The 72,089-nt window shown below is 40.4% G+C and overlaps 2 protein-coding genes across 2 annotated transcripts; both read left to right on the top strand.

The window, feature by feature from the left end:
* Positions 1 to 29,125: 29,125 nt before the first annotated feature.
* On the top strand, positions 29,126 to 41,004 carry LOC309389365 (acetylserotonin O-methyltransferase-like; the record flags this gene model as incomplete). The annotated part of the gene is made up of 9 exons (XM_081947636.1): positions 29,126 to 29,233; positions 31,232 to 31,406; positions 31,790 to 31,919; positions 34,239 to 34,307; positions 35,008 to 35,130; positions 37,816 to 37,952; positions 38,118 to 38,240; positions 40,133 to 40,363; positions 40,597 to 41,004. 8 exons carry the CDS (start codon positions 29,126 to 29,128, stop codon positions 40,339 to 40,341), a joined length of 1,074 nt encoding a protein of 357 aa, XP_081803762.1. The 3' UTR covers positions 40,342 to 40,363; positions 40,597 to 41,004.
* A 22,547-nt stretch (positions 41,005 to 63,551) lies between these two features.
* On the top strand, positions 63,552 to 68,668 carry LOC309389620 (acetylserotonin O-methyltransferase-like; the record flags this gene model as incomplete). Its single annotated transcript, XM_081948172.1, has 3 exons — positions 63,552 to 63,572; positions 66,901 to 67,075; positions 68,535 to 68,668. 3 exons carry the CDS (start codon positions 63,552 to 63,554, stop codon positions 68,666 to 68,668), a joined length of 330 nt encoding a protein of 109 aa, XP_081804298.1.
* Between the last annotated feature and the right edge of the window lie 3,421 nt (positions 68,669 to 72,089).

Here is a 72,089-nt window from a genome sequence, read left to right as displayed (position 1 = left end):
CATAATCCGAGAGGGAAAATATTCCTCACGGTCAAATTGGAGGGCCACCCCTGCCAAATGGAGGTAGACATGGGATCAGCTGTCTCAATAATATCCTGGGCAACTATTAAAAGGCTGGTGCCTGCCCTGTCCCAAGCCAGACTGAAACCGTGTCTATTAAAATTGAGGGATTTCAAGGGGAATTCCATCCCTGTACTGGGAAAATATTTTTGTAGGGTGGCATTTAAGCAGTACAGCAAGAGGTTACCACTTATTGTGGTGAAAGGTCCCCGGCCAAGTCTGTTAGGTTTAGAATGGTTTGAAGCCCTGGGGCTGAGCATAATGGGAATTGATCAGATTCAGAACACTCACTATTTGGACATGCTGATTAAGGAATTCCCTGAAGTTTTCGGGGAAGGTTTGGGAAAGTACACGGGTACACCCATTTCCTTTACCCTAGACCCACAGGTTCCTCCGTGGCGGCTGAAGCCGCGCAGGGTACCGTTTGCGTTAAAAGTTGACGCAGAAATTGATAAGATGCTGGCTCAAGGAGTATTAGAGCCCATTGACCACGCCTGTTGGGAAACACCTATTGTGACCCCAATAAAGAGCGATGGGTCTGTGCGCATCTGCGCTGATTTTAAATGCACTTTGAACAGGGCTTTACAGCAGAGCGCATACCCGGTGCCCGTGGTGCAGCATTTGCTGCACCCTCTGGGCCCGGGAACCATATTTGCAAAGCTAGACCTAGCCCAGGCCTATCAGCAGTTGCCTGTGGATGAGGCAACTGCTGAAGCCCAGACTATTGTCACGCATAGAGGCACGTTCAAGTGTAACCGGCTCCAATTTGGAGTTAGTGTGGCACCTGGACTTTTCCAAAACTTAATGAAGAGGCTGCTCCAGGGTATACCGGGCGTCGTCCCTTATTTCAACGATGTCCTGGTGTCGGCACGCTCTCTGACCAATCTCCTGGCCCGCCTGCGTACCGTACTTCACCGGTTCCGAGGCGTTGGTTTAAAACTCAAAACAACCAAGTGCCAGATCGCGGTTCCCCAAGTCAAATTTTTGGGATTTGTAGTAGACAAGAGAGGAATCCTACCCATGACGCCTACCACAAAAGCCGAGCTGCAAGCTTTCCTGGGTCTGCTGAACTTTTATAACATCTTTCTACCGCACAAAGCTTCTGTGGTGGAACCCTTGCACAGATTGCTAGGCTGCTCAGCGAAGTGGGTTTGGGAGAAAAAGGAAGCCACAGCGTTTGAGACTGTTAAAAAATTCCTCACGTCCGAGAGTGTCCTACTTCAATATGACGAGTCTCTCCCTGTAGTATTGGCTTGTGATGCGTCTCCTTATGGGGTTGGTGCAGTCCTAAGTGACTGGCTGCCTTCAGGACTGGAATCCCCAATGGCATTTTTTTCTCGCACCCTGTCCTCGCCCAAGAGGGACTATAGCCAGCTAGACTGGGAAGCATTGGCTATAGTGGCCGGGGTGAAAATTTCCACTCCTATCTCTACAGCCATCACTTTCACCTAGTGACTGACCACAAACCCCCACTGGGCATCATTGCAGGGGACAGACAGACACCCCAGATTCTATCTCCCCAGTTCACGAGATGGACTGTGTTCTTGGCTGCCTATAATTATACGTTACATTACAGACCAGAGAAGCACATTTGCCACGCGGACGCATTAAGTAGATGCCCATTGCCAATTGCAGTAGAAGACCAGGCGCCAGCCTCTGTGGTGTTGCTGATCACCGATATGCAGTTACTGATAACCGCAGCTGGTGTGACTGCGCATACGAGCCGGGACAAGCTACTCACCAAGGTGCTGGGTTGGACTGAATGGGGATGGCCGTCTACACCATTGGGCACCGAATGGCAACCTTTTTCCACCAGGCAGCACAAACTCTTTTCCCAGCAGGGTTGCCTCCTGTGGGGAGGCAGAGTGGTCATCCCAGCCTCCCTGCGAGAATTGGTGCTGTCAACTCTTCACGACGGCCACCCAGGCATTGTCCGGATGAAAGCACTGGGCTGGAGCTATGCTTGGTGGCCGGGAATGGACCAGGGCATTGCTCGGTGGGTTGCTGGCTGTTCATAGTGCCAGGAATCCTGACCAGCGTGTCCCAGAGCCCCAATCCAGAATTGGGAACAGCCGAGGGCTCCGTGGTCCAGCATACATATGGACTTAGCGGGCCCAGTGAAGGGCCAAAATCTTATTGTAATTGTTGATGCTTTCTCTAAATGGGTTGAGATATCGTTATTGTCTGCAACAAGAGCCCCGGCCATAATCAAAGTGTTAAGGCGGGTATTCGCGACCCATGGGTTACCAGACTTAGTCGTCTCAGACAATGGGCCCCAGTTTACTGCAGCCATACTAGCCAATTTCTTTGCACGGTTAGGGGTCCGATACGCATTTGTAGTCCCTTTCAACCCAGCTGCCAATGGCCTGGCGGAATGCGTGGTCCGAACAGCTAAAGAAGTGTTAGCTAGGTTTGGCTCCTTCAATTGGCAGGAAGACATTGACAAGTATTTACTATGGTAGCACGCCACCCTGTGCACCATGACCAATAAAAGCCCGGTGGAGTTATTAATGGGTTGGTGCATTAGGATAACATTAGATAAATTGCACCCAGAATATGCCCCTGTAAGGCCCTTAGACTCTCACAGTCAACTAAAGGGGTTCACAATAAATGCACCGGTTTACGCAAGAAATTATTCTGGCCACCCACTATGGCTCCCTGATATAGTCAGGAAGATAACAGGTCCATGCTCGTACCTGATAGAAGTAGAGGATGGCCAGGTATGGAGGCGCCATATCAACCAGCTAAGAAATAGGCAAAGAGATTCAAACATTGCGGGGCATCAGCAAGGCCTACCCAATAGGCAAGCAGCTGAGGTTTGGGAGCATACGCCTAGGTCTCGGTCTATTTCCCGCGAATGGTCAAATAGTGATGTAAAAAATCCAACAAGAGACTTACCTGTTCTTCCCCATGAGTTTCCAGCGTCGACGGAGTCCAAGGTGGCTGGGCTGCAAGCCACAGGGAACTCAGTTCCAACTTCAATGGTGGAAGGCGCACTAAGAAGATCTGGGTGGGTTTGGCGCCGCCCGAGCTATTTAGAAGACTACACATGTGCATTCTAAGTGTGAAGGAGTGTTATGTATTGTAGTTTTCCCTCTGGTCCATTTCGCTAGGGGGCACTGTCCTCGTTTCTGATTGGTTACCTGTTTGACAGCTGGCATATGTAAAGAGCTGTCAAACAGGACTCAGCTGTTGCCAGTTAGCTGAGATGAGCGAAATGTGAACTGCCGTGTTTGGCAACCTGTTAGAATTAAACTTTTAGCTACATAAGTCCTGGCTCGCCTCCTTTTGTCTACCCGCGTTCTCCCAGCTAGAACATATGTTACTGTGTCTCTGCAGTCACTGATAAGTGTGAATGACTGCCATAATGCTGCAATATTCATAACTTTGGAACTGTTTCATAAATAGCGGGGGAGGGGGGGTAACTGTGGTAATTCAAGGATTACATGCATCCCAAATTACATAGGAAGCTGCACTTCTGTTCAAGCGAGACAGATTTCCTCTTGCAGACTTCCTAGATTAGCAAGCAGACATTAAGAAAGGACAGGACTGGAGAAGGCATGCATTCTCCATCCTGAAGAGTGCTTCTAGCTAACCACATCTAATTAAAATAGTCTCTCTTCCTTTTAAATGTTTTAGAATTATTGACTTTCACTCATCCTTGTTCATAAGCTATCCAGATATTTTACATATATTTTGGAGGAGACAAAGTTAATTACTTAAAGGAAGATCAACCTTTCCCAAACTTTCTTCTGTTGGTACATCTCTCCATTTCTTTTCAGATAATATTTACTTCCTGTGAATTTGGAATATTTGACTTGCTGAGAGAGTCAGGTGAATCTCTCTCCTCAGCAAATATTGCTGAACGTTTAAACACCAGTCTCACTGGAATGGAGAAGCTGCTGAACTGTTGCGTAACTTTAAATCTTCTGAAAAGGGAAAGGAAGGACAACAGAGGTAACTAGTTTGGAAGCAAAAGTGCCTCAAATGATTTCTAATTTCTCTGCACTTGGTGGCAGCTCCAGGGCTGGGCTGGAAGTTGAGGCTCAGGCCCAAATCTCAACCTCATCCCTTAGCCCCACCGCTGCCACTCAAAAATTCCACCTGATTCTGTTCCCAAACTCTTATCTTCAAGCTCACTTTCCAGCAATATATTTTTTTGTAAATAGTCTGCTCTAGGTAGCATGAGGCCTTCATTTGTGAAGCAGCTTTGGTCACTGGACATGCATGGTTTCTTCAACCTCCAAAGACCACAGAAAAGCACATCCTGTTCTTACTTACGTTTTGGAGGCTCTGTATGCCTTGCAAAAACATGGGTCTCCTGTGTAATTTATAGACACTGAGTAAGAGTACACCACATTTTCATGCAGATTTCATAGCCAAGGCATTACTTTTAAGAACACATGTTGTCAGGAACTAGTGAATGCTGGCGTGTCACATAAAATATTGTAGCCGGTCACTTTTACACGTGTCATTGATTTACTATAGCCAGTCTATACCATTCAATTCATACCCATACTATGCCTAACTATATTTCAAGCACTGTATTTAAGAATGACCTGGCCGTTATGATGTCCTATTGGTTGTTTTTTTAAAGTGTAGTACTTTAAGATATTTTTGAGATTTTATAATAGAAGGCATGATTGAAATCTTTTGAAACATTTTGGGTGATTGACTACATGCCATAAATCATTGAAGATCACAAGCATAGCAATGGTGGGATTCACATTTTTTACTACTGGTTATATGGGCGTGGCTTGGTGGGCATGGTTTGGTGGGGGTAGCAGGGGAAGGATACTGTAAAATCTCCATTCCTACCCCACTCCAGGGGAAAATTACTGCAAAATCTGCATTTCCTCCCGATCAGCTGGGACTCAGGAGACAGAGAATAGATGGGGGCGGGGTCCGGCAGCGGTGGTATTTACCGGTTCTCTGAACTACTCAAAATTTCCGCTACCGGTTCTCCAGAACTAGCCAGAACCTGCTGAATACCACCTCTGAAACATAGATTTTCTTCAGGTGGGAAATCTGCATGTTTTTCAATGCCCATTACCCATTGTCACTGTAACTGAGTCCATCCACCTTGTTTCTGGTCATTTTCTCTTTCCTCACACATTTCCCTGCATTAAAGCCTTCTAATAATGTGTCCAAAGTAGGGAAATTTAAGCCTGATCATTTGCTCTTTAATTGAAAACTCTGGGTTGCTTTGTTCAATGATCAATTTGTTTTGGCTGTCTATAATATTCTCAGATGTAATCACCAGCACCAACATTCAGAAGCATTACCAATCAGGTTTAATAACCCATTGGATTTGTTTTTATTCAAAATATAAGAAATAGTAGATTAAGTAATATAATTTTAAAATTTCTTTTTTGTGTTAGCAATAATCTTAATTCTCCTTTCTGTTTCCCTTCATTTTAAGATCTTTATGGAAATACAGAATTTGCTAACCTCTACCTGGCAAAATCAAGTCCAAAATCTCAATATTATAGCCTGAAGCTCTTCTCTGATATTATTTACCCAGGAATGAAATATTTGCCTGATGCAGTGAGGTAGGAATATTAATTATTTTTTAAAAAACAAATATCACACAAAAGCATGTATGGTAGAAAAAAACAATTTGCTCTTTTTCAAAATCAATTTTTTTCTCCCCATGCTGGAAGACTTAATATGTCATTGTCATATTTTATTCACTTAAGTGATACAATATGTAGAAACATCATTGTCATTCAGCATAAGTATACTATGTCTTTTCTATTGTTCTTTGCAAATTAAAGAAATCCATCTTTAGGAAATGAAACAATGAAACTCCTCTCATCATTTATCTCCACCTCAGTCTTCACATTCTTCCAGTTTTTGCATTCCTTTAAAAAGAATTGTCCAATTACTTTAATAATATTCAAACAACTACAAAATAGCAATTTTCATTATCCTGCTTTCTCAAGATGACTTTTAAAAGATTTAAGATTAATGTAACTTTTGTATTTGTTGAATTGCCCCACAGTGAGTTGTCCTGTGGCGACTTGGCCGCAGTGAGTTGGCCATGGTGAGCTGTCCCATTCTGTGGTCTGATGCAGTCTGGCTTTCTAAATTAACGTGAAAAAGCACATCTTCAAATATCTAAAAAGCTGATTAAAATTGTCTGAAATCATTTGAGTTCTTCAATTTGCTTTGATACAGAGATTCACCTAGTCTCATTCTAGTTAAACTTTGAATCAGAGCTTCTCATGTTCTAAGTAGAGTACAGAGGTGGTTGCTACTGGTTTGCACGGTTTGGGTGAACCGGTAGGGACAATTGGGACTGGATTGCTGAACCAGTAGGGATGGCAGACTGGCCACACCCTGAACCGGTTCCTCAGTCACTCATGCTGTTGCATGTTTTTTTGTCATTTCATAATGTTCTGTGTATGCGCAAAGCGCAGCAGTGCAAAGCACGCGTGAAGCAAACCGTCAGTAATGCCGGCAGCAACCCACCCCTGGTAGAGTACGTCCTTGGGAGAGGAGCCTTGTAAAGCCCTTGTGTGTCAATCTAAGCTTTTAGATCAGAGACTGGCTCTATTTTAAGACTCAGTAAAACAGTGAAAATAAGAGTACCTTTTTTCCCTTGAACAAACTTTTAAATCCATTTAGTAGAAATAATCCCTTGTAATATTTACTGAAAGATAAAACAATATGGATAAAGAATAAAAAAGAATGCTGCCTTGAATAAAATATTTTTTTCTATTTTGAATGTTATATAGGTATTGGTATTTAAAAAAAAAATGAAACTGATTTCTGATTAGATGTTTATAGGATTGTACTGCCCAACAAAGTAATTTCTATTTAGCTGTGTGTAGGATTGCATTGCAAAATATTTCAGCTTCAAGTGATCAACCATTTAGAGACTAAGCCATTTGAACTGACTTTTGAAAATAACACAGGGAAGGGACCTGCATAATATACTCAGTATTTGATGATGGGGGGAAAGAATGTGATAGTCTACTTGTGCTGCCTAACCATTTGCTTCTATAATATCTTTTCAGGGAAGGAAGGAATCAGATTTCATCAATACTTGGTTATTCCTCAAACAATTTATTTGAGGCTTTTTACCGGTAAATCTAATATTTCTCAATGTTTTACTTTCCTAACAATGGGCAACAAATACATGTGTCTATAAAATCTTCCTTGTCCAACTTTGTAAAAAATGATTAATATTTACAGTACCAATGATTTCTCTGTTTTTTCTTCTATCTTCAACCTCTTTGTGATGTCACTTGGGTACTATAACTGTCTAAGAATTCCTTTGTAATGTGGACATGTGGGAAGCTAGATCTACATATAAGGATGAAAGACTAGAAGCCCCAAGAAGCAGTCTGATTTTTCCAGTTTGGTGTCACCTCTTGCCTTAGGACAGTGGTTTCGTAGTTCTTGCTGGCACTATCTGACTTCCAAAGGGCATCTTACTGATGTTCTAATGCCTGTATGCAAGAGAGTTATGTGTGCCACATTTCATGTTTTCTCTCTGATGACTACCAAGTTAAAACATTATTTATTTATTAATTGAATATTTCCACCTATTCGCCCATGGCGACACGTATATTACATAATATAAAACCTCATTTAAAACAATAAAACTATTAAAAAATCAAATAATTTAATATAATATAATAAAATCACCCCCACCTCCCACCCCGGCGACAGCACATCACACAAGCCATTTAATGGGTTCCATCTCCCTCTGGATTCCCCTAGTCTGCTGGTAGAACCAAGTCTTCAGTGCCTTCCAGAAGAGTGTTAGAGTGGGGGCCATTCTAACCTCTGGAGGAATGATGTTTCAGAGAGGGAGCCACCATGGAGAAGGCCCTTCTTCTGGGTCCCACTATGTATTCTCCATAGGGGATGGGATGTGCAACATGCCTGTCCGCTCTGATGGGTTGGGTAGATGTGACCGGCAAGAAAGGGCCCCTCAGATAACCTGGTCAAACCATGAAGGGTTTTAAAGCTGACAACCAGCACCTTGAATTGTACCTGGAAGCAAATTGGCAGCCAATGCAGCTCCAGCAGGAGAGGAGATACATGTGCACACGAGGTCTGCACAAAACCATGTGGGCCGCTGCACTTTACATCAACTGGAGCTTCCGGATGCTCTTCAAGGGCAGCCCCGTGTAGAACGCATTGCAATAGTCAAGATGGGAAGTGACTAGGGCATAAATGACTGTTAATATATTTGTTAATATAATGTTAATGATATAGCCTTCTATTTAGAATCTAGAGATTTGGTGAACAGAAGATAAAATATATTATAATATAATAAATATATTATATTACATTATATTTATAATAATATAACATAAGATATCATAATAATCTATAGCAGTGATGGCTAACTTTTTTGTCTATAAATAAATGTTTTCTGAACCAAATGAACCCGTGTTTCACTTTACTGGATTGTTCCAGCTTCATGGAGATTTCCAGAGTTCAGAGGCTGTTGGAAATAATGGAAGCATTTCCAGCCTTTCTCTGTCCTTTTTTTTTCCTAATCCCTTTTTAATGAAAACATTTTTTTCTATATGAATTTTCTGATAGCAATTTTTTTTCTACATCAATATCAGAGTGGGCTAATCTGAACCTGTAGGTACGGGGTCCCCAACCCCTGGTCCATGGACCGACACCAGTCTGCGGCATGCCAGCAACCAAGCCGTGCAAACAAGTGAAGCCCCATCCACAGGATGCAGGCTGTATGCAAAACCATACCCCCTCCAGTCTGTGGAAGAACATTTCTCCATGGAACTGGTCCCTGGTGCCCAAAAGGCTGGAGCCCATAGCTGTAGGTGACCAACAGACACCTCTTTCTCCCAGGGATGTGGATTATAAGAAAGTCTGAAATCTGTGTGCAAGCAACATTCACAACACTGTCCAATTGGTTTTTGATCTGAACATGTGAAATCTGCAATGAAAGCTAGCACAGAGACTGTGAAATAGAATTGATTTCCCTTATCATATTTTATCAAGTTAATATCAATATTTGAAGTTGGTGTAGAACATCAAGGCTTCATAATCTTTGGATTCTTCTTGGTAAATTAGAAATTACATTGGTAGAGAGGTGCTCTTTTCTATGTAAAAAAATAAGTTTATTGTGTAAATTTCAATCTAGGTCAGAAGAAAACATCAAAGTCTTCTTCAGGTATATGAATGAGGCTTGGAGTTTGCATGGAAGAGAAGTATTGACTGCATTTGATCTTTCTGAATTTGAATTCGTTTGTGATATAGGTGGTAAGTATCACAAATTCTTAGACACTTTGCTTGATTATTAATTAGACTTTTTATCATTTGAAAAGGGGGAGGGGATTAGGTTCTATGACTTTTTAGATTATTTCACAAATACTATGTTTTCAGTATTGAAAGAGTAGAATTCTTCAGAGGTTAAAAGTCTACTTTGCCAAATCTGTTTTTAGAGCTTCTCTTAAAAAGATTTAGTAACAAGTATTGGCAAGTTTTAAAGGGCTTAACTAAGCACTATTCCTGGATGCCTCCCATCTTTTTTCCCTGATTTTTCCTCTCCTGCCTGGATTGAAATTATCAAACTTTATGAATATGGAAAAACAAAACATGCATCTGAAGTCTGGAACAAAGTTGACTAAGGACAGAAAGCGCACAGAATTGCATTTCTCCTGGTAATGCCTTGAGGATGCAGAATGCACTGTTTAAAGGCCTGATATTGGACCACTCGACTTTGGGTGCCTATTCACATATATAATGCATTTATGTGCACAATATATTAATACAACATTACTAGACACTGTCAATTGCCAGTACATTTGTTGTAAAGATCAAGTATTTCGGCTGACCCTCATCCTTGGAGACTCAAACTTGAAACACAGAATTATCATCACTATATGGGTGTTTTTGTATAGCCTTCCCATACATTGTTTATTCCCATATACTGAACAGCAATCCCTGATTTTATCACCCAAAAGTTTTTTTTTTATTGTAGGTGGGCCAATTTGCTTGGGGGACTGCTAATTTAAGAAGATAAAAGAAGAGAATTAACTAAAAGAAGACGATTAACTTTAAGAAAGCTAATCTTGTATGGGGCTGCAAGCAGTGGCAGCAGGATGGATTAATTTTAACCATGCTTAGATTTCAATGGGTCCACTGACAAATGATGGTTTAGGTCAGGAGTGTCAAACTTGATTTCATTGAGGGCCGCATCAGGGTTGTGTTTGAACTTGATGGCCTGGGGTGGGTGTGGCCAGTGTGGGTGTGGCCAGCTCGATGTCACTCATGTCAGGGGGCACCTGTGGAGGCCTAAGCACGTTGTCAGCAAAAATGAGCTCCCGAGCTCCATTTTCAGCTGCGATGGCCTCCTGCAATCCTCTGCCAGCGAAAACACAGGTTGGGAGGGAGCCTGTGGCTCTCATGAGCTTCATTTTCTCTCTACATGGGGCTTCCCTTGAAATGCACCTGGAGGCTACAGTTGGTCCAGAACGCAGCCGCGCGGGTAATTATGGGGAGTACTAGGTACTCCCATATGACACCGTTCCTGCGCGAGCTGCACTGGCTTCCTGTGGTCTATCGGGTGCGTTTCAAGGTTTTGATAATAATCTTTAAAGCGCTCCATGGCTCAGGACCTAGTTACTTGCGGGATCGTATTCTGCCCCATACATCCCTGCGACCAATCCGCTCGCACAGAGAGGGCCTCCTCCAGGTGCCGTCCACTAGACAGTGTCGGGGGGCGGCGCCTAGGAATAGAGCCTTCTCTGTGGCGGGCCCAGCCCTGTGGAATGACCTCCCTCCGGATATTAGGAATACCTCTGACCTCCGCTCCTTTCGTATTAAGCTTAAGACCCACCTATTCCAAGCAGCTGGCCTGGCTCAACTTTGATCTAACCATATCGCTCCTGACGGGTTTTTACTGGGTATTTTAATTATATTTAATTATCTAGGGGTTTTTAAATACTGTATTTTAATTGTTTTATTTATCAGCCGACCTCCTCCTTGTGTATGTCTCGGTATATGTCTCTGTTATATGTTTGTTTTGTCCACATATTTATTTCATATGTTTCATTGTACGCCGCCCCGAGTCCTTCGGGAGAGGGTGCGGCTAAGAAATAAATATTTATTATTATTATTATTATTATTTTCACTGGCAGAGGCACCATGAGCTGGTTGTTTTCTGTTTCCAGGGTGGCCTTTGGACCAGATCTAAGCACCTTGCAGGTTGGATCTGGCCCCCAGGCCTTGAGTTTGACACCTTTGGTTTAGGTATCTATGAAAAGAAGGCATGGAAAGGGAAGCCGCAGGAAAAGGAATGAGAAATAATAGCTAAAAGAATAGATTTTTGAAAAATGGAAAAGCCCATTGAAAAAGACTAAAGAAAAGCATTTTACAAAAATTAAGGAGAGGAACTATTTAGGTAATATATTTATTAGAATATATCTTCTGTTTACTGCTGTACGGAAACTAGAAAACAGACTTTGATGTTGTAAGTAAGTGAGGTAGTTGAATAATCTTAAAACAGCAAAACAGCAAAACTGAAATATATATTTTAAAATTTTATTTTATATAGTTCTTTCTTTTAATTTTGTCCTTTTTCAAGGAAGCTGTGGTGCCTTATCTAAGGAACTGATTGCAGTGTATCCAAATTGTACTGTGACACTTTTTGACCTCCCTGAAGTAGTGGAAACAGCAAAGAAATATCATGCCATCTCAGAAGCATCGCGGATTACTGTCCATGGAGGTAAACTGGAGTTTATTCTAGCATTTCTGCCAATGTCAGAGCATGATGAGATGGAAGAGCTTATTTTGCTTTAAATGGTAGACAGGGAGAACAAGGTATTCTTTCAGGATGATGATATTTTAAAATGTATCTCAATTATTTCATTTCAGGGGATTTTTTTAAAGATCCAATTCCTGAAGCAGATTTGTACATTTTGGCCAGGATCCTGTTTGATTGGAATGATGAAAAGTGTCTGAAGCTGCTAAACAAAGTGTTTAATGCCTGTAAGCCTGGTATGTACCTATGTTGCTATGTTTATGAAAACTGCAGACTATGGCAGGGGAGAACAATCCTTTATACTTTTGTATACTATTTTGCATGCTTCTACTGTTGAGAGAACAAAGGAATTTAGAAATAAACCACTGGCTCAATGGTTAGTGCTGCCAAGATTTGGATTCCTTTGGATTCCTAGACCACGGTCTGCATTACCTCCTTGAAGGGCTTCTGTCAAGGGATGGGCTGCACCTCACAAAAATGGGGAAGAATGTTTTTGGTTAACGACTGGCTAAACATGTCAGGAGCATAAACTAAAAATGAAGGTGGAGGGTTTGATCAATCTTTAGGATCTTTGAGACTTAATTCCAAACATAAACCTCAACATAAGTAAACCACATAATGAAATAGAGAGCGATGGGAAGGATGGAAAACCCAGTTACAAAGTAGGAGATATAAGAAATATATGCACGATCAGCCCTAAAGAACTGAAATGCCTATATACTAATGCTCAAAGTTTAGGGAACAAACAGCTTGAACTTGAAGCACTAGTACATGAAAGCAAATATGATATAGTTGTCATTACTGAAACTTGATGGGATGAAAACCATGATTGGAATGTACTGATGGAAAGATACAAACTATTCAAAAGAAATAGTCCCAAGAAGGAGTTGCATTATATGTAAAAGTTCATTACATCTAACGAAATGTACAAAACCAAGGATGAAAAACTCCTGGAATGTATATGGGTAAAAGAAAAAAGAATGACATTGCTATAAGCATATACTACAGGCCACCCAATCAAATAGAAGAAATAGATGAACTTTTTACTAACCAATTAATCAATGTATATAGGAAACTCACCACAGGGAGACTTTAACTATCCATGAGATCAACCAGGTAATTTTGGAATTCAATATAAAGCAAACACAAGCAATAAAATATAATCCAATCAGTATCTTAAACTTTAAAAGAGCTGATTTTAACAAACTCAGAGGGAACCTAGGACAGATTCCCTAGATCAAAATCTTAAAGTGGAAAACAACTCAAGAAGCTTGGAAACTTTGAAAAGTATGATCATAAAAGCCCATGAAAGCAGAATACCACTGTAAATTGTCTCAAAATTGAGACGGCAAAAGCAACATGTTCGGCTTTGCTTGGTAGAATGGCACTTGAATCACAATTGGACATTAGGAGTTGAGGGTCCCTCTATCTCCAGTCCCAATGATCTGGGGAAGGGGGAAGAATGATAGCTACACTTCCTTGCACTCTGTAGAGTTGGCAGGAACCTATGAGTATACACATTTCATGAATAGGTGAAACCACCCTAAGAAAACCTGATGTATGGGAAGGAGAAGGGGATCAAGCTCTTCACTGTAGTTATAGTACAAAGCAGTGACATGCGGTGAGGTTTATGGCTGGTGAGGCTGGTGATGTCATCAGGAAGGCGGGGAATGGGACCACGTGTGCTGGAGGCTGAGGCTGCCTCAGCCTCCAGCACACGTGATCCCATTCCCCGCTTTCCTGAGCGTGCTCCGCCGGCTCACGCTAAGCAGTCCTCGAAAGCGACTGGGGAATGACGAGAACCTTCCTGCCTCTGCTGGACTTTGCACGCTCCTCGCGACTGCAATAGACGTCCAGAAGTGGCAGGGGCTGTTGGGCTGGAAGCCCAAACCCCATTAGCCACAAAAGCCGCTTCTGGATGTATATTGCAGTCGCGAGGAGCACGTGAAGCCCAGTAGAGGCAGGAAGGTTCTCGTCGTTCCCCAGTCGATTTCGTGGCTTCGTCATCCGGGAACGCCAACAACATTTCTGCCTCCGCAGCTCGCGGGCGCGGATGGACCGAGGTAGCCAGAGTCGCGGCGAGGCAGTCCGGCGGGCGAGCGACCGAGGATCAGGCTGCCTGATCCTCCATTGCTCGCTCGCTCTTTCGTCCGCCCAGACCGCCTCGGTGTCGCTCTGGCTACATCAGTCTGGCCGCGCCCGGGAGCTGCAGAGGCAGAAATGTTGTCAGCGCTCCCAGATGACGAAGCCACGAAAGCGACTGGGGAACGACGAGAACCTTCCCCCGGTCGCTTTCGTGGCTTCGTCATCCGGGAGTGCTGACAACATTTCTGCCTCCGCAGCTCCCGGGTGCGGCCGGACGGATGTATATAATATTATAATATTGTATATATATATTTAGTATATAATATTATATACTATTATTCCATGAAGAGAGGTGAGGCTCTGCCTCCCCTGCCTCCCCTGACCGCACATCCCTGGTACAAAGGGGTGCTCCAAGTGTGCTGGATAGCTTTGTTCCCTGCTGGGCAGAACTCTGTGACATTCATGATTTCTATGATGTCCTGGTTGTATCTCCTCTGTTTTTCATCATTCACTTGTTTATAGATTAGACATAGACCTTTTATTTTAAAAAAAATTTCTTAATTTTCTATTAGTTACATTTCTTAGTGCTTAATAAACATCATATTGTCTGGGTATTTAATTTGCTTAACAATACAGATTCCATTCTTATTCTCCACTCCTTTTTTCCAACCACTGGTAAAAGAAGTTCCATGTTTGATAATATTGTGTGTCTTCTTTCTGATTGATTTTCAATGTAAGTCTATCCATTTCTGCACAGTCTAGTATCTTCTTAATTATCTCTTCATCTTGCAATGTTTCTTTATCTTTTCAATATTGTGCGAAGATAATCCTCGCTGCTGTTAAAACGTGTAATACTAAATACATACTTTTCTTATCAATTTTTTTCTGAAATAATCCCTAATAAAAATAGTTCAGGTTTAAAATGTAGATGTTCCCCTATTATCTTTTCTAGCCATCTATGTATTTTTGCTCAAACCTTTTTTTTTTTTGCACAAGTCCACCACATATGATAAAATGTGCCTGTTTTTTAATTACATTTCCAACATTTGCTGGACATATTTTAAAACATTTTAGCTAACCTAGCAGGTGGTGCCATATATAAAACATTTTATATAAATTTTCTTTATAAGAAGTTACCATTGTTAATCTATAGTTCCTTTCCCATAAATTTTGCTATTTCTTTAATTCTATGTTATAGCCAAAGTTCCCCCCATTGTACCATTATCAAACAGTGTTTGTTCTTTATAAAAGCCATATTTTTGATATCTACATCATCTAGATATAGATAATTTCATAACTATATAATCTAGATATAGATACATATAGATGTATTTGCAATTGAGGCCACCATGATAGTATAATATCCTATTCTTCAAGCTCTTGCTTTGATTTAAATTTCCCTTCAGTGTCCAAAATGCCTTTGTATGTGATGATTTTTTCAAGCTTCACCAGATTTGGGATTGTATAGGCTTCCTATACATCGTTGAGAACCATTCTGGAATTTTCAAGTATATTCTAGGCTTTATTTTTCCCCATATCAATATTGGTGAGTTTCTTATATAGTGATTTTGAAAGTGTGTATGAATTTTATTTTTCTCATACCATAGGAAGGTGTGCCACCCTCATTGTAAATCATGTCCTTCTAAGTATAAGTACCTTGCTTAACAATTGCCTTGTTTAACTACTGTTACTGCTTGAAGTGAGAGTCAGGAAGAAGAAATAGTGGGAGAATCTGTAACCAGCAAAAGATAGCGTAAATAGGATGAAGAATTAGATCTGTTATCAGGACTTGATTGTATCCATCAATTGACTTGGGAAGATGCCCGATATGAGAGAAATAATGTTAAAAGAAAGAAAAATAAAATTGTTGCAGAATATTTACTTGATGTCATCCCCCAAAAGTTACAGGGAGCTTTTTTTGCATGGAAAAAGTGTTTATATTGTATAAAGCAAGAAACCTTTTCTCTCCAACTTGCTGTACATGGAGCAATTTGGCATCTGTTTATTTTTCTTCCTCATATAATATGTACAACATTCAGATATACCAGGACTGCTCAATATATTTCCCCTTTTATGAAATGTAGAACACCATCTGTTTTACTTTCTCTACCCTACATTTCTTTGGATTAAGGACTGTATACAAGCTGCATTTTTCCAGTGAGGGAAATCACAGGATGAAGAAGAGGAACCCAACAAAATCATCTATTGAAAAATGTAACTTAGATCTTGAAGAAATTGTCCACTGCTTGTTATCTAGGGGGATGTTCTCTTTGAGTAGGAGATACAATTGGGAGCTAGACTAGGAGGAGCCATCCTGCATTTTCCCAGTCAAAGACAGTGCAAGGTAGCTGACAATATGGAAAGGAAGGGAGAAGATTGTGGGAGTGGACAGAGCTGTGGAGGTGTATCTTATCTTCATAAGTGTCTGCAAAAATGAGGATACACCTACAGTGACTTCATGGCTGCCTTAGGATATAAACCATATCCAGCATGCAAAGGTACCTTGCTTACAAAGTGGCCTTTCTCTCAGAGGTGGTATTCAACCAGTCTGACATGTTCCGGAGAACCAGGAGCGGAAATTTTGAGAGTGGCGAGGGAATGGGAGGGCTCACGAGGCTGGCTACTGGGGCTGGTGAACGCTTCGCTGGGTGAGGGCCTTTTACCAACCGCCTTGAAAGAGGCGGTGGTGAGGCCCCTGCTCAAGAAGCCTTCTCTGGACCCAACGGAGCTAGCAAATTACCGTCCTGTCTCCAACCTTCCTTTCTTAGTGAAGGTTGTTGAGAGTGTAGTGGCTCAGCAGTTTCCGCGCCACCTGGAGGAAGCTGATTATCTAGACCCGCGCCAGTCCGGCTTCCGACCCGGTCACAGCACGGAGACAGCCTTGGTCGCGTTGGTGGATGATCTCTGGAGGGCAAAGGATGGGGGTTGTTCCTCCATCCTTGTCCTATTAGACCTCTCGGCGGCCTTCGATACCATCGACCATGGTATCCTATTGCGCCGTCTGGAGGGGTTGGGGGTCGGGGGCACCGTATTACGATGGTTCCACTCCTACCTCTCTGGCCGGACGCAATGTGTGTTGGCAGGAGAGGAGAGGTCGACCGCGAGGCCCCTTATCTGTGGGGTCCCACAGGGGTCGATCCTCTCGCCTCTCCTGTTCAACATATATATGAAGTCGCTGGGCGAGATCATCCGTGGTTTTGGGGTGGGATACCATCTGTACGCTGATGACACTCAGCTGTACATTTCCACCCCAAACCACCCCAACGAGGCTGTTGAAGTGATGTCCCAGTGTCTGGAAGCCGTACGGGTCTGGATGGATGACAACAGGCTCAGGCTCAACCCCTCCAAGACAGAGTGGCTGTGGCTTCCGGCTTCCCGGTTCAACCAGCATATGCCATCGCTGGCCATCGGGGACGATCAATTAGCCCCGGTGGAAGGGGCGCACAATTTGGGCGTCCTCCTTGATGCCCAGCTGTCTATGGAAGATCACGTGGCAGCCGTGGCAAGGGGGGCGTTCCACCAGGTTCGCCTGGTGCGCCAATTGCGGCCCCTTTTGGACCGGGAGGCCTTGCGCACAGTCACTCACGCGCTGGTGACGTCTCGCCTGGACTACTGTAACGCTCTCTACATGGGGCTCCCCTTGAGGTGCACCCGGAGACTGCAGTTGGTCCAGAATGCAGCCGCACGGGTAATTATGGGGAGATCGAGGTTCTCCCATATAACACCCATCCTGCGCGAGCTGCACTGGCTTCCTGTGGCCTACCGGGTGCGCTTCAAGGTGCTGGTTACCACCTTCAAAGCGCTCCATGGCACAGGGCCTAGTTACCTGCGGGATTGCGTCCTGCCCCATACATCCCTGCGACCCGTCCGCTCACACAGAGAGGGACTACTCCGGGTGCCGTCCTCCAGAGAGTGCCAGAGGACGACGCCCAGGAGTAGGGCCTTCTCTGTAGTGGGCCCCACCCTTTGGAATGACCTCCCCCCAGACATCAGGACAACAACCGACCTTCGCTCCTTCCGTATGAAGCTGAAAACCTACCTGTTTCGACTAGCTGACCTGGCATAATACTACAACCTCTCCAGCCCAGGGCATTTTTAATTGGTAATTTTAGTTTTTAAGGGTTAATTTCACTGGGGTTTTAACTTTTTTAGGTATTGTAACTTATTTATTTATTTTTACCTCCTCTGTACGCTATATAATACTTTTGTACGTCGCCCCGAGTCCCTGTGGGGAGAGGGGGCGACTAATAAGTTCAAGTAATAAATAAATAAATAAATAAATAAATAAATGGGGATTTTGCAGTATCCTTCCCCTGCCACGCCCACAAAGCCATACCCACAGAACCGGTAGTAAAAAAAATTGAATCCCATCACTGCTTTCACCATATAACTTAATGCCACTCTAATTAAACTTATGTCATTTACATTATTGATCTTAGTAGTCAAGGAATCATGCTGTAAGTTGTTGTAATTGTAACACAGTCACATCTGAAGTGTTTATTATTATTATTGCATCAACAGAATTGTATCACAGCGGCCAGTTGTTTTGCCAGATTTGGCATTGATTACTAGTCGGGCCCCACCCAGGGGCCTAGGACGTCGTAACGTATTTTCGTAATATGTGTGCGGATCCAAGCAGTGCGGCCTTTTGCATTTGACTGATGGTGATTTTGTCAATTTTTAACTGTTTTAAATGTAATTCCAGTGCTTTTGGAATAGCACCCAGTGTGCCGATTACCACTGGAATTACCACTGCTGGTTTGTGCCATAATCGTTGAATTTCAATTTTTAAGTCCTGGTATTTTGCGATTTTTTCATATTCCTTCTCGGCGACCCTGCTATCACCTGGTATTGCGATGTCTATGATTGTAACCTTATTTTTCTCAACCAGTGTGATGTCTGGTGTATTATGCGCCAGTATTTTATCCGTTTGTATGCGAAAATCCCACAAGATCTTGACCATCTGACCCTCGACGACTTTTTCAGGCTTATGTTCCCACCAGTTTGTTGCTGTTTTAATGTTATAATTTTTGCACAAATTCCAGTGGATCATTTGTGCCACTGAATTGTGCCGCATTTTATAGTCAGTCTGCGCGATTTTTTTTACAGCAGCTGAGTATGTGGTCAACAGTTTCATCAGCCTCTTTGCAAAGTCTACATTTGGCATTATCAGAGGATTTTTCGATTTTGGTCTTAATGGCATTTGTGCGGATAGCTTGTTCTTGCGCAGCCAGGATTAGTGAATCTGTTTCTTTCTTTAATGTACCTGCTGTTAACCATAACCAAGTTTTTTCACTGTCCACTTTATCTTTTATTTTTTCCAGAAATTGGCCATGCAATGCTTTGTTCTGCCAACTCTCCATTCTTAATTTTATCACATCTTTTTTGTATTCTTGTTTCGTCTGTTGGGCCTTCAATAGATTTTTGTTCTTTACTTCGATTAATAGATGTTCTTGACTTTCTTTTAAATAATCAGCCAGTGCATGTTTTTCTTCTTCAACTATTTGCTTCACTTGTAATAATCCTCTGCCACCTGATTTCCGTGGTAGGTATAGTCTATCAATATCACCACGTGGATGTAAACTGTAGTGCATTGTCATTAGTTTCCTCGTTTTTCGGTCTAAAATGTCCAAATCAGCTTGTGTCCAGTTAACTATACCAGCTGTGTATCTTATAATTGGTATTGCCCAGGTGTTTATGGCCTTGATTGTATTTCCACCATTCAATTTAGATTTCAAAATTTTCCTAACTCTGTTGGTGTACTCTCCCCTGACAATAGTTTTTACTTCTCCATGCTTGATGTTATCCAACTGCAGAATGCCTAAGTATTTGTAGGCTTCATTTTCGTTGCATTTAATTAGTTGGCCATTGGGCATTTCAATTCCCTCACACGCAGTGATTTTGCCCCTTTTTATGGATACAGTGGCACATTTTTCCATGCCAAACTTCATTGAAATATCGGTGCTGAATACTCGGACTGTGTTTGTCAATGATTGGATTTCTATTTCTGACTTTCCATAGAGTTTCAAATCATCCATATATAATAAATGCGAAATTTTTTCAGCTTCTTTGGCTGTTTGGTAGCCTAATTTCATTTTTTTTTAAGATTACTGATAGTGGGATCATCGCGATGATGAAGAGAAAAGGTGAAAGTGAATCACCCTGGAAAATTCCTCGCTTGATATTAACCATTCCGTAGTTCTCATTCCCTACTGCCAACTCGGTTCTCCATTGTTTCATCGCCTTTTCAGTAAAGGATGTAATATTTTTGCTAATGCCAGTTGTTTCTAAGCATTTTGTGATCCAACTATGTGGCAATGAGTCAAATGCCTTTTTATAATCAATCCAGACCATATTCACGTTCGTTTTTCTGTTCTTACAATTTTCTAATATCATTTTATCAATTAGGAGCTGATCTTTTGTGCCCCTGCTCCTTCTTTTGTTGCCTTTCTGCTCTACTGGCAAGATGTTGTTTGTTTCCAAATAATCCACAGAACCGGCAGTAAAATTTTTTGAATCCCATCACTGCTTTCACCATATAACTTAATGCCACTCTAATTAAACTTATGTCATTTACATTATTGATCTTAGTAGTCAAGGAATCATGCTGTAAGTTGTTGTAATTGTAACACAGTCACATCTGAAGTGTTTATTATTATTATTATTATTATTATTATTATTATTATTATTATTATTATTATTATTATTATTTACATTTTGACAGGTGGTGGAGTAATAATAGTGGAACCAACATTAGATAAAGACAAGACACTGCCTTTTCCTATTGCCATGTACTCCATCATAGTGCTGCTTATTACTGAAGGAAAAGTACGGACCCCATCAGAGTATCATTCATTCCTCAGCACAGCTGGCTTCAGAGATATACAGTTAAAGAAAGGAAATATATATGATGTCATTTTTGCCAGAAAATAATGTTGCTAAACTTGCTTCATGCCTGCCAAATGTTGAAAGAAAATTATTCCAATATTCTGTTCAGTGTGTACTGACTTTGATTATATAGTGATACGACTGTTTACTTTCATCTTGCCTGAAGTTATCAAAGTAAATTGGAGATCCCTGTCTTAGATGTTATATCTGGAGGTTTAAGGAATATGAAGTGTAATGTTTGGAATTTTGACTTCACTTTCATGACAATCTCTGGCCTGGAATTTCACCATCTATTGTCTTTTGGTTTGAGCCTTAGACAAGGTGTGGCATTTTTGATAGGAGATGTCTAGAATTGGAATATTTGACATCAAAGCTATATAAGTAATTCATGCTACTTTTAAATATTTTACATTGATTTCTAGTGCACGAGATATTTAGTGGAGCAGGTTGTCAATTTGTTTTAAAAAAGGACATATTTCATATGCATTCAATGATAATGTTGCAGGAGGCATTTGATACAATTTACTCTTTGAAATTTGCCCACTTGACTTCATATAGATTGATGTAAAAACATACAGAGCTCCATCTTTCTCATCCCTCTCCTCCCCTTTCTTTCCCTTTGTAAGATTTTGACTCCTAGCATGTGTCTGGAGAAGCTCCTGGGTTTGCATCTGAGATGGGACTAGGACGTAGGGTCTTCAGTTTCTAACCTTCATGGCTTAACTATTACACCAAACTGTCTCTCCCCGATAAAATTAGAATATGTAATGAGCCTTTGGGAAAGGGGACTGTTCCCACATTATTTGTGAGGCTTATGTAATGATGTTTTTAGAGCTAACACTTAACTTATAGACTGCAGGAGGATTAAAGAAGAGATTATCTACAAAAATAATTTCTGTATGTTCTTTTCTCCCTAACAGATGCCAAGTTTCTGTTAACATTGGAGTATTTAGAGTTATGTTAGCAATATATATTCTGTATAATATGAAATAACTAAAGTGGCCTTGGGTATAGGAAAAACTTTTGATATGATGATGAACAATTAATAAAAAATAAGAGATAAAAATCAATTAATAAAAGATAAAAACCAATTTGCATCCTGTTTAATTTTATTTAAGTTTTTGGATTAAAATGTATTATTCCAGTCCTGTTTGAATATCTGCTAATAGTATTTTTGATATACAGAGGAACTCATCAAATATGGCAATAATCTTCTTTTATACTTAATTTGGATTTGGAACCTTATTAGGCAATCTTGTAATATTCAAGGTATATAAGGAATTGACCTATTTTTATTGTATTGTAACCTCTCTATTGAGGTTTGTGGAAACTGCCAAGCAATAGAGGAAATATTGTGAGTATATATTAAATTGATATAAATCTAATATTTTGGTAAATGAGATTACTGATGATATACGGTACTTAACAAGTTTTGTTAGAATTTGGATTTGGAAACAAAACAGCAAAAAATAATACACTCTATTATTATCTTAATTTGCAGTTTTTAGAGACAGCTAAAACTGAATTTATGATATAAATACTGGCTCAAACTATTTCTGTCTAACCATGAAATACCAGAATAAAAACAAACAATGTGTGAAAACAAACAACTTCCATGTTATTTTTTCAAAATAAATTTTAAGATTGTTTTAGCGCCTTTAAATTAAAACAAAGTAAAACATGGCTTTGGTACACAAACCGCTCTTTGGACCTTCCAGAGAAGATTCGGCTAATGGAAAGAAGCTTCAGTAACCATTGCTTCTAAAGCAAATATCCTTTTCCTCTCTCAAGAACAGCACCTGACAATGAACCTTGATTTCATTTCACTTTGTCTCTTGCTTCTTGTTCCGATTAAGGTCTGATATCTGCAGCTCCTTTGAAAAAGTATTAAAAGGTGACAGTTTGAATCTTGGTGTAACCTGATGAAATGAGAATAGACTATGCTAGTTCTACAGTGTCCTTTCAATGGGTTTCTGACAAGCTGAAGGGTCCTGATGCAGCATTTTCCCTTTTCCTTTTTAACTCTCTTAATCTAGACTCAAAAATAATTTCTCTCTTTCAGTAATCTGTGGCTTTCAACTTGTAGAATTTACTGTATCCACTACTGGCTGGGCATTGGTGTAAATATAAATAACATCCTCATTTCTTTCCTTTTGTTTTCTGATTAAAAGTATCTTGCCTACATAGTGAAATAAGCCAAATTGAATAAGCAGACATAATAGATGCTGGTAATACAAAGCTATCAAAAAGAATATGAAACAAAACATAATTGATAGAGGATAAAATGCCAGGCAATTGCTAGAAGGAAGCCAGCTTAGAAGCATGAAAGTTAACTTATAAAAAATAGCCTACAGAACTTTGGAAACAAAGCAATATTTCGCAATGCTTTTTTTTAAAACTGAAAGTATTTCCCAAGGGGAATTAGTTTAATTTGAACACATGCTGTTCCTGAATTTGTAATGACAATATGACAGGATTAGAATTGTTCTGGCAGATTGATTGGGTAACATTTGGGGGACACACCTATGCTCTGCAAATATATACCCCCTCTCTGACGATTTTGGGAGTTGTGTACAGATGATATTTAGCCTGAGCATCTCACGAATTTATCACTGAAAGACCAACTTATAACCTTCACTTCTCAGTTATCATGTGGAGAAGACTTCAACCACTAAAGTAAGAAGTACCTGTGAAGAACTGCTGCATTACTTGTAAGAAGCTACTAATTTACTATCCAGTTTTTCTGGAATTTTTCTATATTGAGTATTAAACCAGTTTTCCCAAGGGCTTCAGAAAAATTGATAGTAATTGCAACTTTGAAATAAGATTGAAGGAGTCTATACTTTTTTAAAGTGTACAATAAAAGCACTTTTAAAGTATAATGATGAGTGCATCTACCTAAGACAAAGGCTATAGATAATTAAATGATGGTAGTTTTCTAATTAATATCTCTCATTAATTCTTCCCTTGCTTTTTATCTATATTTTAAGTATATCTATAATTTAGAAAGAAAGATTTGAAAAGGCAAAACTACAAAAGGAACTATTTTATGTAAATACATAATAATTCAATTCTTCTTCATTTCTTCTTTTATTTTATTTTGATTAGTAAATCCCTTACACTGGAACATAGGTATGAATTGGGGTGGGGGGATGGAGAAAGAAGGAAGGAAGGAAGGAAGGAAGGAAGGAAGGAAGGAAGGAAGGAAGGAAGGAAGGAAGGAAAATAGACCAGTTTTTGGTTTCTTGGACTAGACAGAGAAAGTGTTACAATTACATTCAATTTCATGAGGGAGACAGAAAGAAAGAAAGAAAGAAAGAAAGAAAGAAAGAAAGAAAGAAAGAAAGAAAGAAAGAAAGAAAGAAAGAGAGAAAGGGAGAAAGGGAGAAGAGGGTCCATCTTTCACTATTTTATATGTCAGTGAACTTGTAATAAGGTAAGTGTCAGGCCTGAAAGACTAGGTCCAAACATAACATTTTAATTAAATTGACATTACTAAAAGGCTAGGCATAGGAATATTTTTAACTAATTATTGGCTCCTGCTTAGAAAAAAAAAAGGGCCAATGGCACTCAAGGGAGTTGGATTTATTTCGCTACCCTCTTTTGGAAGCAATTACTTAAAAGACCTAATGCCAACCAGATGCTCTAGATATCCTAAGACAAATTTTGTGACTAGTTTGTCCCAGGTATCCACAAGGCAACCCAATTTCTGGGGTTTGTTCTGTAACCCACTTTGTCAAATCCCTTAAATCTTCCACAATATTTTTTTTCTCACAAGGAATTGTCAGCTAAATTAAAACGGCACATTTTTCAGAGCTATGGGCCATTTTAAATAACGCAATATCAATGCCCAGTGTGTTTTGCAAGATTTTTGTTCTTCCTGTACCTATTCCTCCTCCTGATTTAGGAGAAGCATAGCATTTGAATTCTTATTTATAATTTTGTATAAATACAGGCCACTCTTTTTGATATCGAAGTAGGTATGGGCTGCAAAGGCCGCTGTGCCAATTATGCAGATAGTGAGGCCATAAACATCTCTGGAATTTAACAGTTTCATGTAGCCATCACAGCCAGCGTCAGGTGGGGAGCCCTTCCATAACTTCTGTGGAGTTGTGATGATGTAGGAAGAGGGAAGGACACAGCCAAGCACTCTAGTGTAGGAAACAGTTTTATTATGCATAATAAAGGACCGAAAAAAGAGAAAACAACTTGTCCGGACCCTGAATGATTATCATAAACAGGGTTTTATACCCCACATGACGTGTACAGCTGCTGATTGCTACATTTGACATATATGGTCCTAAGAGGAACTGGAAAATGCTTCCTACAGATATTTGGTTACAGTTAATGACAGAAAAGAGAGTTACACGCATCTCAAGAATTGTGCAAACCTTATCACATTCTAACTATTGCATTTGGGGAGGAAAGCAGAAGTGAATAACATCCGTCTGGGTCAGCTTGCCTTACTGCTGATAAAAATAAACATTAGTCATATCAGCAATTCTTACAAGAAAGGAAATAAAGCTTTTGGACTTGATCAGACTTTTACAGGCCTGGGCCTGTAACCTGATTTTTAGACCTGAACCAAGGTTTTAGCCTATCTCACTTATGAGTGTAATTTTGGACAACTGCTGCTTCATTAAATGGCCAATTGCACAGGGATCTCTGTAGGCATGTGCTAGAATGTATGAAAAGGCATAGTTTCCATTCAACAAATACTAACTCTTTGTTAATTACCAGAGAGGTTGCAAAGTGCCTAGTTCTTTGTGCAATTTTCAACTCTGTGAAAGCAAAGAGTTGTGTGCTGACAAATTACCCATGGCTGGCACCTGTATAATGCTTTTTTCCCCCCACTGGTACTTGGGAGATGTAATCTTAATATACAAGAAGGGTTGCTCTTTGTGAGGAAGGCTAAGCAGTGTAAGCATTGGAGGCAGTTTATGGAGTACCTCCAAAAACTGCTCTGGTACTTCTATAAAGTATATTTGTTCCCTCAAAAGTACAGAAACAAATTATGGAGTGAACCAAAGTTAAATAAAAGTTTTTGGTAGGTAGATAGGACCAGTGGCTGTTGTAGTCTGTGTGTTCACAATTGCAGGTAGACCACACTTACCAACACGAATACAGTTTTTAACAGAACATTGCTTTGCGGCAAGCAAGTAGAGAAAGGAAAGAATAACTGTACGATTAAAATAGATTAAATAATTGTTGCAGGAGCAAAATGTTATAGTTAAACTGCACTGAGGACTATTTCTCTCAAAAATATATATTAGAACTTATTTTCAGAGCTCTTCAGGATTTCTTAGTCAGAACTTCACTTTTTTTTTCTCGTCTGCTCACTTTCCAAAAGCCTAGAATCATGTCTTTAGTAGAGGTTGCTTCTGCGGTTTCTGGAGCTTGAGCTGAGATAACAGAGGTGAATTCATGAGGTCAGACTGTCAAATCTGCACTGCTGTGCCTTTCCACCTTGGAGAGAGACAGTCTTTTCTCTGATGCACTTTGTGATACATCCAATATCCTGCTTGTAATTGATTATGGGGTATAGTCTGATGTAGCCTGTTTTGATTACAATGTAATCCTTTTGGTTTGGTGCTGCTGCTGTTGAACAGATTGTATAACACATACACTGTAATTAAGTTAACCGTGAATCTGAATGAAACACCTTTTGGAATTGAGATCAATTCAAAGCCCAAAGGCCTTGATTGTCCATATACAATTTCATAGGGAGATATTTTTAATTCTTTTAAAGGTGACATTTTTATAACCAGGGATACCATAGGAAATACTGGGTCAAAGTCAATTGCATCATCTGAAAAGGTTACCTCACTGTGTGTTGTGAGGAGGAACATGGCCGTAGTCCTCTTAGTCCTCTTAGAGTAGGCTAAACAAACTGCACAGTTGTCAACTGTTTCCTCTGTCTTTGTATGAATACCATTAAGCTATCAACTAATGATTCTGTTTCTCCATGACTTTAGTTGTGTAGTTGTGTAGCTAATTGGGCAGAAACCCAGAGTGGCGTCAGTCCTTCTATCAGCTTGCATGATAGAACATCCTGTTCTGTGAGGACTACATATTCTACCTTGCATCAGGCATTCTCTGCTGCCTCCTCACCCTGCTGATGAAGCTAGTATCACCCCAATAAAATTTATAGTACGTATTAAAATTGGGTGTATCTTTTAAACCCTCTCTTAGCTTCATTGCTACTATTGTGGAAAAACAGGCAGTCTTAATCTGCCCAGTTTTCCAAGAACAGATCTGAACTGCCTTAGTGAACAGGAGGATGCAACTACACAGATAGCTTTAACCAATTGCTGAGTCAATAGTTTATTGGCCCATTTAATTAAACCTGAGCAAACTATATTTTTTTCTGATTTACTCTTCTTCTCAGCTGCAATCTGCACATTATCAGCATGCAGATTTTTGTAAGAGGCATTGAGCTGTCATTGCCTGGCAAGTCCCTCCATTGTTACATGTCATCAAAAGTTGAATGATTAGAGACCCATATCAGCCTGTCTCAGTTTAGAAAGAAAGCAAAAGTCTGCTGAGATCAGACATACCGAAGACTGAATGTCACACAAATTCCTGCATATACCCCTGAAAGATATTCACTGAGTCCTCCTTACCCAGGAAGGCCCATGTCACCAAAAAACATAGTTAGCAAAATTGGTACTTTGTTTTCCCTTAGCACAAGTTTGTTATTGCACAATTTGAGTCACAACCAATTAGTCAAAGTGCATGTGCGTATGTATGCATTATAAAAGTCACAAACCTCTTCATATGAGTTCTGGAAAGATTTCTGTCTGTACCTTTGAACCCATATTTTAACAAAAGATCAACACAGAAAACGACATTGAGGGAGAGCCTCTTATAAAAAAATATTTGAAAAATGAATCCAATTTCCTCTGTATATGTAGAGTTTACCTGCAACTTTAAAAGCTTTGTCTCCATACAAGACATGCTTGCAATTCTTCTTTGGACAAAGAGTTTGGAAATGAAGATGTAATAATATGACTGAGGAGACTCAGATTCATGGGGCTGTTGTGGGAAGAGCCAGGGGGGAGAAAGTGCTGTCTATGCTGTCTTGAGGAGAGAGATGAACTAGAAATCTAACAATATGAAGAAATAAATAGAATCAGGATTTTAATGAAGAAATTCACACTATCATTGAAGGCTATGTTACCAGTTCCTTCATTAGTGCATTAAATCGCTTCTCTGACATCTCTGATTTTATTTATTTATCAGAATCTTTCCCTCCTCTTTATCAAGTACTTTATCAAGTACAAAATAACTCAGAGCAATGAACATACATAATAGCAATAGCACTTAGACTTATATATATATATAGCTGCACAGTGCGTTACAGCTCCCTCTAAGTGGTTTACAGAGTCAGCATAAAATGCACCCTTCTCCTCCTATTTTCTGCACACATCAATAATCTCTGAGATGAGTTGTACTGAAAAAGAGGACATACCAAATAATTGCCTTAAAGTTGACAACTAAATACTAATATGATACATGTAAGGTAATTGGGGTCAGATAAATGTGGATTGGATGAGCTATTCATTAATAAATATATTTTGGAGGTCTCTGGATATAAACACTCTAGAGAGTAACAATGGATACAGGTTGAGCAGCTACTCTATTCTTTCTTTTTCTCCATAACAGATTTTTCTTTTCTAACAAGGAGAAAGCTGCAGCAGATTTTTTTTCCAATGGGCAGAATTCCAGTGTTGTTTAATACTTGTAAAATATTATTTTTAATGGTAATTGTGCAATACTGCACCCAGGAGGAGAACATGAATATCCATGGTCTCAGAATGAGTCAAGATCAACTCATGTCTGAAGAACACCATAATTAGTTCACATTGAAATCTTCCTGATTAATATTTTTATTAGATCCCTCCCCCTTTTCTACATTTATCATTACAGTCTAGAGATCTAGGAGAAGAAAAAGGCAATAGCTTGGCTTGCAAACTGATTTCATTTGAAAAGACAAATGTATTCTAAATAGTTAAATAAGCTTTTTCTACATTCTATGATTAAAACTCGTCTAATTTTCATAAATATGTAATTACATTTCTTCTTAGGGTATTTTATTTTTAAGAACATTCTTAGAATCAATGAAAATATGTCCTTATATCCTTACTTGTGTTTCTGTGAATAGTGGTGATTCTCGTTGCCATATATTTAATGAAATTTCCCTTCCTTCTTTCCTTTTGCTTTATTTAAAACAATTCCTTTAAGGCTTTATTTATTGACTTTCTGATTGTGGCATCAAATCATAAAAATCTAAAGTGCTGGCCTAGAGAACTGAAGATTTAATATTTTTGATTTAATATGAAGAGGACTATTGCAGAACTTCCTAAGAACACAACGCATTCATCTGAAGAAACTGAAAATATAAAAATGTTATTTCATCACCAGCATTCATTTATAATTTCAAAGGTAAGATATGCAATACTTACAAATAATGTATGAGATATTCAAACTTACAAAAACATATTCTTTGTCTGTGTAAAATTTCAATGGCTATAAAATATCAATTTAAATTTTTTTTGGAATTTTATACAGGCAATTCTCGTCTTATGATCATTACGGAGCCTTGAAATATGGTTGTAAGTCATTAGGGATGTAAATGAAAGTACTTGCATGGCTGGAAGTAAAGTTAGGGCCTTTTCTATGGCAGTTAAGCAAACATTACAGTTATTAAGTCAGTGCCACAGATATTAAGTGAAAGCCCAAAAGCATTAAGTAAATCAGGGTGGTATTCACTTACCTTCCCTACCGGTTCGCAAATGTGTGTGCACACATGTCAGCACGTCCACACATGTGCACTGTCTTCTGCGCATGCGCTTTGCCTAAAAAAAGAGCCTAAATGGGATGCCATAGAGCCACAGCAGGTGCGCATGGCCACCCGCGATTTCCACTACGGGTTTGGGCGAACCAGTCGCCTTTGGGACAACCATGACCTGGATGACTGAGAATCTCCATAGACATTTTACAGTCCTACACTTACCAAATTTTGGGAGAAAATAGTGAATTATATAAATATGTACAACAAAAGCTAAAACTTTCACAGAATATTATCTTGAAGCACAAACCTGATAAATGGAATTTGTGAAAAGGACACAAATTCTAGCCCTATTATGGCAAAAAAACTAATACACAGCATTGGGAAGATATAGTAAATGTATGGCTCCATTTATTCAATGGATTGAAGACCTGGTAGAACCCTCCACTTATTGAAGATTGAAGAAGACATGGATTTTGCATGGACAAGTATAATGAAATATGGGAGAAATTAATTCAAAATAATTTATACATAAGTAGGTTAATAACAGAGATATAAATGTATTCAAAGGCTATGGATAACACACACACACACACACACACACACACACACACACACATGGATTTTTAATTCTTTACGGATTTACTGAAATATACTATTTTTGGATGTATTTCACAAATTTTGGTTGCATTTCACAAATACTTCCCCTCCCTTTTTTTTTGACAAAGTATATATATTTTTATCATTATTATTTTTGTGTTTTGTCTGCTTTCATTCTCTTTTTTGTTTATCAATTAAAAAACAATTAAAAAATTAAACATGTTTGCACAATTCTTAATCACTGAATTTTTTTTCTAACGCAAGTATGGTTCCTCCCAACTGTTTCCCCACAAATAAGTTAAATAAACCCAGCACTCAAGAGAGATCTTACTAGTTGCAATAATGTTGCTCCATTTAATTTTTTTTATTTATAACATTTATAAGACATAAATCTTGCTGTTGAGTGCCTCTAGGCTGTTAATCACTATTCTGAAGTGAGAATGTGGTGCAAATAAATAGATCTATGAGCCCGTTTTTTTTCTCTTACTCATTAAACAGTAGCAGTGGGACAGGTTGCTTGCAGAGGTGGTATTTAGCACGTTCTGACCAGTTCTGGAGAACCAGTAGCAGAAATTTTGAATAGTTTGGAGAACCGGTAAATACCATCTCTGACTAGCCCCACCCCCATCTATTATCTGCCTCCCGAGTCCCAGCTGATTGGGAGGAAATGGGGATTTTGCAATAACCTTCCCCTGGGATGTGGAGGGAATGGAGATTTTAGTTTCCTTCCCCTGGAGTGTGGTGGAAATGGAGATTTTACAGTTTCCTTCCCCTGGAGTGGGGTGGGAATGGAGATTTTACAGTATCCTTCCTCTGCCATGCCCACCAAGCCATGCCCACCAAGCCATGCCCACCAGCCATGCTCACAGAACCGGTAGTAAAAAAAATTGAATCGCACAACTGGTTGGTCACCATATATAATAATTCCTGATTCCTAGAGCGTATCATTCTCTGGAGTGCAAGTATGGTTCTCTGTGTTATCTGAAACCCTAAAAAGCTTGAATCTATATTCACACTTTTTCTTTTTTGTACATCTGCCCATTTCTTCCAAGATTATATTTACTGCCAGTCAGTTGGGTGTCTTCGATCTTCTGAGAGAGTCAGGAAAATTGCTATCATCTGCAACTGTGGCCGAGTGCTTGAAGACCAGTCTCACCGGGATGCAGACGCTGCTGGGGGCCTGTGTGGAGTTAAAGGTCCTGAAAGTGGAATGGAAGGATGGCAAAGGTGATTCCGTTAGCAGGGAGAAGCAATTACGGTTGTTTAAAAATTATCACATAGCATTATTTTTCATGGAGTTAGCAAATTCTGGCCATTCTTTTCTCATTCTTCTTTTAATTTGAAATGGTTGTTCATAGTTATGAGTTTTGCTAACTAATTTGTTACATTATAAAGCTTATGTCCAGAGAACTCAGCCACTTTGCCAGCCTGTGACTTGTTTCAACATCATCAGGCACAATCCGTTTGCCAGATCAAATGATTTGGGTTTTGTGACTGAAATAAACTGAAATGTAATAATTTATAATGAACCTTATGATTTGCTCATCTCAAAAGTATATGGAATTCAACAATGGCATTTTGAAGCAATTGTTTTATGCTTTCATTTTCAGATCTTTATGGAAACACAGAATTTGCTGATGTCTTTCTGGCTAAATCAAGCCCAAAGTCTCAGTATTATACCATGAAGTTTTTCTCAGAATGTGCATACTCATCACTGCAATACTTGCCTGAAGCTGTAAGGTAAGAAAAGATCATTGGTGAAATAACAATCTTTTTACCAAGAGCATGTTAGAGAGATATCAGAATTCAAAGAGCATAATAGAATAGAATAGAGTTGGAAGCGACCTTGGAGGTCTTCTAGTCCAACCCCCTGCTTAGGCAGCAAACCCTACACCACTTCAGACAAATGGTTATCCAACATCTTCTTAAAAACTTTCAGTGTTGGAGTCAGGAAATTTCTCCTTAATTCTAAGTTGCTTCTCTCCTTGATTAGTTTCCACCCATTGCTTCTTGTTCTACCCTCAGGTGCTTTGGAGAATAGCTTGACTCCCTCTTCTATGTGGCAGCCACTCAGATATTGGAACACAGCTATCATGTTTCCCCTAGTCCTTCTTTTCATTAAACTAGACATACCGAGTTCCTGCAACTGTTCTTCATATGTTTTAGCCTTCAGTCCCCTAATCATCTTTGTTGCTCTTCCCTGCACTCTTTCTAGAGTCTTAACATCTTTTTTACATTGTGGTAACCAAAACCGGATCCAGTATTCCAAGCGTGGCATTACCAAGGCATTATAAAGTGGCATTAACACTTCATGTGATCTTGATTCTATCCCTGTGTTTATGCAGCCTAGAACTGCTTTTTTGGCATCTGCTGCACACTGCTGGCTCACATTTAAATGGTTGTCCACTAAGACTCCAAGAGCCCTCTCACAGTTACTATTATTAAGCAAGGTACCATATACAGTATACTGTACCTGTGCATTTTGTTTTTCTTCCCTAAATGTAGAACTTTACTTTTTTTCACCATTGAATTTCATTTTGTTAGATAGTGCCCAATGTTCAAGTCTGTCAAGATCCTTCTGATTCTTAAGCTTGTCTTCTGGAGTGTTGGCTATTCCTGCCAGCTTGTTGTCATCTGCAAATTTGATGAGTTCCCCATCTATCCCCTCGTCCAGTCATTGGTGAAGATATTGAAGAGTACTCGGCTTAAAACAGAGCCTTGGGATACTCCACTGCATACTTTCCTCCATGTAGATGCAGTTCCATTGAGGACTACATCTTGAGTGCGGTTGGTCAGCCAGTTATGAATCCATCTGGTGGTGATGCTGTCTAACACACATTTTTCTATTTTATCTAGTAGTAGGTTATGGTCTACTTTATCAAAAGCCTTACTGAAGTCCAAGTAAATTATATCAACAGTATTCCTCTGGTCCACTAATTTTGTCACTTTGTCAAAGAATGCAATAAGATTAGTCTGGCATGATCTGTTTTTGAAAAACTCATGTTGGCTTTTGGTTATTACTTTGCTTCTAGGTGTTCGCTGATTCATTGCTTGATTATCTTTTCCAGAATCTTCCCTGGTATTGAGGTCAAGCTGATAGGTCTGTAGTTTCCTGGATCTATTTGTTTTCCTGAATCTATTTTTTATTCAAAGTTAAAAAAAAGCCTTCAAAAGGATTGATTAAAGGAATTTATTTGATCTTCATACTATTTAATAATAAAGAAGTAGAGAAACTAGATGGATATAAAGATTTAATTTCAGTTTACTCACTTCACAGGATTCTAGTACTGTTTACATCCTGCATCCTGCCACACACATCCCTGCGGCCAATTCGCTCTCACAGGGAGGGACTTCTCCTGGTGCCGTCCACTAGGCAATGCCAACGGGCGACACCAAGGAGTAGGGCCTTCTCTGTAATGGGCCCAACCCTCTGGAATGACCTCCCCCCCCCCGACATTAGAACCACCACCGACTTCCGCTCCTTCCGACAAAAATTGAAGACTCACCTGTTCCGATTAGCTGGCCTGGCACAATCATAACTGTTACCTCCTGGCAGACATATTTCTTAACTGGTATTTTAGGGGAATTGTTTTTAAATGTAATTTTATGGGATATTTTTAGGGGTTTTAAAACTATATTTATATACTTTACTCAGCTGTACAGTTCTTTTTAACCTTCTTTTTAACCTCCTCCATATCTATCTTCCTATTTAACAATTTTAACTGTTCAATTATTTAGTTATTTATATGATGTATTTCTTGTATGGACTGTACACCACCCCGAGTCCCTTTCAGGAGAGGGGACGGTCTACAACGGCTCAGTAAATAAATAAACAAACAAACAAACAAACAAACAAACATATAAATAAATAAATAAATAAATAAATAAATAAATAAATAAATAAAGCCTGTATTATTTTTAAATTAATGTTTACAAGCAATATGATTCACTATTTGAATATAAGTACTATTTGATGCTGGAGACAAAGGGGAAAAATGTAATCACTAATGGTATTTTTGTTGCTTTCAATTTTTTAAAAAACCAAAAAAATTGCTGCAGGGATGGGAAACCTCAGATTCTATCAATATATGGCATTTCTTCAAAGGAATTTTATGGACCCGTGTACAGGTAAAAGCATTTTTATAAATTTCATGAAACTTTTTAATAAGACAGAAAGAGTACATTAGCAATACTACCCACCAACACTGATTTTGGCCAATATGCCGTAAGCAGAACCAAAGCCTAGCTTTGCTCTAACTGGGCTCATATTCCATCCAAGCTACAATCAGAAATTTTGAGACTAGATTGCAAAATATCTACGGACAATTTACCACCAGTTAATGGAAATTGTAGAAGATGGTTTGCAACGAGAAGAAGAGTGGAGAGATGTGCTGAATAGGATTGTCATAATCTTGTCTTTTTTCTCATTAACCTCTGCTCCAAAACTCATCTAATCATTTTTTCCTGGCTTGGAAATAATTCAAAATTCCTGAGGTTTGGGCTATTTTTGAGATTCTTCAAAAACAGCTGACCCTGAGGCACATATTGGCATATTCAGCAATTCTGGCCAGGAATTCCCCAGGGCATAAACTGAATGGAAATAGCAATAATCCATTCAGCCCCCAAATGGGCACCTAATGCCATTTTACTTCAATCCAGATGTTAAGCAACCTGCTCTTTAAAACCAGGGTATTAACACAAAAACCTGCAAAAAATGAATAGAATAATGAAAAATGCAATTCTAGCTTCATGATCAAATGCTGCTCACGTTGTATTGTACTTAGTTGTAGCTCTGTTAACCATCTGCCAGTACAAATTTCAATTCTAGATCAAAGGAAAGCATTGAAACCTTTTTCAGGTACATGGATGAGGCTTGGAATCTGCATGGAAAAGAAGTGGTCTCTGCCTTTGATCTTTCTGGTTTTCAGCTCATTTGTGATCTGGGTGGTAAGTACCTGAAAGTCATCATCCTGCATATTGCTAGCAATTTAATACCATGCCATACTCTGGAGATCTTATAATTCTCCAATTGCAAAAGTAGAATTGCAAGATCCCATCTTGTGATCTTGTTTTTTCTAGAGGCTTGAATTTTATTTATAAATAACTATTTTTAAAATTGTTTATCAGAATTACTGGATGTCTCAAAGTAACTACCATGTTTCCCTGAAAATACGACATGTCCTGATAATAAGGCCATGACACATTTTTCTGGTGGGCAAAAATATAAGCCCTCCCCTGCAAATAAGCCCCCTGGACAACCCCCCACCTCCAGCCAGGCAGTGCGCCACTCAAAAACCTAGTGGTATCCTGAAAGTGCCAAGCTGCGGGAACCGGGGGGGGGAGGCAAAGGTGATCGCATTGCTTGACGCCTTCGGGATACCGCTAGGTTGGTGAGCAGCGCTGTGCCCAGCTGAAGAGGGGGGTTGCCGGGTGGCTGCTATCTTGCGAGCGGGCTCCCAAAGAGCCGGGCACAGCCTCAGGGGCGAACGTTGTGGTGTGCTGTCGCAGCAGTGCAACACAACAGCCATGAAGCAACCACGCTCACGAGCAGTCACCCGGCAAACCCCCTTACCAGCTGGGCACAGCGCCAATCACTGACCTAGGGGTATCTCCAAGCCATGTAAGTGCCTGTTCGCGCTGCCTTGGCGCCTTCCAAATGCCAGTGAATGGCACTTTGCACAGCTGGAGATGGGGGTTGCACGAGCGGCTGTTGCGCTCTCACTCACGCACCTTCCAATCTCATGATGCCATGGCCCAGCTCTCCCTGCAGAGCCAGGGTACCTCCGCTGCCACCACCACCACCACCGCCATCCCAGCATGGCTTTTTCGGTGGCTTCCAAGCTGAGTCTTCCAGCAGTGGCCACTCTGGGTGTACGCTCTATGGTTGTACTCTCTGCCGGCATCTGGCCCACAACCATAGAGCATACACCCAGAGCAGTCACTGCTGGAAGACTTGGTTTGAAAGCTGCCGAAAAAGCCATGCTGGGATGGCGGTGGCAGTGGCAGCAGCAGAGGTGCCCTAGCTCTGCAGGGAGAGCTAGGCCAGGGCATTGTGAGATTGGGAGGTGTGTGAGCGAGAGCGGAACAGCCGCTCATGCAACCTCCCTTCTCCAGCCATGCAGAGCACCATTCACTGGCATTTTGAAGGTGCCAAGCCGCGGGAACCGGGCAGCGGTGAACACAACAGCCATGAAGAGACCACGCTCACGAACAGCCACCTGGCAAACTCCCAGTCCAGCCGGGCACAGCGCAACACAGCCATTCGCTCATGAGGCTGTGCCCGGCTCTTTGGGAGCCTGCTTGCAAGAGAGCAGCTGCCCGGCAACCCCAAAACAATAAATCCTCCCCTCATAATAAGGCCCAAGTCATATTTTGTGGGTAAAAAGAAAATAAGACCATGTCTTATTTTCGAGGAAACACGGTAGCAACAGTCCTGTTTGGAAAGAAGTGGGAGAAAATTTAAAGATGAAAGCACTCTTCTCCTTCTTTTTTCCTCCCTTGCCTGGTTGAGTTATTGCCATGATGCATAATATGAAAAGAGAACCAGGTGGTGTAGTGACTAGAAACCAGGACACTGTGAGTACTAATCCTGCATTAGGCATAAAGCCAGCTGGGTGACCTTGGGCCAGTCTCTCACAGTCCTAGGAAGGGGGCCATGGCAAACCAGTTCTGAAATCTTGACAAGAAGACAGCAGGAACTTATCCAGGCAGTTGCCAGGATTCAAGACTTCATTGAAGGCACACAAAGAAAAAAAATGTATGAAAACAATTACAGAATGCACCACAGTTCTACATTTACTGTTGTGGAGTTTTTAGGGTAAAAGTTGCTCGAACAAAACACCTGATGTGCATACAATGGACTTTTACAGATACAATATTTGCTTTGCTAGCCATGTATTTTAATATGACAAAGTAGTACTCCCTATCAATCTCCAGTGAACACATTGAAAAACTGAGCTGCTTTTGAAGAAATTTTGGAAAATTCTCACAATTGGACCTGGGATGACAATAACAATATGAAAATCATAGAACTATCTTTTCCAACATCATGCTCTGAAATTATGTTGGATTAGAATTATTATCCTCACCATCAAACAGTTATCCAATTTTATATAACTGGTGTTATGTTTTAAAAATGGTTTCATAGGATGGAAAAAGGCAAAAGCTGATTTTAAACAGATACTATTGCATGGAATTATAACAATAATGTAGAAAAAAGATTGGATTAACTACACTAATTTCACTGCAGCCACTTAGAATAAAATTGTGGTCTTTAGTTTTGATAAAGCAAAGTAATGAAGAAAAAATTATGCAAAGAGTCACTGGATAGAAGAAGTAATATTTAGTAAATAGGTTTTCAAAGAAATAGAAAAAAATGTGTATAGTAAAAGGACAGCAATAAAAATGCAACAATGTAGGAGAAGAAATCAGACAATTCTTAACGAATATATTTGTTTAAATCACAATATTATATGCCTGATTAGTCCAGATGGATAAAAAAACCCCAATGAGCTAAGTTTTTTTTTAAAAAAAAAATCATAAATATTTTAGTAAATTGTTTAAAATGTTGATATGCAGGATACTTTTTCTTACATAGTTCCTTTTTTTTTTGCATTTTGTTCTTTTTTTAAGGAAGTAGCGGTGGCTTAGCTAAAGAATTGATTTCAAAATACCCAAATTGTACTGTGAAACTTTTTGATCTTCTTGAAGTTGTGGAAATATCTAAAAAATTTAATGCATTTTCAGATGACTCCCAGATCACTTTCCAAGAAGGTAATATATGTTTGGAATCAATATTTCTGCCATTTCAAAAAACACTATTGAAAGAAGCTAGTGGCACTGTCAAATCAAGCTTTGTGAAAGAGAGAATACATTCTGTTTCCAAAGTGATAATAGACTTTGATTTCTACCTTATTAAATGAATTATTCTTTTTGCAGGGGATTTCTTTAAAGATCCAATTCCTGAAGCAGATCTTTACATCTTATCAAGAGTCCTGTTTAATTGGAGTGATAAAAAGTGTATCCAGCTACTAACAAAAGTATTTACGGCCTGTAAACCAGGTAGGCATATTTGCATTGTCAGAAAGAGAAAAACTGCCATTTTGAATGGGAAGAGAAGCAAGCCAATCAGAGTCCTCCGTGGCTTTTTTCTGTACTTGCAACAACCTTTGACAAAATATAGATAGTGCTCAATCTGTGCACGCTGACATTTGCAAATGTGGCGGTAGCGAAGGTAAGTTGAATTCATCCCTGGAGCAGATTAAGGCCTCCAATCGGTTAAAATAGGGCTAAAGCAATATGTGCTATGAGTTAGGAAATGCAGAAGTAGCTGTGGATTGGCAAAACATTTTGAGAACACTTAGGACTCTGAGGAGATTAAAATAGACGACGGATTTAACCTAGGGAAAAATAGACCAAAACAATGTTTTTGGAAGATGGGGAAAGTGGTGGGAAAAAGGGAGTGGTGGGATTCAAATAATTTAACAACTGGTTTGCCCAGGATCAGGTTGGCGGTTGTGCGAGGCATGGCCCATCTGTGTGCTTCAGCTCTGCCACACATGTGGGACAATTCTCCTATGACAGCCAAACTGACCCTGGTAAAACGGGCTGCTAAATTTCCACCCTTTGGCAAAAGGTTGTTTCTGAGGGTGCTTGTCTGCATGTTGGTCTTGAGGCTGTTTCAGCCTTCTGGACGTGGCCCCTTTAAGAGATGAGGTTTCTGAAGAATGAGGAGGAAAGGTTACCATAAAGACAAGGAGTTGAAGCTCTTGAGATCTCACACAGGAAGGTGAAGAATTGGGGGGGGGGAAGTGGAGGGAGGGATTCCCCCCTCCCTGTGGAGTTGTGTGCAGGGGGCGTTGGTCAGTCTGCGGGCAAAAGTGAGAGGGGTGAGGAATTAAGTTGGCAGCACAATCGTAGCTGGACCCAATGTAGGTCAGATTGTGGGGTTAGTTTGGCCAGGTAAATTCCCCCCCCCCCCGCTATCAAAGTGGATCCTGGGTGCTGCACTGTAATGGAGAAATGGGCAATGGAGCAGCTGGCAAGAGGGAAGGAGGAGGAGCAGGGAAAGAGGGAAAGCTGCCTTGTTGTCCATTTCTCCTTTGCACTGCCATGCCGCAGAGCTTGGCCCACCCACCACCACCCAGATCCCCTTGCTTCCCCATAGCATTTCTTTGTCTACCTGATTTCCAGCTACGTCACGTTTCTTAATCACGTTTCTCACCATTGTGTGCAGGGAAACAAATTTATTGCACTAAAAAAGTTCACTAAATCAATTCCAACTTTGCGAGGTTTTTTTGAACAAGAAGTTCAAATTGATTAATTGAACCTTTTTTTAAATCCAGAGACTAAAAAATGCAATGGAGCTGGAAATCAGGTAGGCAAAGAAATGCTTGAGGGAAGCAAGGGCATCTGGGCAGTAGTGGGTGGGGCAAGCTCTTCTGCCCACAAAAATCTTGTCTTTGATGGCCGACACTGAAAGGTAGAGAAAGACCTGCTGGGAAGAAGTCAGTCGGCCCAGTAGTTGGGAATATTCTTCCTCCCTTGCTCCGCCCCTCCCCACTTGCCACCTCCAAATTGTATTGATAAAAGGGGTGGCTGGCTACATGAGGTGCAGGGAGCCCTGCCATGCTGGTGAGGTGGGGGAGAGGAGACAGCAAGAGGAACCCCTATCTCATTCCACATGTCCCAATGAAAGGGAGCCATGCCCGGTGAGGGGGGGGGGGGAAGAGATGGCAAGATATGAATGGGTGACTGGGCATGCGGCTGAGAGTTGGCTTCCAGTGCCAGAGACTGAGCAAAAATTTAGCTACCGGTTCTATTGAATTGGTGTGAACCAGCTGAATCCCACTACTGAAGAAGGGCCACAGTCAGAGGAATGAAAATGAGATGCATGGACATTTTTTCTTTTCTAGGGAACCTATTCCTGAGTTAGTAAATTATTTTTGCAACAGGTGGTGGAGTCTTAGTAGTGGAACCAACTATTGATGAAGAAATATCTGGGTCTTTTCCTGCTCATATGTACCGCGTCATAATGTTGCTTCATTCTGAAGGAAAAGCACGGACAACATCAGAACATCGTATACTCTTCAATACAGCTGGCTTTAAAAATATTCAGTTCAAGAAAGGAAATATCTTTGATGTCATTTTGGTCAAAAAATAGTATTCAACATACTTCATTCCTAGTGAGTGTTAAAAAATTATTATAATAATAAAGTTGTTCTTACTATTGTATTATAACTTGTGAGTGTATAATGTATCTATTTACTATGCAAAGAACCTTACAAAAATTAGTTACCTTCTCTCTCCTATACCCCATTTAATCAAGGAGGAGTCAGGCCAAATCTCATTTCTAGGGGCTTAAGGGATGCTCCTGGTCTTGGTGTTTCTATAACAGCTTCTAACTATTCTCTTCCAGGCCAATCCACCACTTTCTACAATTTCCCAGATCTTGCTTGCAGATTGGAATTCAAGACAATCACGATTCTCCAGAGTTTGTTCCAAGGCTGTGGAACCTAAGCCTCTAGAATTACACATTTGACATTAGGGATTTCTATTATCTTACAACTTCCAGCTGCACTCCAATACAGCTATGGGTGGTAATTGAGCTTGGCACGATGGCAATTTAATTAAGTCCTCCTATATGCTACTATGTCTACCCTGCTCTTCTTATTCATGTTATGCATGAATGACTATTGATGTCATTGCAGAAAACTAATTCCTATAATTGCTTTCACTAGTCTTGACCCTCAAGAGTTCCAAGAATTTTATTTAGCTTCTCCCTTATTCGTTCAAGTACTTTTGTTAGAAGGTTGATATGGAGCAAATTGACTGCTATGTATGCCACCTTAATGTATTGAAATCAAATAAAAGAAATAAATAAGTAAACATGTTGCTGCCCAATCACTGTATCATAGAATTGAAATCCTGTTTTATCAGTCGTTCATTTAGTGCATAGAAATGCTTCTCCTGCATCCTTCTAAACTTCTAATCTTTTTAATCCACCTAAACTTTTAGAGTAGAGAATGGCTCTAGTCCAGGGGTGTCCAAGCTTTTTGCTAGGAGGGCCAGATTTGGTGAGGTGAAAATGTGTGGGGCTGATCATTCAGCCTGACATTCTTTGAACCCTTAACACTAAATGCAAATTAACTACCGTATTTTTCGGAGTATAAGACGCACCAAGATTTTGAAGAGGCAAATTAAAAAAAAAGTTTTTGCACTCTCCCACGAAAATGGGCCTATTTTTAAAAGGGCATGAATAGCCTTTAAGAGGCTTCTAAAGTGCTCCTGGGGGCTAGGGGGGGGGCAAAGTTGAGCAAAAAATGGCCCGTTGTTTGCTCATTTATGCCCTCCACAGCCCCCAGGAGCACTCTGAAAACCTCCTAAAGGCTATGCACAGCCATTTTGGTGAAGGGGGCAGAGTTTTGGGAGGCAAAAAATGCTGCATTCAGTGTATAAGATGCACCCAGATTTTTAGCCTCTTTTTTGAGGGGAAAAAGATGCAGATTTATACTTCGAAAAATACAGTATTTTATGAAAGACTAAACAAATAACTCCAGTGGGGAGAAGAGGCTGCGGGCCGCTTGAAATTTGAAAAAGGGCCACATTTGGCCCCCGGGCCGCACTTTGGACATGCCTGCTCTAGTCTATTTGAAGAGTTAGTAAACAGTGAAATTGTTTTTCCCTTGAATAAATTTTGAAATAAATTCACTAGCTAACCCTTTAAATATATTGTTCCCTGAAATATAAAAAAAACAAGTATAAAGAATAAAAAAGAATGCTGTCTTGAAAACAAAATTTTACCATTTTGAATGTTATATACAGTAGATAGTATTTTTTTAAAAAAAAATCAATGAAACTGAATTCTGATTAGATGTGTATTGGATTGCATTCTACAACACTTCAACTTCAAGTGATCAACCGCTTAGAGACTAAGTCATTTGAAATGACTTTTGAACTTATACAGGGATCTGCATAATATATTCAGTATTTGATGATGGGAATAAAGATAGTTATTCTACTTGTGCTGCCTAATCATTTTTTAAACAAATCTTTTCAGGAAAGGAAAGATCAATTTTCAATATTTGGCATTTCCTCAGACAATTTATTTAAGGCTTTCCTCCAGGATATCTAATATTTTTCAGTGTTTTACTTTCTAAAGAGCGTGCAATAAATACATATCTCTATCAAATCTTCCTTATCCAAATGATTAATATTCATGCTAGCAATGCTTCTCCCCCCCCTTCTTCAACCTCTCGCAATGTCACTTGGATACTACTACAGTTTATCTAACTCACCAAAGATTCCTTTGTAGAGTGGACATGTGGGATGTGCAGCTAGAGCTACATATAAGGATGAAAGATTAGAGGCCCCAAGAAGCTGTCTGGATTTCTCCAGTCTGGTGTCACCTCTTGCTTTGGGATAGTGGTTTGGTAGTTCTTGCTGGCATTATCTAATCTCCAGAGGACATATCGTCTGGCGTTGTGATGCCTATATGTAAGAGAGATAGGTATGTCACATTTCACATTTTATTTCTGATAATTAACAAATCACTGCATTTCCCCTTTTATAAAATGTAGAACATCTTCTGTCTTACTTTCTCTATCCTGAATTTCTTTGGCTTAAGGATGGTATTTTAAAACTTAGGTTTTTTTCCCCAGTAAAGGAATTCACAGAACTAATGAGCATCCCAACAAATTCATCTATTGAAAAAACTTAATTTAGACCTTGAAGAAGTTTGTCCACTGCATATTTTCTAGGAGGATGTTGTTTTGACTAGGGCAGTGATGGCTAACCTTTTCTGGATGGATGCCCAAAGTGTGTGCGCGCGCCCCTGAATCCCCAAAATCAATGTGTGCATACCCCCTTCCATGTGTGTGTGACCCCCCGCATGGGTGCATAAGACCCCCCTGTGCCTGTATGTATGGACCCCCGCACACACCCTTCCCCCCACATGCATGGCAGAGACCTGATGACCAGCTGGCTGGCAGGAGGCACGCACGCATGCATGGCGGAGCTGAACTGGGGCAACAGCTCATGTGCCCACAGAGAGGGCACTGCGTGCCAGCTGTGGTACACATGCCATAGGTTCACCATCACAGGACTAGGGTATGCACAAAACAGCTAGACTAGGTGGAGCCATCCCAGTCTTTCTCAATCAAAGAAAGTGCAAGGTAGCTGATAATATGAAAGGAAAAGGAGATTATAGGAGTGGACAGAGCTTTGAGAATGTATGTCTTCATAACAGTTTGCAAAAATGAAGATGCACTTCCAACGACTTCATGGCTGTTTTAGGATGTAAACCATATCCAGCATGCAAAGGTACACTACCTTGCTTACAAAGTTGCCTTTCTCTATATAACTTTATACCACCCTTGTTAAACTTATTTCCTTTACATTATTGATCTTGATAGTAAAGGAGTTATGCTATTGTAATTATAGCATTGTTACATCTGGAGTGTTATTTAAATAATAATGGTATATTATTATCCCTAAATTATATTTTTACAGGTGGTTGAGTATTAATAGTGGAATCAATATTAGATGAAGACTAAGACTCCAACTTTTCCTGTTGCCATGTACTCCATCACATTGCTGCTTCATTCTGAAGAAAAAGTAGGGACCCCCATCAGAGTACTGTTCACTCCTCAGCATATCAAACATAGAGCTTGACTTCCTTTCCCTTTCCCCTTTCCCAAGTAAATTTTTGACTTCTGGCATCAGCTTAGAAAAGTCCCTGGCTTTGGACCTGAGGTGGGACTAGTATTAATGATCACCGGGCTTCTAACCTGACTTCTTAACTATTACACCAAACTGGCTTTCTCCCATATAATTAGAATATCTAATGAATCTTTTGAAAAGGGAACTCTTGACTCATCATTTTGTGAGGCTTACATTATGATGTTTTAAAAAGTTAACCTTAAAACTTTTTGTTGCTTGCTATTGTTCCTAAACAAAGATGAAAAGATCTTGACTTGGACTTCTGTTTTGATGTAGCAGCAGGACAGTCAAGGGTAGCAGGGCTCCCAGCCAATTCTTCCTTGTTGGAGGGCCCTAGGTGACTAAAGTCACCCTGGAGGGGTGACGAAGAAAGGAGAGATTCCTTGCTGATCACTGGAGAGCAGAGGCGCTTCCACTTGATCCAAGTCACCCTCCCAATGAAGAAGCGAGATAGCCATTATGGTCAGACTGAAGCTGGGGCAACCGAAGAAAGAGATGAGCTAGAACGATTTGTTAAAAGTGGATTGGAACTGGGTGAGGTGATTTTCAACTTCTATATTCTAATATAGAATATATTAGATATATATTGATCTAAAACCCCCAAAAAAAAGAATTTCTGAAAGAAACATTCACTAAAGTGCTGAGAAAGCAGTGAGTTAACACATAGAGAGAGATTATAAACCTGAAAGAGAAATGAAATTTTAATGGGAGGCTATGAACCTCTAAAATAGAGAAAGACCAGACTGGTACTTGCAGCATCGTGAAAAATGAATTTAATTTGTTAATAATATTGCTTGATTATGGGAAGAAATTGTATAAAGAAAATGGTCTCTGTGATTATTTGGCAATCAGCTATTATATGTTCTGCTTTGTTTTAATGCTAGAACTTTGGGCTGGGGTACCATCTACTGGTGGAAAAAAAGATACTATACTATACCGGAAAAGACCTTGACAGAAAACTAGAAATGTAGGATTGATAAGAAAAGGAGAAACAAAGTGAAGGCAAACAATACCTTGAAGGCTTTTTCTTTATGCCTTTTGTTTGATATCTATTTGCTTTTTGGCTGGTTGGGAGTAACTGGTGAGCTTTTTGAATATCTTCAAAGTAGTGTGGGCTATAAACAACAGGAATTGCCCTTGAAACTGAACAGCTGACTATGTGGCTTAATGAGACATGGGGAAATCTGGTGGGTTGTTTTGGATTATAAATGCTGATCAATAGAACATTTTATGAGGCAAAAGAAGAAAAGTTAAACAAGACCTACAAATTTGGATAATTTAGAGGGAGCAAATTGGCAGATCTTGAGGATTATAAATATTGTATACCCCAAGGAACACTTCCGGGATTAAGTAAATTCATCTAATATTGGCTTTTTGGTGTAATGGACAATTGGGACAATGGGATTTTAGTGGATTATTGAGTAACCTTTAGCCCATTAGGATAAAGTAAAATGTTACAATAGGGAAACTAAAACTTTCAGAAAGAAATAGTACTGATGCTTCAATGCATTCAGGAAGCTATGACAAGGAACCATCGGGAGATGAAAGAACTGATACATGATACAGATGTGAGACCAGGAAACACTCAACAAATGACAATGAAAAATGAACAAGAAACCAGGAAGTAGAGGAGGAAGTAGAAACAGGAGAGGAAAGAATAGAGGACCCAAATCAACAAATGATACAAACAGATAAAGATGAGGAAGAGATAGTAAAAATTCTTGAAACAGAGCAGGCAGATTACAAATTAAGAGCTCAAAATATAGAAGAGGACAAAGAGAAAGATCTCCCAGAAGTGATGAAAGAGTCGTTGATGGGTTCAACAGCGAGAGATAGATGTTGAGGTAGATGAAATACTTAGATTAAATATGAGTGATGTAAGAAGATATAAGTTCCCAAGGGAAAAACATGGAAAATTTGGCAAAAAGTCAGTAAGAGTTGAAATACTAAAAAGGGCAAGAGATGACGGATAGATATAAAATACTTCTTAATATAGGATTTGCTTGATTAAGAGTTAGAAAATAGAGGCAGAAATTAGAAATGGGGAAAATATCACTATATACACTGCTCTATAAAATATTATAATTACCATTTAGATGTAAATGTTAGAACTTAAAAGATTATTACCATGCGTACTTGAATAATATTATTATTGTTATTAGTATTGTGTATAAAGTAAATTGACCCAGACAATACACTGTTCACTAAGCACTTATGTATGTTAAAGAAAAAAACTATAAATAAAATTATTTTTAAAAAGAAAAGATCTTGACTCCAATTCTGACATGAATATTAAAGAGATTATCAACACAAATGCTCTGCATGATCTCTCTCTCTAGCAGGTGCCAGGTTTCTGTTCACATTGCATTACTGGATTATTTAGTTATTTTAGCAATACAATCTGAATAATTTGAAATAACTATGCACAGCTTGGTATAGGAAAAAACCTTTGATATGATGATGAAGAATTAAAAAAGACAGAGATAAAAAGCAATTTATTTCCAAATTTATTTAGAAAAAAAGCAATTTACTTCCAAATTTAACATTAAATAGGCCATATGATATACTTTGCCCCTGACTTGCAGTCTTTATACACAGGTAAAAATATATTTCTGATATAATCACTAGCTCAAACTATTTGTCTATAAACCTAATATACCATAGTAAGAATGCTTCTAATGGAAAGGAGCTTCAGTAACCAAATTGAAGTGCTTCTAAAGCAAAAATCCTTTTTTCTCCCTCAACAGCAGCACCTGACATTGGACCTTGATTTCATTTCACTTTGTCTCTTACTTCTTGTTCAGGTTAGGGTCTGATACCTGCAGCTCCTTTGAAAAAGGATTAATAGGTGACAGGACAGTTTGAATCTTGGTGTTAACAGGAAGAAATGAGAATGGAATATGCTAGCTGCATGGTATCTTTTCAATGGGTTTCTGACAAGTTGAAGGGTCATGATGCAGGATTTTTCTTTTCCTCTGTAACTCTTAATCTACCCTCAAAAATAATCTCTCTCCCAATAATATCTCCTTAGAAATCTGTGGCCTTCACATTGTAGAATTTATTGTATTGATTACTAGGTAGGCACTCGTGCAAATATAAACAACATCCCTATTTCTTTTGTTTTCTGATCAAGCATTGCTGGAGTTGTTGGCTGCCGGAAAATCCTTTGGCTAGATCAAGAAGTTCTAACAATGTGTGATTCACATTGGGGTCCATTCTCTCTGTTGAGAACAACATCTGCCCACCTACATAGCCCTGACAAATTTAACAACCATTCCCAGAATGGGGCAGCCATGGTAAATGTTCCCACTTCATATCTATCTCACACCCCATTAGTCAGTCACAGAAAGAAACATCAGTTCTAGGACCCTGGAAGAGAATTAGCCAGAGACTGGAGTGCATGAATGACTGTGGGAAGTGAAAACTTCTTACTTGCACAGTCAAATAAGCCAAATTAAATAAGCAGATGCAATTGGTGCTGGTGATACAGAGTTATAAGAAGGAAAATTAAACAAAACATAATTGATAGAGGTTAAAAGGCAAGACAGTTCCTACAAGAAAGCCAATTTAGAAGCATGAAAGGCAACTTATCCTACAGAAAAATATTCTACAGAACAGTTGCAGGAATTGGGCATGGTTAGTCAAGTGAAGAGAAGACCACGATAGCAGTCTTCCAGTATTTGAGGGGCTGCCACAGAGAGAAAGGGATCAAGCTATTTTCCAAGGCAGAAGACCAACAAGGAATAATGGATGGAAACTGATCAAGGAGAGATTCAACCTGGAAATAAGGAGAAATTTTCTGACAGTGAGAGAAATTAAACACTGGAACAGAAGTTGCCTTCAGAAGTTGTGGGAGGTTCATCACTGGAGGCTTTCGAGAAGAGATTGGACTGCCATTTGTCAGAAAAGGTGTAGGGTCTCCTGCTTGGGCGGAGGGTTGGACTAGATGACCTACAGGTCCCTTCCAAATCTGTTAATCTAATTCAGCAGAACGTATGTAAGAAAGCAATACTGTGCAATGCTTATTCCTTTTTAATTGAAAATAAAACATTTCCCAAGGGGAATTGGTGTAACATGAATTCATGCCACCAATCAATCTGAAATGATAAGATAAGAGGATCAAAATTGTTCTGGCAGATTGATTAGGTAACATTTGGGGGACACACCTATGCTCTGCAAATATATACCCCCCTCTCTGACTTTTTGGGGAGTTGTGTACAGATGAGATTTAGCCTGAGCATCTCACAAAATTATCACAGAAAGACCAACTTGTAACCTTCACTTCTCAGCTATCATGTGGATAAGACTTCAATTGCTAAAGTAAGAAGTACCTGTGAAGAACTGCCTGCATTACCTGTAAGAAGCTACTAATTTACTATCTAGTTTTTCAGGACTTTTCCTTTGTTGAATATTAGATCAGTTTTCCCGAGGGCTTCAGAGAAATTTATATTAATTGTCACTTTGAAATAAGAAAGTTAGAACGTTACCTTTTTAATATGCACAATAAAAGAATTTGAAAAATATAATGATGATTGCAACTAACTAAAAAAATGCCTATAGCTAGTTTAATGTTTGTAGTTTTCTGAATAATATATCTCATTATTTTGTCACTTGCTTTTTATCTATATTTTAAGAATACCTATCATTTAGGAAGAAAGGATTCTTAAAATATAGGTAAAAAGCAAGGGAAAAAAATAATAAGAGTTATTATTCAGAAAACTGCAACCATTAAGCTAGCAACTAGCTATAGCCAGGGACTATTATATTTTAATAACATGCTAATTGAACTTTTTGTTATTTCATTCTCTTGATTAGTCAACCCTTACTCTGGAACCTAAGTCTGGAGGTTTTTTAAAAGTAGGAAAGGAAGGAAAGAAGGAAGGGAGGGAGGGAGGGAGGAAAGAAAAGATTCCAATTTTCTATTTCTTGAGTTAGAGGGGGAGGGGAATGATATAATTTGGGTGTCAGCTGCTCAACTAGGGAACCCAAAACAAGAAAAAATTCTTGGGAGAATTGAATTTTCAAAAGTAAAACGTGATTGGATACACCATCTTGGTAGTGAAGAAAAAAAACCAGCTCTGGTTTTCCCGTGTAAATGCTTGCCTAGTTAAAGAATAGCTTCCTCTTCTCTCCACCCCTGGGTGATCACATTGTCCAATTATGACAATTCCTTTTGTTATGGGAACTGTCCATCTCTTTCTCAAGCACCTGCAGTGGTGATCTTGATGATTTCCATCCTCTCACGATCTCTGCAAACATTCTCGGCATTACATTTCCCTCTTCCCACTCCGCACTTCATTGGCAAGTTGAAAAGTATTAGGGTTTGAAAGAATCAAAACAATTCAACTTGACATAGATTAATTATTGTTATTTAGGTGGTCTTAGCCTTTACTAATCTCTTTGGCCGCTGAGGGTATTTTTCATGGAACCTTTTTATTAACCTTTCTGTGCTAACATTGTGAGCACCTACCCACTCGGCATCAGTTGAGGATTATCCTTTCTATTGCACTAAGTATTGTAATTTCCCCTTAAAGTACCTTGAGTTCAGTATCTTCTTTATATCATAGTGTTTTTCCCACCCACAAACATGGGAGGCCGAAGCTTCCCCTCAACTGTCTTTAACATGGAGCCTTGGAAGGGTTTCAACAAGCTACAGTGAAACACTGGATAGATTTGTTTGAGTACCTTAGGTAACTGTAATTCCACTGTAACTGGGTTTATAATTTGAACAATTGGGAACGGGCCTATGTACTTGAGACCCAGTTTTTTACAAGGTTAGTTCAACTTTAAGTATTTAGTAGACTGGTTTTAAATAATACAAACTCAATGGCCAGTGTGTTTTGCAAGATTGCTGTTCTTGAGCTGTTCCTCCTCATTTAAGAAAGCTCATCCTCATTAAGATAATATTTGAAGTCTTATAATTTTGTATCTAAACATGTCAGTTTCTGCTATTTAGCTAGGCATAGGCTACAAAGGCTGGTGTGCCTATTGTGCAGATAGCACAATAGGCACACCCATAAACCTCTCTGGTATTTAACAGTCCTATGTTGCCATCACGGCTAGCGTCAGTTGGGGAGCCCTTCAATAACTTCTGTGGAATTGTGATGAATGTAGTTTTGAACAACTGCTACTGCCAATTGTACAGGAGGTCTCTTCCATCATGTCCTGGAATGTATAAAAAGGCATAGTTTTCACACAACAAATACCAATTCTTTGTTAAGTATCAGGAGTTTGTGCATAGTCTAGTTCTGTTATTTGTGTGCAATATTAAACTCTGTAGTAACAAATAGTGATCAAGAATTGTGTCCTGGCAAAATTGCCCATAATTGGCTACTGTATAATGCTTGGTTCATCCACCGGTGCTTGGTGGATACAATTTCAATATAGAAGAGGAATTGCCTCTGGTGATCAAGGCTGAGGGGTATATGTGTTGGGAGTAGCTTTTGGAATATTTCCCAAACCTGCTCTGGTACTTCTATAACATGTTTTAAACAAAGAATAGCCATTTGTTCCCTCAAAAGCACAGAAAGATTCTCTGGGTGGAATTATGGAATGAACTAAATTTAAATAAAAGTTATTCATTTGGCAGACAGACCAGGGGTGAAATCAACTTACCTTCGCTACCGGTTCGCAAATGTGAGTGCATGGGCGCGCACGTTCACTTTCTCGAATGTGTCACCTCCGCACATGCACAGGACCTTTGATTTCTGATGATCAGCTGTGACGCGCAATTTAAATTGGCTAGAAAGCAGGAAATCTGGCGATTCTAGCTAATATAAATTGCACATCATATCTGATCATCAGAAATACCAGTTCATCTTAACTGGTAGCATTTTTTTTACTACTGGTTCAGGTGAACTGGTAGCATTTTAACTACTGGTTCAGGTGAACCAGTCCGAACCGGTAGCATTTCACCCCTGAGACAGACCCAGTGAATGTTGCATCCTCTTCCTTCTCAATTGCAAATAGACCACACTTACCAACAGGAACATAATTTTTAACAGAGCCATTGCTTTGCTGCGAGGCAGTAAGTAAAGATATGAAAGAATAACAGTACAATTAAATAAGCTAAATAATAATGCCAAAATGTTAAAGTTAAACTGCTCTGAGGACTATTTACCTCAAAGATAAAATTTATCTTCAGAGCTGCTCTGTATTTCCTAGTCAGAACTTCACCTTTATTTTTTCTTCTGCTCACTTCCCCCAAACCTGGAGGAATGTGTTCAGTAGAAGTTGCTTCTGAGGTTTCCTGAGCTGGAGTGCACCTAAGATGATGGAGGTGAACCCATGAGGATGCTGTGCCTTTCCACCTTAGAGGGACCCAGTCTTCTCTGTTGCAGTTCGCAATACACCTAATAACCTGCTTGCAGTTAGTTATATGGTCCAGCATGATATAGCCTGTTCTGACCACAGTGTAATCTAACCCACTCTTGAGTTTGGTGCTGCTCCTGTTAAAAAGTTTTATAACATATAAGTAACTTTATCATGAGTCAGGATGAACACTTTCTGGAATTAGGATCAATTCAAAGCCTGAAGGCATTGGATTGCCATATACAATTTTATAGGGAGATATTTTTGATTTCTTTAAGGTGAGATTTTGACAGCCAGGAATGGCATAGGAAATACAGGGGCAAGTCAGTAAAATTAATTTTTATCATCTAAAAAGGGAACCTCACTCTAGGCAGTCAGGAGACCTTAGTCCTCATCCCTTAGAGGGGACTAAGCAAATTGCACAGTTGCTCATTATCTCTTGTGGCTCTGTATTAATCCCTTTGCCTGACCAATACTGCTTAAACCTGTTGGAATTAATTGTTAGAATGTATTTCTATGCAAAAAACTACAGTAGTATTCAGCAAGTAGATGGCAGTATTTACAAGTTTGGATTTATGGTATATATGCTCTTTTGTTCTAAATAGAGTTTCCTCTTTCCCTTTACAGTAAAAACAGTTGAGCAGTAAAACACATGGTGACTGTGCTTTTTGTTTGCTCTGTATGATGCTTTATATAAATATAACTTCTGGCAAAACCTTTTGGCTAATGCTTCTGGCCCTTCATGATGGTAGTTGTGTAGTTCAGCTACTTTGACTTCATTGGGGCAGGGCCAATGCTGCTGTCAGCTTGTACGATAGAGGGTTCTGTTCTGTGATGATTGTATATCTTTACTTTACCTTATCTTACTTTACTACCTTCCTTTTGAGTAACTTCCGCTCCCCCAAATCCAGTAGAACTATGCTAATTAAGATTGTTCTTGGATAGTATCAGAATAAAAGGGTAAAAACAACTTCAGTGCTGAGAGATGGATAATCTATTGCTAGGATTTATTTGGGCTGTCATTATTTATTTTATTCATCACATTTAGAAACTGCTCAACTCACAGAGCGACTCCGGAACAAATAAGACATAAAAACTGTGTAAGTATTATAATACAGTACAGAGTAGATTAAAACAAGAATTAAAATATTGAAAATTCAGAGTTAAAAGATGGAAAAGGCCTTCAAAGCACTTAACCTGTTTGCATTTCTGTGAGCCCCAAGGAAGTTGGCAGAGCTAGTCTTCAGATATTTCTGGAAGGGCAGGAGAGTGGATGCTTGCCTTGTCTCTGGGGAACATTGAAATATTTATTAAATTAAATATTAATTAATATTTAACTGGAAATCTATCAAAATTCCCTATTTTGGGAGTGCTCTGGTCTAACGAGAAACCCAATATACAGCAATATACTGCTATGGACAAATAGATATTACTGTAACAAGTATCAAGTGATATATGTAATGTGATTGAAATATGATCAGATAAACCTGGATGAAAAAATATTGCAAATATATTTTCTGTAATATTGTTTATGCAAATAGGGTAATTCTCACTACTGTATGTTAAATTAAAGCCAAGAAGCCAAGCCTCCTATCCTCTCCTCTTTCCTCTCCCCTCTCTTCCTCTCCCCTTCCCTCTTCATCTCTTATCCCCTTTGCTTTCTTCTATTCTCTAAAATGAATATTTTATTCATTTTATTCTTTCTTCTATTCTTTAAACCATCTCTGGATGGTTTTAGAGGTTTCCACCCCTCCACTTTGATTTCCTGACTGGATTAGTGTATCAAGTACTGCTTTCTGAAAAGTTGGCATTTTAGTAGATAAAAGTTATCAGATTATTACCTTATTTTCCCCAAAATAAGACCTCCCTGGATAATAAGTCCAATCGGGCTTTTGAGTGCATACGTTAAAATAAGCCCTCCCCAGAAAATAAACCCTCTCGAAAATATTGCAACACAGCAGCAGTCATAAGATGACTACACTCACCGCCTCCTGCACCTCAAAAATAATAAGACCTCCCTGAAAATAAGGCCAAGTGTTTATTTCGGGGGGGGGGGAGTGGTGTCAAAAGAAACACTGAATTGGATTGATGACTTTGTTTTATGCATTTTTGGGGTTTGATATTGTATCAGTATCAAACCCCCCCAAAATTGATATTGTATATTCCCCAATGGGAATTTCCTTAGATTGCAGTGGTATACATAAATGAACAAATGAAATGGGTTGATGATTTATTTGTTTTATGTATTTTTTGTGTTTGATATTGTAAACCAATGGGAATTTCCTTAGATTGCAGTGGTATAGATAAATGAATAAATTATAAATGAACAAATGAAATAATTTTGTTGTGTATCTGACAGAAAAGTGAAGAAGAATGGGTTCACCAGAAGAAAAGGAAAATATTAAAATCTTATTTCAGCATCAACATTCATTTATGGTTACAAAGGTAGAGTGAAAATATTAAATAATTACATTAAAATGTACAATTTTATTTCTTTGGAGTCTTATGGATGTGAAAAAACTCCTCCAAATCATGCATCTTATGCTCCACTAAAATTATTTTACTTACAGGAGGCTTTGCTGAACTTTCTGAAGTGGCTTTTTCACTTTGTTTACTAGATCATTCTTTTTGTTCTAATTCTGCTTTGGAAATGTTGCTTTTTGTTTTGACATATTTATCATAACAATTTACAAGGCTACCCGTTTGCAGTTGAAGTAAATCAGATTGGAACATGACAAATAAAAAGATTGTTACATTTAGTATAACATCTAACAGATTATACTTTAAAATAATATGGGAAAAACTTTAATTTTGGGCAATGGCTTCTTTTGCCTTTTTTGAACAAAAGAAATCTGCTCAGAATCTGAAATAAACATTTCCCCCTTATCTTTTTTCTGACCTACTACACCACTAGCTATACTGTAGTCCATTAAGACTCAGTTGTGATTTTTTTTAAAAAGACATATAGCTGCCAGATGAAAAAAAAATGCTGCACATGTCCTTTTGCCTCTTGCTCAGCTACTACAAGTAAAGCTGTTTGCTATAAATTGTCATGGTTCCTAGAACATATCAGGATTAGGGAGAAGTGAGAACACGTGCATTACGGAGACCTGGTTGGGCCATGAGGGCGGTGTTGCCCTCAGTGATCTATGCCCACCAGGCTTCTGGGCGTTTCACCAGCTGAGAGCCCAGTACAGGGGCGGGGGGGGGGGGGTAGCGGTGGTTATTAGGGAAAGTCTCAGACCTCAGGAGGTCACTGTGCCTCAGATAGGCGGGGTGAGTCCCTTTTTGTGAAATGGGGCCTTGGAGTTCAAGTGGGCCTTTTTGTTACGTACCTGTCTCCCTGCTATGTTTCATTGACCCTGCCAGAGCTGCTAAATGTATTAGCTGGATTGGCGGTTGATTTCCCCAGGCTTATGATCCTGGGGGATTTCAATCTGCCTTCCATTGGCGAGACATCCGAGTCAGCTCAGAAGTTCATGGCTTCCATGATGGCTATGGACCTAACTCAGTTAATTCAAGACCCCACCCATAATAGGGGACACATGCTTGACCTGATTTTTGTCTCTGGGCAGTGGATGAATGATCTAGATTTAGGGGATATTTCTATTCAACTCTTGTCATGGTCTGATCATTTCCTCATCAGGCTTGACTTCCATACTGCTACCCCTCGCCGCAGGGAGGCAGAATGGTTCCGCCCCAGGCGCCTAATGGATCCTGAAAGGTTCCTGATGGAGCTTGGGACTTTTCCTGAATCCCTTGCTCACAACTTGACCGAAGCCCTAGTGGAAGCCTGGGATAGGGAGGCCACTGGGGCCTTGGATCGCATTGTGCCTTTGTGGCCTCTGACCTGGTGTTGATCCCGGGTAGCTCCCTGGTTTACTGAGGAGCTCGGGGAGATGAAATGCCAGAAAAGACGCCTAGAGAGTGGTTGGAGGGCCAGCCAATCCAAATTTGATCGAACACTAGTAAGAATTCATATTAAATCCTACTTAGTGGCGATAAAAGCAGCAAAATGGCAACATTTTCCCACTCTTATCACATCCGCAGATAACTGCTCAGCCGCCCTGTTTAGGGTGACCCGCTCCTTACTTAACCAAGGAACTGGGAAAGACCCCTTGCAGGGTAGGGCTGAAGAATTTGTTCAGTATCTGCAGGATAAAATCGCTCAAATCCGGACAGGCTTGGACTCTGACTGGGTAGATTCAGACGAGTTGACGGGGATGAATCTTGTGGAGACAATCTGGGATGAGTTTGACCCTGTGACCCTCGAGGTCATAGACAGGATTATGGGGAGACTCAGTGCTGCCACTTGTGTGCTGGACCCATGTCCCTCTTGGTTAGTTTCGGCTTCCCGGGAGGTGACACAAGGCTGGCTCCAGGCGATTACCAACGCTTCATTGAGAGAGAGGTTCTTTCCCACCGGCTTGAAGGAGGCAGTGGTGAGGCCCCTCCTTAAGAAGCCTTCCCTGGACCCAGCTTCTTTAGCCAACTATCGTCCGGTCTTCAACCTTCACTTTGTAGCAAAGGTTGTCGAGAGTGTGGTAGCACGTCAGCTTCCCCAGTACCTGGATGAAGGTGTCTACCTGGATCTGTTTCAGTCGGGTTTCAGGCCCGGGTACAGCACGGAGACGGCATTGGTCGCATTGGTCGATGAACTCTGGCGGGCCTGGGACAGAGGCTGCTCCTCTGTCTTGGTCCTATTAGACCTCTTGGCGGCTTTCTATACCATCGACTATGGTATCCTACTGCAACGACTCAGGGGGTTGGGAGTGGGGAGCACTGTTTTACGATGGTTCTCCTCCTACCTGCCAGATCAGTCGCAGTTTGTGTTGACTGGAGGGCAGGGATCAACTCCGAGGCGTGTCACTTGTGGGGTGCCCAGGGTCAGTTCTGTCACCCCTCCTGTTCAACATATATATGAAACCGCTGGGCGAGATCATCCGTGGTTTTGGGGTACAGTATCATCAATATGCTGATGATACCCCACTTTTCATCTCTACCCCAAACCATCCAAATGATGCCCTCGACGTGATGTCCAGAATAATAATAATAATAATAATAATAATAATAATAATAATAATAATAATAATAATAATTTATTTCTTAGCTGCACCCTCTCCCGAAGGACTCGGGGCGGCGTACAACAAAACATAGGAAATAAATATATCGACATACATATAACAAAACATATACCAAGACATATATACGACACATACAAGGAGGAGGTGAACTGATAGATAAAAACAAGTAAAAACACAATGTTTAAAAACCCCTAAATAAATTGAATGCAATTAAAATACCCCAAATAAAAAACCCGTCAGGAGCGATATAGTTGGATCAAAGTTGAGCCAGGCCAGCAACTTGAAAAAGGTGGGTCTTGAGCTTTACACGAAAGGAGCGGAGGTCAGAGGTATTCCTAATATCCGGGGGGAGGTCATTCCACAGGGCTGGGCCCGCCACAGAGAAGGCTCTACTCCTAGGCGCCGCCCCTCGACACTGTCTGGTGGACGGCACCTGGAGGAGGCCCTCTCTGTGCGAGCGGATTGGTCGCAGGGATGTATGGGGCAGAATACGATCCCGCAAGTAACTAGGTCCTAAGCCATGGAGCGCTTTAAAGATTGTTATCAAAACCTTGAAACGCACCCGATAGACCACAGGAAGCCAGTGCAGCTCGCGCAGGAATGGTGTCACATGGGAGTACCTAGTACTCCCCATAATTACCCGCGCAGCTGCGTTCTGGACCAACTGTAGCCTCCGGGTGCATTTCAAGGGAAGCCCCATGTAGAGAGCGTTACTGTAGTCCAAGCGAGACGTCACCAGCGCATGAGTGACTGTGCGTAAGGTGTCCCGGTCCAGTAGGGGGCGCAATTGGCGCACCAGGCGAACCTGGTGGAACGCCCCCCTTGCCACGGCTGTCACATGGTCATCCATGGACAGCCGGGCATCCAGGAGGATGCCCAAATTGCGCGCCCGCTCCACGGGGGCAAGTTGAATGCCCCCGATGGCCAATGATGGAATTAATTGGCTGAACCGGGGAGCCGGTACCCACAGCCACTCCGTCTTGGAGGGGTTGAGTTTGAGTCGGTTGTCATCCATCCAGATCCGTACGGCTTCCACACACCGGGACATCACTTCGATGGTCTCATTGGGGTGGTTCGGGGTGGAAAAGTACAGCTGAGTATCATCAGCGTACAGATGGTATCCCACCCCGAAACCACGGATGATCTCACCCAGCGGCTTCATATATGTGTTGAACAGGAGTGGCGAGAGGACCGACCCCTGTGGCACCCCACAAGTAAGGGGGCGTAGGGTCGACCTCTCCTCCCCTGCCAACACACGCTGCGTCCGGCCAGAAAGGTAGGAGCCGAACCACCGCAAAACGGTGCCCCGGACCCCCAACCCCTCCAGCCGGCGCAGCAGGATACCATGGTCGATGGTATCAAAAGCCGCCGAGAGGTCTAATAGGACCAGGATAGAGGAACAACCTCTATCTCTGGCCCTCCAGAGATCATCCACCAACGCGACCAAAGCCGTCTCCGTGCTGTGACCGGGGCGGAAGCCGGACTGGCGCGGGTCTAGATAATCATTTTCCTCCAGATGCCGTGGAAACTGGTAGGCCACCACACTCTCTACAACCTTCGCCAAAAAGGGAAGGTTGGAGACAGGATGATAATTGGCCAGCTCCAAAGGATCCAGGGAAGGCTTCTTGAGCAAGGGTCTCACCACCGCCTCTTTCAAGGCGGCTGGGAGAGACCCCTCGCTCAGCGAGGCGTTCACTAGGTCCAGGAGCCAGTCTCGTGTAACCTCCCAGGATGCCAGTACAAGCCAGGAGGGGCACGGGTCCAATAAACATGTGGTGGGTCGCAGTCGTCCACGCATTCTGTCCAAATCCTCGATGGCAACCAAGTCAAACTCCTCCCAGGTCGATTCCTCAAGACTCGCCACGGACGTCTCCATTGGACCACTAACAGGGACCCAATCCTTCCGAATTTGAGCGATTTTATCCTGCAGATATTTCCCAAATTCCTCTGCTCTGCCCTGTAGAGGGGCCTCCCGTGGCCTCTGAAACAAGAGGGAGCGGGACACCCAAAACAGGGCGGCAGGGTGGTTCTCTGCGGATGCAATGAGAGTGGCACAATATTGGCGTTTGGCCACTCTCAATGCCACAAGGTACGTCCTTAAATGGGCTCGTGCCTGTGTTCGATCAAGTTCGGAACAAGAGGATCTCCAACGACTCTCTAGACGTCTCTTGCGGCATTTCATCACCCTCAGCTCCTCGGTAAACCAAGGGGCCAGGGTGGATCGTTGCCGCCGGAGAGGCCGCAAAGGCGCCACCTGGTTCAAGGCCCCGGAAGTCGCATTATTCCACGCGACCACCAGGTCCTCTACCCGGGGGCGGGTCAAGGTTACAGGAGGTGGCCCAAGCTCCGTCTGGAACCTATCTGGTTCCATCAGGCGCCTGGGGTGGAACCATCTAGTGCTTTCCGGTTCCGCCTCCCCGCAGCGGGAGGTAGCACCAGGGAAGTCAAGACGAAGGAGTGAGTGATCTGACCATGACAGGGGAGTGATGGTTAAGTCCCCTCCTCCCAGATCACTCAACCACTGGCGAGAGACAAAAACGAGGTCCAGAGTGTGTCCTCCCTCGTGTGTCGGGCCCTGAATCATTTGAGTCAGGTCCATGGCTGTCATGGAAGCCATGAACTCCCGAACCCCCTCTGATGCTTCTCCCATCGATGGCAGGTTAAAATCCCCCATCACTAAAAGTTTGGGGGTCTCAACCGCCACCGATGCGATCAGCTCGAGGAGTTCAGGCTGTGCGGATCTGGATGGGGAGGAACAGGCTCAAGCTTAATCCCTCCAAGACTGAGTGGCTGTGGTGTCCGTCATCCCGATTTGTGCATCTTGTTCCATCTTTGAAGATAGGGGGAGAAATTTTAGCCCCCTCAGAGAGGGCCCGCAATCTGGGAGTCCTCCTGGACATGCGGCTTAGTTTAGAAGAACACCTGATGGCTGTGACCAGGGGGGACTTTACCAGGTTTGCCTGGTACGTCAGTTGCACCCCTTCCTGGATCGGGATGCTCTATGCACAGTCACTCATGCCCATGTCTTTTCTCACCTGGACTACTGCAATGTTCTCTATATGGGGCTGCCCTTGAAGAGCACCTGGAGGCTTCAGCTAGTCCAGGATGCGGCCGCGCGGGTTATCATGGGTGTACCTAGGTGCTCCCATGTTACACTCCTTTTAGGCGGCCTGCACTGGTTGCTGGTTGTTTTCCGAGTGCAATTCAAGGTACTAATTATGATCTTTAAATTGCTCCATGGCTTAGGACCAGGGAACCTGCGAGACCACCTACTGCCTTTCACTATGTTATTTTGTTTGTCAATTGAGCTTCTATTCTGAGTTATACTGTAGAAATGTTTTTCTTATCTGACAATGATTTACTGCACATGTCTCCTAACACGTTTCATAATACGTCACACATTCTTGTACTTTCCTTCTGATCTTCATTTGCCTACTGGAGGAGGTGGGCGACAATTGCTCTTGCCAAAATGTAAGGTTTGATAATAAGGTTTTATTTTATTTTTATATTAAAGTTGTTTTCATTAGAACATGTTCTCAGGTTTTATTTATTGCTTATTAAGAGATATGCTTCTCGGAAGAGCTGCGGTCCGCACCTCATTAATTGAAGGTGGGGGGGAAACTTCCCATCCTTCACAAATTGGCAGCAGACAGGATGGTTCTCTTAATTAACAGCCTTTTTCCTTGTTAAGCTATCTCCAAGAGATAAAAGTGGCTAGCCTAATTAGGAGAGAATGATTTATAGCTACTAAGACACGCTTAAATCAACTTCCTAACTATGCCGAAGAAGAAAAAGAAAAAAGGCAGAAATGAAGCACATTCCGAAGGGTCCCTCCCCTCTGATACAGAAATGGAAGACTTTTCAAGCTGGCTTCCAAATCTCCGAACCGGGCCGAGAGGAGAATCTACCATGGGAGGAACATCTCACAGAGGAGATAGAGCTGCTTTCAAAGCTGAAGGAAACAGACCAAGGTCAGTTATACTCCCTTCTGATTATGCATGCTCCCGAATATCTCCAAGAGATTATGAAATGCTCGGGGCTAAACCAAGGCGTACCATGCCAGAGCAAATTCACTCCCAAATATCTCTTTCAGATTATGAAACACTTGATGTCTGGCCACAGCTCCCAAAGCAACAGCCGACAAAAGAATTCCACCCCCACGTAGAAAGTGAAACTTATGAATTCTTCCCAAGCCCTGAGCAAGATATGAAAAGCTATCGTGACCAGATAGACCTTTTTGAAAAACAGCTTTTTCAAGCCAGAAAACACTATGATAGATTAGAGGCAAGTAGGAGGGGTTTCCCCATTTCCAAAATGTCTGAGGATGCCATCTTGCCTTCTTCTTCACAGCCTAAGACACACCCCCTGGAGGATATTGTGTCAGGCAAATCAGAACAGAGAAATATGTACACGTCACAGAAGCCACGTGATCTCCTTTGTTCTCCAGCCACGCAGGCAGAATTGATACAGCTGAAAAGTGAAGCTGCACTGCCATCTCCTGGCAGAAATAATTTACTACAGCAGCAGTTAAATAAATTGCAAAAGTCTTGGTCAAATATATCTGTAGCTTGTCCAGATGTCCAAGCACTAATGCAAATGCCTCCAAAGGCTCAATCTTCAACGCCCCCTGGTGGTGTTGAATTTTCCCTAGATGGAACAAGGCAAAACCTAATGCAGCAAAGGCAAATGCCAGCCTTTCAAGCAAGCCAATTTAATTTTGCTGCTCAAGCACCAACGGCACCTGTAACACAGAGACCACAGGTCCGATTACAGCACTCCCTGGTTCAACAACCAGCATATTTACCTGCTCAAATGCATATTCCTCAACAGGCATTTTCTGTCACTCCTTTGACTGGTGAATCCAAATTAAAGATGTCAGGACAGAATTATAAAGCCTGGGTCAGTGAGATTGCACTTTTGCTTCGCAGAGAAAGTACCCATTATATGGTGTTTAATCCTCCTGCCCAACCATGGAATCCTGCAATAAGAGACCTAGTGACTAGGGCTTGCACAACATTATTGATGTCCATGGATACTGAATTGCAGGTTACTTTTCCACCTGATGCAACAGCCCAACAAATTTGGGCTATTTTGGAAGATTGCTACAGGCCCATTTCAATTGAATCTTCATGTTTGCTCATGCCTGAGTTCCATGGTTCGAAGTTGAAACCTGGTGAACAAATTGGTGGACATTTGACCAAACTGAAAGTAATGATAAGTGAATTGAGAGAAAGAGGCCATGTTATTGATGATATCCAAATGATCAGCATCATCATTAACTCACTGAGTTATGAATGGAAAGATGCCATTGCAAAGGTTAACCACGTGCCTATTGCTCAACGCACTGTTAATCATGTATGCAGAGTTTTAATTGAGGAGGAAGCTATCAAATTAGCTACACCACATCTGCAACGACCCCCAGCATCAAAAGCTCCAGCTAGACGTCCCTTCCGAGGAAGAGGCTATGCTCCAAGGATGCCAAGATGCTACATCTGCAACTGTATGAGACATGACACCCGGGATTGTCCCCAACAAGTTCCAGCTCCCGTCACATACCAGCCCAGAGGAACAGGCTCCAGAGGCAGAGGTAGAGGCGGAAGACAAGGTCGTCATGGTCCAAGGCGTGATCCACAAGCTCCACTCGCAACATTGGCCATAACCAACGTTCCACAACCTGGTCCAAAATACGACAGACGTCTTTTGTGGACTTTGGATAGTGGCGCAGCTTTACACGTTACAGAAAGGAACTTTTCACAGAGATGGGCGACCTGGAGCCCGAATATCGAGAACTCTACTCCTTCTCCAACTACACTTGTAAGGTCATGGGAAAAGGAACTGTTTATGTTGAAGAGCTCGATATATTCATCCCTGATGTTTATTACATACCTTCAGCAACCAGTAATTTGCTTAGTCAAAGTCACTTGTCTAGAGAGTTAAAGTTCCAGGTTCACCACCTCGAGAAAGCAACTTACATAGTTAAAGATGGAGATATTGTTGCTGAAACCATGTTTAATTGGTGGTGTTTATTACTTAAAGCGAAAAGCACAGGCAAGTATACAAACTCCAAAAAGGGACAGCACGGGCCCAGAGAGAGTTCGTTCAGAGAGAGAACCCGTTGCTACTCCAAAGGCTCCTAAAACCAACAAATAGAGAAAAAGGAAGCAGGTTGCTCAGAGCAAGCCTGAGGTTCCTCATGAAACTGTTAACGTTGAAAATTCACTAACTGATAAACCTTTGCATTCCAGGTGTATCTACAAGTGGCATAGAAGATTGGGGCACGCCAGTTTCAGTGTTCTTAGAAAAATGCCGGAGTTCGCAAAAGGTTTGGATCTAAAGGGGTGTAAGGTGTTTTTGGACTGTGCAGTTTGCAGGAAAGCTAAATCCAAGGCAGCTGCCATTCCCAAACACACTACACACCTGTCAACACGCATTTTTGATTTGGTGCACACTGACATAGTGGGTCCTTTCCCACCAACAATTGGTGGTAGAAAGTATTTTCTAACAATTGTAGATAATCATTCTAGATATGGATTTGTATATCCTATGAGAGAGAAATCTGAGACCTTTCAGATCTTTAAAGACTTTGCAACTTTTGTTTCTACCCAATACCATGTTCGCATCGCCACAATCCAGAGTGACCGTGGTGCAGAATTCATGTCTCAGCGTTTCCACGACTGGATGCGTAAGAATGGAATTCTTCATCAGACATCCGCTCCATATACACCGGCTCATAACGGTGTCGTAGAAAGAAGACAAGGAGTTCTACAAACCATGATGCGTTGTCTCCTATTAGATGCCAATCTCAGTAACATATACTGGGGTGAAGCAATCAAATATGCAAATTACATTGTCAACCGTACTTGGAGCAGTGTAATAAATCAAACTCCTTTCTACATGATGTATGGCTACAAGCCTGATCTCAAGAACCTCCACATTTTTGGTTCATACGCTATGGTGAACATTCCCTTAGCTCAAAGAAGAAAAGGAGGTCCAGTAGCAAAGAGACTGAGATTTATGGGTATTGATGATAACTCAAAATGGAGCAAATTTATTGATCCTAAACATGAAATTGTCATTTCACAATCTGCTGATTTTGAGGAAGATATTGACTGGTCCAGGATTCATTCCAATGATCCTGGAGTTTATTTTCCTAGAGATGATGTTGCAGATGCCACACGGCCTGGTGACCAACGTTCACAGGCAGATATTCCTTCTACCAGTTCTTCACAACCTGATGTTCCGTCTTCGCAAGCCGCAGATGCTGATGCTAGCAACGAACGTGAGGACAAGGACGACGATGAAGAAGAAGAATGGACTGTTGTTCCGAGACATTCAAAGAGGGTCACAAAAGGAATCCCTCCACAACGATATTCATGGCAACTGACAAAAACACCCTTGCCTTTGATTTGCAACGTTACTCTTCCTCCTGATACATTCACACAAATCAAGCAGCTTCCTGATTTGAAGCAAGACAAATGGTATGATGCAATGCAGGATGAAATGGACAGTTTAAAGAAACTTTATGTATTTACACCTGCAAAACCTCCAGCAAACAAGAAAGTCATTGGCACTCGATGGGTCTACAGAATCAAGAAGAAACCGAATGGTGAGTCGTTATACAAAGCCAGACTTGTAGCTCAGGGTTTCACTCAATGTTATCCTGAGGACTACACAAACACTTACTCACCAACAGTCAGAACTGAGAGTGTAAAAATTGCTTTAACCACTGCAACTATTCTTGGTTTAGAAGTTTTCCAGTTTGATGTGGACACAGCTTACCTACATGCAGACCTAGATGAAGAGATCTACATGAGAAGCCCTCCAGGATTCCGACAGCAAGAAGGGGATACCTGGTTCCTGAACAAAAGTCTTTATGGTCTAAAACAGTCAGGTTTAATGTGGTACTTATGTCTTACTGACAAACTAAATTCAATGGGCTTTATTAAGTCCGAAACTGATGAATGCGTGTTCACAAAAAGATCTAACAATGCATATGAGATAATTCTTGTTTATGTTGATGATATTGTTTATATTGGTCCAAATAAGAAAATGAGTGAGATTTTTGCTAAAAGTTTGCAGAGATACTTCACACTGAAATCTTTAGGACACATTAGCACTTATTTAGGTGTTCAGATTGAAAAGACACAGAAGGGGTTTAGTCTTTCACAAGAAGAGAAAATTGACCACATTCTGCATCATTGCAACATGAAAGATACTAACACAAGAAAGACACCCATGCAAACAGATTTTCACAACTTAACACATGAACCAAGTCCTGAATTCGAGGACCAAACACTTTATCATTCAGTCATTGGGTCACTGTTGTACATTAGTAGTTGGACCAGACCCAGCATTGCACTTAGTGTTAATCTTTTATCATGACACATAGGTAAGGCAACACAATTTCATTGGACATGCGCTAAGAAGTTATTGAAATACCTGAAACACACTAAACACATGAAGTTATTGCTAGAACCAACACAAACTGATTATGCAGAATTATGTTGTTATGCAGATTCTGATTGGGCAAGTGATAAGAAATCATGCAAAAGTACTTCAGGTTACATGATGTTCCTGAATGGATGTCCTATTTACTGGCAAGTGAGAAAACAGAGTTTTGTTTCGTGTACATCTACTGAAGCTGAATATGCTTGTGTTTCAGATGCATGTAATTCTCTAACATGGTTTGATGCTTTGATCACAGATATCTGGACACATCCGATTCGACCAATCACCGTGATGGAAGATAATGAATCGGTGGTTTATATTTCTGAGTCACATTTCACAGGTTCCAGGTCCAGACACATTGACATTCGTTATCAAAACACAAAGCAATTAGTTAAGCAAGGTTTTATTAAATTGCAATATGTATCTACACATGATCAAATTGCTGACATGCTCAACAAACCACTTCCAGCAGCTCAACATGAGTATCTGCAAAATAAGATGTGCCTTATTTGATGATTTGATAATATCAGCCCAAGTGACAAAAGAAGGGGTTTCACTACGTTAATTTGTTTGTCAATTGAGCTTCTATTCTGAGTTATACTGTAGAAATGTTTTTCTTATCTGACAATGATTTACTGTGCATGTCTCCTAACACGTTTCATAATACGTCACACATTCTTGTACTTTCCTTCTGATCTTCGTTTGCCTACCGGAGGAGGTGGGCGATAATTGCTCTTGCCAAAATGTAAGGTTTAGATAATAAGGTTTTATTTTATTTTCATATTAAAGTTGTTTTCATTAGAACATGTTCTCGGGTTTTATTTATTGCTCATTAAGAGATATGCTTCTAGGAAGGGCTGTGATCTGCACATCATTAATTGAAGGTGGGGGGAGGGGGAACTTCCCATCCTTCACACTGCCACCAGTAGCCTTCCACCATCCAGTGCTATCCCACAGGGTTGGCCTCCTCAGGGTGCAGTCGGCCAGACAGTGTCACCTGGTGACCCCCAGTGGGAGAGCCTTCTCTGTGGGAGTTCCTTCTCTCTGGAATGAGCTGCTCCTGGAACTTCGCATAATCCCCGATCTCCTGTCCTTCCGACGCGCCCTAAAAAGTTGGGTTTTCCAGCAAGCCGGTCTGGCCTGTTAATTTTATCTAATTTTTTAAATGCTATTGTCATATTAATTGGGTTTGTTTTTTGGATACTTATCTAATTTCCTTTTAACTTTTGTAATATGTGTTTCTTAATGTTGAACGCCTCCCTGAGTCCTTTGGGAGAAGGGCGGCATATAAATCCAACAAACAAACAAACAAACAAACAAACATGGATGAAAAGTATGTCTGATCTAAAGGGCACTAAATAATTCAATTATTAACCAAATAGTGCATTAGTGTTCTCTCCATTAAGATCACAACTCTATCAGTACTTCCATCACAACAGATCAACAGATTGAAGAAGCTTCTTGGATGAGAAGTGAAATGTCTTCAAGGAAAAAAGTTGAAAAAGCACCTTTGAGGCAACTATGACCTGGATGACTGAGAATCTCCATAGACAAACAGATCTTGTAGCTTTTGATAAGCATTGTTTGTGGGGAATTTTAAGAGGTCACAGAATTGAGCTGTTTATTCCCTCTACTCTCTTTACATTCATCTGGGAAGTCAAAAGGAATGTTGTTCTAATATTTTCTTGAAGATGAGTGCAGCTCTCTGTCATTTGGGACTCAAAAAGAAAAATCCCAAATTATAATAGGAAGCTGCATTTACGTTCAAGAGAGCTAGACTTCCTCTTGCAGACTTTCCAGATGTTCAGACAGACATTGAGAAGGGACAGGGCTTGTGAAGTCTATTTGCTTCACTCTGAATATTTAACAGGGCTAGGAAAGGCATGCATGTCCCATTCTCTATCCTGAAGACATCTTCTAGCTAAAAAACCCCTTTCAATTCCAATAGTCCAAATAGTCCAATAGTCCAATTCCATAGTTCCAAAAAAACTTCCAATAGTCTCTCTTCCTTTGTAAATGTTTTAGAAATACTGACTTTCATTCATCCCTGTTGATAAACTACCCAGATATTTTACATATATTTTGGAGAAAATTAAATAATTAAAGATCATCCTTTCCCAAACTTTCTCCTGTTGGTACATCTCTCCATTTCTTTTCAGATAATATTTACTTCCTGTGAATTTGGAATATTTGACTTGCTGAGAGAGTCAAGTGAATCTCTCTCCTCAGCAATTATTGCTGAACGTTTAAACACCAGTCTCACTGGAATGGAGAAGCTGCTGAACTGTTGCGTAACTTTAAATCTTCTGAAAAGGGAACGGAAGGACAACAGAGGTAACTAGTTTGGAAGCAAAAGTGCCTCAAATGATTTCTAATTTCTCTGCACTTGGTGGCAGCCCCAGGGCTGGGCTGGAAGTTGAGGCTCAGGCCCAAATCTCAACCTCATCCCTTAGCCCCACCGCTGCCACTCAAAAATTCCACCTGATTCTGTTCCCAAACTCTTATCTTCAAGCTTACTTTCCAGCAATATATTTTTTTGTAAATAGTCTGCTCTAGGTAGCATGAGGCCTTCATTTGTGAAGCAGCTTTGGTCACTGGACATGCATGGTTTCTTCAACCTCCAAAGACCACAGAAAAGCCCAACCTGTTCTTACGTTTTGGAGGCTCTGTATGCCTTGCAAAAACATGGGTCTCCTGTGTAATTTATAGACACTGAGTAAGAGTACACCACATTTTCATGCAGATTTCATAGCCAAGGCATTACTTTTAAGAACACATGTTGTCAGGAACTAGTGAATGCTGGCGTGTCACATAAAATATTGTAGCCGGTCACTTTTACACCTGTCATTGATTTACTATAACCAGTCTATACCATTCAATTGATACCCATGCTATGCCTAACTATATTTCAAGCACTGTATTTAAGAATGACCTGGCCGTTATGATGTCCTATTGGTTGTTTTTTTTTAAAAGTGTAGTACTTTAAGATATTTTTGATATTTTATAATAGAAGGCATGATTGAAATCATTTGAAACATTTTGGGTGATTGGTTACATCCCATAAATCATTGAAGATCACAAGCAGTGGTGGGATTCAAATTTTTTACTACTGGTTATATGGGCGTGGCTTGGTGGGCATGGTTTGGTGGGGGTGACAGGGGAAGGATACTGTAAAATCTCCATTCCCACTCCACTCCAGGGGAAGATTACTGCAAAATCTGCATTACTTCCCGATCAGCTGGGACTCCGGAGACAGAGAGTAGATGGGTGTGGGGCCAGGCAGAGGTGGTATTTACCGGTTCTCTGAACTACTCAAAATTTCCGCTACCGGTTCTCCAGAACTAGCCAGAACCTGCTGAATACCACCTCTGAAACATAGATTTTCTTCAGGTGGGAAATCTGCATGTTTTTCAATGCCCATTACCCATTTTCACTGTAACTGAGTCCATCCACCTTGCTTCTGGTCATTTTCCATTTCCTCACACCTTTCCCTGCATTAAAGCCTTCTAATAATGTGTCCAAAGTAGGGAAATTTAAGTCTGATCATTTGCTCTTTAAGTGAAAACTCTGGGTTGTTTCGTTCAATGATCAATTAGTTTTGGCTGTCTATAATATTCTCAGATGTAATCGCCAGCACCAACATTCAGAAGCATTACCAATCATGTTTAATAACCCATTGGATTTGTTTTTATTCAAAATATAAGAAATAGTAGATTGAGTAATATAGTTTTAAAATTTCTTTTTTGTGTTAGCAATAATCTTAATTCTCCTTTCTGTTTCCCTTCATTTTAAGATCTTTATGGAAATACAGAATTTGCTAACCTCTACCTGGCAAAATCAAGTCCAAAATCTCAATATTATAGCCTGAAGATCTTCTCTGATATTATTTACCCAGGAATGAAATATTTGCCTGATGCAGTGAGGTAGGAATATTAATTATTTTTTAAAAAACAAATATCACATAAAAGCATGTATGGTAGAAAAAAACAATTTGCTCTTTTTCAAAATCAATTTTTTTTCTCCCCATGCTAGAAGACTTAATATGTCATTGTCATATTTTATTCACTTAAGTGATACAATATGTAGAAACATCATTGTCATTCAGCATAAGTATACTATGTCTTTTCTATTGTTCTTTGCAAATTAAAGGAATCCATCTTTAGGAAATGAAACAATGAAACTCCTCTCATCATTTATCTCCACCTCAGTCTTCACATTCTTCCAGTTTTTGCATTCCTTTAAAAAGAATTGTCCAATTACTTTAATAATATTCAAACAACCACAAAATAGCAATTTTCATTATCCTGCTTTCTCAAGATGACTTTTAAAAGATTTAAGATCACAACAGAAAGACATAAACTGAAATAAATAAAAAGGAGTTTAAGAGAATATAAAAATGCAATAAAATTTCCAAGCGAAAAGAATGAAGTAAAATTATTTAGCATATTTGCTAAGACATTAACTTGTTCATTTCTTCATATGTTACCCTATTGCTTATACTTCAATTCAGTGTTACAACTTTTAATGACTTATATATTAGTTGTTTACTATAGAAAAGCCAATCATACAAAGAAAGAAATAGACAGAAGTAGGAATGTAATGATTAGGGTTGATCCAATTGAAATCACACTTCTTTTGGAAATTGATCTGAGGGTCTACAACTCACTGCTGCCAACTCTCCATGGAACAATTCAACACTGTCTTAATCCTTTCATTCAGTTACTTTTATTATTAATGACAATGAGTTTGTCAAAAATATTTTTATCTCTTGTATTTCTGGATTGATTTTCTTTATTTTATTATTATTGGCTAGGGTTCCATCAAAATTAATGTAACTTTTGTATTTGTTGAATTGCCCCACAGTGAGTTGTCCCGTGGCGACTTGGCCGCAGTGAGTTGGCCATGGTGAGCTGTCCCATTCTGTGGTCTGATGCAGTTTGGCTTTCTAAATTAATGTGAAAAAGCACATCTTCAAATATCTAAAAAGCTGATTAAAATTGTCTGAAATCATTTGAGTTCTTCAATTTGCTTTGATACAGAGATTCACCTAGTCTCATTCTAGTTAAACTTTGAATCAGAGCTTCTCACTGTTCTAGGTAGAGTACAGAGGTGGGTTGCTACCGGTTTGCACCGGTTTGGGTGAACCGGTAGTGACAATTGGGACTGGATTGCTGAATTGGTAGGGATGGCAGGCTGGCCACGCCCTGAACCGGTTCCTCAGCCACTCATGCTGTTGCATGTTTTTTTGTCATTTCAAATGTTCTGTGTATGCACAGAATAATATACAGGCAACTGCACATGTGCAAGCAAAGCACAGCAATGCAAAGCATGTGTGAAGCAAACCATCAGTAATGCCGGCAGCAACCCACCCCTGGTAGAATGCCTCCTTGGGAGAGGAGCCTTGTAAAGCCCTTGTGTGGTTGTTGATTACCATCTTTAAAGCACTCCATGGCACAGGACCTAGTTACCTGCGGGATCGCATCCTACCCCATACATCCCTGCGACCAATTCGCTCTCACAGGGAGGGACTCCTCCGGGTGCCATCCACTAAGCAATGCCAGTGGGCGGCGCCCAGGAGTAGGGCCTTCTCTGTGATGGGCCCAACCCTCTGGAATGACCTCCCCCCCGATATTAGAACCACCACGGATCTCTGCTCCTTCCGCAAGAAACTCAAGACCCACCTGTTCCAATTAGCTGGCCTGGCCCATTTATAGTCCTATTCCTTATCCTCCTGGCAGTTATTTTTAATTTTGGGGTATATTTTGGGGTAGATTTTAATGTTGTTTCTAATTTTATTATTACTGTACAGTTTGTATATCGCCTTCTCTATGTATATGTATGTATATGGTGTTTTAACTCTGACTGTACACCGCCCCGAGTCCCTTCGGGGAGAGGGAGAGGTTTATAAATCTAAATAAAGTAAAGTAAAGTAAAGTAAAGTCAATCTAAGCTTTTAGATCAGAGACTGGCTCTATTTCAAGACTCAGTAAAACAGTGAAAATAAGAGTACCTTTTTTCCCTTGAACAAACTTTTAAATCCATTTAGTAGAAATAATCCCTTGAAATATTCACTGAAAGATAAAACTATATGGATAAAGAATAAAAAAGAATGCTGCCTTAAATAAAATATATTTTTTTCCATTTTGAATGTTATATAGGTATTGGGATTTTAAAAAAATAAATGAAACTGATTTCTGATTAGATTTGTTTAGGATTGCACTACCCAACAAAAGTAATTTCTGTTTAGCTGTGTATAGGATTGCATTGCAAAATATTTCAGCTTCAAGTGATCAACCATTTAGAGACTAAGCCATTTGAACTGACTTTTGAAAATAACACAGGGAAGGGACCTGCATAATATACTCAGTATTTGTTGATGGGGGAAAAGAATGTGATAGTCTACTTGTGCTGCCTAACCATTTGGTTCTAAAATATCTTTTCAGGGAAGGAAGGAATCAGATTTCATCAATACTTGGTTATTCCTCAAACAATTTATTTGAGGCTTTTTACCGGTAAATCTAATATTTCTCAATGTTTTACTTTCCTAAGAATGGGCATCAAATACATATGTCTATAAAATCTTCCTTGTCCAACTTTGTAAAAAAATGATTAATATTTACAGTACCAATGATTTCTCTGTTTTTTTCTTCTATCTTCAACCTCTTTGTGATGTCACTTGGGTACTATAACTGTTTAAGAATTCCTTTGTAATGTGGACATGTGGGAAACTAGAGCTACATATAAGGATGAAAGACTAGAAGCCCCAAGAAGCTGTCTGATTTTTCCAGTTTGGTGTCACCTCTTGCCTTAGGACAGTGGTTTCGTAGTTCTTGCTGGCACTATCTGAATTCCAAAGGGCATCTTACTGATGTTCTAATGCCTGAATGCAAGAGAGTTATGTCTGCCACATTTCATGTTTTCTCTCTAATGACTACCAAGTTAAAACATTATTTATTTATTTATTTATTGAATATTTCCGCCTATTCGCACATGGCGACACATATATTACATAATATAAAACCTCATTTAAAACAATAAAACTAATAAAAAAGAATCAAATAAATTAATGTAATATAATAAAATCACCTCCCGCCCTGACGACAGCACATCACACAAGCCATTTAATGGGTTCCATCTCACTCTGGATTCCCCATGCCTGCTGGCAGAACCAAGTCTTCAGTGCCTTCCAGAAGAGTGCTAGAGTGGGGGCCATTCTAATCTCTGGGGGAATGATGTTTCAGAGAGAGGGAGCCACCATGGAGAAGGCCCTTCTTCTGGGTCCCACTATGTTATCTCCCTAGGGGATGGGACCTGCAACATGCCTCTCCGCTCTGATGGGTTGGGTAGA

Source organism: Natrix helvetica, assembly GCF_964273705.1.
Source record: "Natrix helvetica genome assembly, chromosome: 3".
Classification (NCBI taxonomy): Eukaryota; Metazoa; Chordata; class Lepidosauria; order Squamata; family Natricidae; genus Natrix; species Natrix helvetica.
This window is presented reverse-complemented; position numbering and strand designations above follow the sequence as displayed.